The following is a 72089-nucleotide window of genomic DNA, read 5'->3' as shown; positions in this document are numbered from 1 at the left end:
TTCCCCTCCCCCAACATCCTATGAGAAATCATTACAAAAGGAAGATGAACTGTTTCGCACTCAAAACTGCTCATTATACTTTTGTTATTATTAAAGAGGAAAAGAATAAATTTGACATTTAGGTACATGTGAAAATGTTTATACAAGTAATTCACCATGTCAGTTATTGTGTCTCTTTCATACATTCAGTTATTTGCATTATAACAAGTCTGCTTCTCTTCTCTCCCCCCACCCCTGCTCCGGTTCATAGCTCTTCAAGTTGATTCCATGGCAGGAGGAATCCACACAGACCATTCCCCTCTGTACATCTTCTAGTTAGCAGAAAAATGCACTGACACAGTCCTTGGGGAGCTGTCGCTCCTTTGTACCTACCATGTAGGAGGACATTTAATTAATTGGCACTAATAGAAGTGCATGGTCTCTTTGGAGTTTTCCCTTGAAGAATATGTGAAAACATGGAATTCAGGAGATGAAGGAAGGCAAACTCAGGAGTTGTAACAGATACAGGCCCTTGATATACTTCCTCTCAAATAGCAGGTTGCTATCTTCTTATTTTCTTCCCATTTTACTTCTATCCAGCTAAATCCTTTTATCCAAGGCAGTGGTGCTTCAGATCCACATTAACAGTCCAATGGGCTTAGCGCAGTGGGACAATTCATTCTTAGCAGTTGGCTATACTTGAGCCAGAGGTTTTTAAACAGGTAATATGAAGATGTGCAAAAGAGTAAATTGTTACTAGAAGTGAGCATGAAGAATGTGGTTAGCTTTCAAAGCATAGCATTTCTGGGAATGTAGAAATTATTATGATGATTATTTTAAAAAGTAAAACAGAACTTTTTGGCAAAAATGTGACAGTTACTTGTGTGTTAGATCATGTAGGCTCAAAAATAATATATTAACTACATCAGCCATAATGCAGACAGTTCTCAAAAGGAGAAAGTTTATTCTAAGTGGAAATTTTTATAAACACTCCAATGCACTGGGCTCCTACTGGTAGGAAGGGTGGGATATAAATCTAAGAAATAAATACATAATAAAATAAATAAATGTACATGTACCTACTTGACAGGGTTGTTGCGAGGATAAGATTGGGAGGGGGAGAACCATGTTTGTACACCACCTAGAGCTCCTTGGAGGAAAGATGGGATATAAGTGTAATAAATAAATAAATAAAAATAAATGTATGATTTTCTTTTTTAAAAACTACCTCTATTTAAAATAGTTTTCATTTACAGGTATTGCAGAAGATAATGCAATCTAAAGAATGCAGACATAGAAGGCTACAAGGGGGATTAGACAAATTCATTGAGGATAAATTATCAATGGCTCCTAATCATGATGCTTATATGCCATAGGCCTCTGAATACCAGCAGCCAGACAACAAGAAGTCCCTTGCCTTCATGCTTTATTGGTGAGCTGGCCATTGCAGGAAACAGAATGCTAGATAGACCTTTGCTCTGATAATAGCAGGGCTCTTCTCTGTTCAATATGCCAATGAAAGAATAGCAGAATAACTGATGCCCTGCTCTCCATGTATGGAAGGGCATGAGATGGGAGACAGCTATGCTGTTTTAGAGATGGAAGAGATGAAGGGAGCAAGTAACCTTGTTCTCAGTATTCTTGGCATCAATTTATCAATTAAAACAGTGGTGTGTACTCACGGAAGCACTGGGAGATGGCCTATCTATATCCATCCAGCAACTCATAACACTCAAAACAGCACCAATATTGCTTATCGCCATTCACTTTAGATGCAACCAGTGTGCACACAAAGACAAATGAACATTATACCCTGGTAGTTCCACTTTCTGCTGCCATTCAGACTGGGAGAAGGTAGATTTCCTCGCATGGCTTCCTTTCCCCTCACACCCTCTTGCATAACCATTAGGGACACTTCCAGACATACAATTTGTAGTGCTGTAGCTGCTTCCCCCATCCCACTTCACACAACGCCATTCTCATTCCATCGCTATTCTGGAATATTACAGTAATCAAACTGCTTATTCTTCTATCGCAAAAAAAAATCTGGAAAGATCTGGAAACGTTTTGCAGTATTTTCATTTTGTGGAAGATGTTTTGTGTAATTTCCCGCATTTTTGTGTGGTGTTAAGGGTGTGTGGTATAAGCAACTTCCGTTTCATGTCTTTCCTACCTCATCAGCCTTTTTTGACAGGATATCCATAGGTGACCAAAACAATTAACTCAAGAAGTTCCTGTCATCTAATCTCCCTCATGAACAGAATTCCAGAATACGAAGTGCTAAATAATAATAATAAAACACCCACCAAAAAAGGGCTATCAGCGCACATGTCAATAACTCCAACATTTAGTGGCTGGTGGAACAAGGGAATGGAGGGGGTGTGACTACAAGCACAGAACTTTTCTTAGTCTGAACTCATCCTGCCATTGGTGTGGAAGGGGGAAAGTGCAATCGTTCTGCAAAAAACAGTGACACGCTACTAGTCGGGTGAACTGCTCAAAAAATTGGAATAGCTATAGTGTTATAATTGGTATATCTGGAAGGGCCCCAAGAAAATGTAATTAACACATTAATAAGGGTGTGTGGGATGGCTGGAGAGCGGGGAGGGGGAGCAGCTTTTTCTTCATGGTATTGGTTTACTTGACAACCCTCCATTAGATGGGGCCTGACATATAAGCAGATCTCAACATGGCTGAAGGGAAACCTGTACAGAAAATACTAAGCACAGGAGTAACCCTTTGGTTAAGGTGAATAGGAAAAAAAAGAAGATTCTGACATTATAAGCCTCACATTCTATATCTTTTAAAAATGACACCTGTTAAGCTAACAACTTGAAACTTGGTGCTGGTGATCCTCCAGGGGATCTACAGAAGTGCCAAAAGTCAAACCAATCCAATAACCATTTTCCTAGATACAGAAGGTTAGAGTATTACAAATTGACACGTTTTATTCCAAGTTTTGGAAAGTTCAATGGGATCTTTTGCAATGTAAATTGCTAGCAAGATGAGGCTGCTCTGGATTGGGACTACAGCAGTGGGGAAAAGGGTTAAATAAGCATACCTCCCCATAATAGTACCTGATCTGGATTGGGCCCCACCTGTTGGGAATTTGTGAAGGGAAGGCCCCCTACCTCCCACCAGATAACTCCTCCACTCAGGACACAATTTACTAACTCCTCTCTGCTAACCGCCCTGGGATCCTGCTGGAAGGAAGGGTGGGATAAAAATTAAATAATAAATAAATAAATACCAGGCCTATAGGTCTCCTGAGGAAATCCTAACAGTCTGTAAAAAAGGCACAGTTCCCTCTTCATGAGGGGCCATTGGGTGGCACCACTCTACAGAGGGAGAACTATCCCCTCAATCCTGAGGTGACATCAGCCTCAAGCACAGAACCAGGTAACATACACTCATCAGGGATACACCACATGAAGCGACTGATGTTGGTGACTGCGGGGAGAATTTCTGGAGGGATCAAGAACTACAGTAGTCATAACTAAATAAACTAGGGTGGTGAATAGGGTTAAGATTAATGTCACCAGTTGTAAAGGAATTGTGCTTGTTCTCTCTCCCTCTCCCTCACACAGCTACCCTTAAGATTGATTTGGAAGCTGCAATTGGGTGGTTGACTACCACCAACTTGTAAGTGCTTCTGTTTAAGGCGCTACACTGGATATGAGTATGCTACCAAGCTATCTCCATCTTATTATTAGTATATAGAGCCATAAACAATCTGGGGCATCTATTTAGAAGTTCACCTTTTCCCCTATAGCCTTCCTTGATCTTTGTGATCTGCCATTGGAACACATCTGACAGCGCCTGGCAGTCAGACTGGTCCTCAATGAGTAATTGTTGGTTTAGTGTGGTGGTACCAGGGCTATAGGACTCTTCCTAATGAAATCAAGATGGCACTGTCTATGGATGGATGTCTTTTTAAGACAAGGTCTTCAACTCTGAGTTTCTTTCCTGGACATTTTTTTTTCTTAATAATGTTATTTATTTAGTTTAATTTTTGTAAGTTGTATTGCTTTCATTGATGTATTTTATACTTGTGTTCATTTTTCTTTGTAAGCTGCCTTGAGGGCCTTTGTCCAAAAGGCGGAGTATAAATAAATTTAATAATAAAAATAATTAGTTTTAGCTGCCAAATTGGTTATATCAACTTAGTTATATCAGCAAAACCTTCTTATGAAAGTGATTTACCGTACAATCCGAAACAGGTCCACTCAAAACTAAGTCTTGTTGAATTCAGTGGGGCTTACTACCAGGACAGTGGGGTTAGGAATGCAGTCTTATGTTTTTATACCCTTCTTGTCAGGCGACCTATTCTAGACTTTGGTTTGTTTCATGAATTTTGCTCCAAATTTTTTTAAAGGAATTAGTTCCAGTTCACCTCCTCAAAAAAGGAACTAATTCCATTCCAGATCCATTCACAGTTCATTCATGTGGTCCTCTGCATTTTTTTTCAGCCTTCAGAATTTTAGAAGCTGTTCTGCTAAAGTATAAAATATTGTTGCGTGCCTCCCCAATCTCTGAGCGGTGATATTTCTGGGGTTCCTGCTCTCATCCAGGGTTTGGTTTCCTTTGGGAAGAAGGTCAGCGGAGACTGCAATGTCTTTATGAAATATGGTTTATTTATTTACACACATTCCAACCTGAGCTTAGGATGGAGGGGTTCGGACTTCCGGGAAGGGTGACTTAGCCTGTGCCTGCTTTTGAGACGGGCTCCTGCCTCAAAAGAAGCTTATTCAGATATATCAGTCAGTTTTTTCTTTTTTTTTTGACTGATTAAACTTCTCCCGGGTAGGGAGAAACGAAGAGATTAACCTCAAAGCCTATTTTTGTTGGGACGACCAGATCTCATTAATTTATGGGACGAGGTCCAGCCGACGAAGGTGGGACGGATTTTTAACAGCAAGCTCTATCTGATAAAGCGAACGTTCACCTTATCTTCTAAGAGAGAACGCACTAACAGGCAAGCACCCTTCTTTCTATATTTTTCTTTTACTTGACTTAAATTGTTGCTGTTTAAAAGAGATTTGCCAGATTGATCAGTTTTTGACATCTCACTGGGGAGCCATAACTTCTCTCTGCTACGCACTAATTAATAGCTTATCTCTGTTTTTGTTGCAAAAAGCTGTCCTGGATTTGCATTCTAAAGATATACACAGAAGAGGGATTTCTATTCCAGATTTTTATTTTGATGAGTAAAATGAAGCAGGAGATTAAAGATATAAGGGTCCCTGTGAGAGAGGTGACCCTGGAAGGGGTCCCTGTGAGAGAGGAGACCCCGGAAACTGGAACAGGGGTCCCTGTGAGAGAGGTGACCCTGGAGACTGGAATAGGGGTCCCTGTGAGAGAGGAGATCCCGGAGATTGGAACCAACGTGGAACAGGAACAAGATTTGGAGTCTATGGACTTTAGAAATAAAATCTATTGTTTGGAACTCAATGTTATCTCTGAAGAAATGAATGAAGATTCTAGAGATAAAGTTATCAATGGCATGGATAATCTTCTGGACTGGAATGATGTGATGGAGCCCAATATAGAGAAAATCTATGGAATTAACTGCAGCCATGTGACAATGGAAAAACTTTTAAGAGATGACCCAGTGTATTTTGAAAAAAAGAACAGAGATATGATTTTACAGCAGTATTTCAGCAACCTATTCAGAATGGATGGCAAGAAAATATTTGGGATAGAGGTAATCCCCATCAGACTCTTACTATATGACTATGGCTTTGACAGCAAGATTATTATGGAATACTGATAATGGAAGATTGGATATTGAAATTACTGGACTTAACAAGACTACTGAAGATGGAAGATGGAAAATGGAACTAATAGAGATAATAGAACAATGGCTACTGAAATTATTGAACCTAACAGATTCTGATGTGATGGATTAATTGAAATGTTTATTTTGACTATGGTTATGACAATAAGATTATCATAATTAGTAATGAGATGGATTAATCGATATGCTTATCTGGAAAAAAAAATTGATAGATATATTTCTTAAAGAATTGAAACCTCTCTTTGACTTTTTGTGGAAAGAATAAAGTAATGTTTATGAGATTTGATGATTAAGTAAGATAACTACTGGAGGAAAGTGATTTTATAATATGACTTAAGAGACAGGATTGTTATATATTATAGACTTATAACTGATTTGATCTTTGACAAATGGGAAGTCAATATTTTACTCTTTATTTTTTATTTTTGTTTTTTTTTTTTCTTTTTTTCTTTTTGTTTAACTATTTTTGATTTTGTTTTTTGTCTTTGAATGTTTTATGATTTTGTCTTGTATGTTTTATGAAAATCTGAATAAAAATTATTGAAAAAAAAAAAAAAAAAAAAAAGGATGGAGGGGTTCAAGGCATCAGCAGTCCAATATCCAGCTTTTCCATCAGTGTTACAGGAGGCATCCTATAGCCATGATGCAGAGAGCCAGCCTCTCTGCCTGCCTCCAGTTCTTAGGCATTCTTCAGACACTCTCAAAACACTCAAAGCACAAACTTCTGCTCGCCGCCAGGGGGGGAGGCTCTCTTGAAGAGTTTCAATGACAAAAGGGTCTTCCTGGCCCATTCACCAGTTGCTGGGCAACTGATAGACGCATTATCCTACCTGGCCACTCTATTAGCTTAACAAAAGAGAGACTCATCTGACCAGCAGAGTGAGTTCCTCATTCCAAGGCACAGGATTCCAAATCAGAGGCTGGAAGGGGACCCACAGGGGCCATCCATTCCAACCCCAAACTCATAACAATATACCTAAAACTAAGAAAACATCAAAACATGCACTGTGTAAAACAATTGTTTTATTTTTTCTCAACTATTATGATCTAACATGCTTATGATTTAAGCTTAAACAGCAGCATCACTTTTAAGATAGGTAAAAATGGTAAATGTAATGGCCACAATCCAACACAAAGTTAAGGGTGATGAACCCCTATGTCATGAGTCCCGTGGAACAGTCTTGGAGTGATGAGGAAGAGGAGGAGACAGAATGGGACTTGGGGGAGGGCCTCAGTGACTTGCATTCAGAGGGGGTTGAGGCCGAAGGCTTCAGTGCTGCTGACAGTGACAGCTCCACCCTCGTAGCTCCAATTACAACTGATATGGGGCTGCCTCTTTATCTTCCCTTCACCCCCCCTTTCCCCACTCACCCCACTGTCACCACCGCATACCAGGACCTCACTGAAGTGTCTCTGCTGCCCTTGTAGGCTTCTGCGCCAGCAGGCTCAAAGGGTTCCCACTGAGGAGTGCTTGTGTGCGCACGTGCTCCTGTCTGTAACACCTTTCTCATGCAAGTAGAATGAGCCTGCCCAAACATACTTAAGGGTTGTAAGGGTGTGTGTCTAATTGCTGCAACCATGTCTCAGCTCTATGTAGTCATGCCTAGTTATGTGGTGTAGAGATGCTAAATCCTATGTAATCTGTAAGCTGACTCATGAAGTGCTCTGAATTGAAATTTCCCATTAAGCCTATTAAAGAAAAGCACACCTTTGTGTAGGCATTTGACTTCAATGGGCTTGAGCTGAATTTTAAATCAGCCAAAGTTCTACTGCAAAAGGAACTTAACTCACATCCAGTTCACCTGGAAATTATTGAACTAAAACTGAATTTAAAATCACCCAAAGTTCTACCACAAAAGGAACTTAACTCACATGCAGTTCACCCGGAAATTATAAGAACTACTTTCAGGTGTAATTCTATTTTTTAATTAATTCAGTGAATTGGTTAAACTTAGTTTACTATTTGTTATTCTTGACAAATAAGAGGATCTTCTCAGTGGTGGCTCCCAAATTATGGAATGACTGTTCTGACGAGGTGCGCCTGGCACCAACACTGTTATCTTTTCGGCCCCTGGTCAAGACTTTCCTCTTCTCCCAGGCATTTTAGCATGTGTTTTAAATGTTTAGATTGTGTTTTAAATTGTTTTTAAAAGTTTTTTTTAAATTTGTATATTTCTTTTAATGTTTTTAGTTACTGTAAACTGCCCAGAGAGCTTCGGCTATGGGGTGGTATATAAGTACAATAAATAAATAAATAATATAATCAATCTTAGACATTTAATGCCAGGTCTGGAAAGGAAAATAAAGGTTATGAAAGATTAAATAATTAATAAAATATGGAGGGAAGAACTAGCTATGTGAGTTGGAGGGAGGAGACTGAGATTATGAAAACGCTGGCCTTTTCCTACCTCAGAATTCTGATGACTTCAAATGTTTCTTCGGATGAAGGGAGAGTACCAGAATGCTGTGTAATTACTGCTGTCGAAGGCTCTTTAATTAGATGACCCTGTGAACAGCCTTCCATCCTTATTAAGAGGAATTTACAATTAAAAGCCATTGTGTAAACTGTAAACTGTTGTTCTCTGGGGAACCATCCAACCCAACAGATGCCATGGCAAGAGCAGCAGCAACTACTGGCATAACAGTATTGTGATTTTAAGAGCAAAAGTACTGTGGCAGCACTGGAACAAGAGACAGAGTTATTAAGCACATTAATGCCACAATCCTAAGCATATTTAGACGTTAAGTCCCATTGATTTTAAATGGATAAATATAGGAACAGGTCATAAATCAAAAGTATTATCAGAATGTTAATGTGGCAAATGCTACCAACTTCAGACAGATATTCTAATTCTTCCCATGAACAACAAAAATAAAGCAAACATAAAAAGGAGTGAGCATTAAAGAAAGTTAGTGGCCCAACCTATCCAGCCTCTCTCTGTGTTACTGAGCATGTGTGCACATCAGAGCTTGGAAGTAACTCATTACAAATAACGAGTTACTTGTAATTTATTTCTTTTTTGAGTAACGAGTGGGTTACTTCATTATATTTCGCTTGTAACAGAATGAGTGGTAATTTCATTATTTTTCAGCTGCAACGCTAACATTTCCGGCGTTACTTTTGGATGTTACTGGGGGGGGAGCAGGGGAAGTCTTCTGCTCCTGTGATTGGTGGATGAAAGACATGTGCCTCACACTGGGCTTCTGCGCAGTGTTGCTCTTCCCTCATGCTCTGGGTTAGGAGACCATGAGGGAGGAGGTGGAGAGCCAGACATCATGGAGTAGAGAGAAAAAGAAATTTCTGCAAAAATGGATGGTGGTGGTGAAGAAAGGAGTGGAGGGAGAAAGCCTGAGGGCAAAGGATGAAGCAGGAGGAGGCAGCAGCAGAATGGTGATGAAGAGCTGTGGAGGTGAGTGACGGTGTGTGTGTGTGTGTGAATTAGGGTTACCAGACCTTTCCAGCTTTCAGGGGTGATCTCTGGACTCACTCCAGATGGTAGATCTGCACTCTCTTGCTGTCATGCCCCCCTCAGAGGACTCATCCGAGGAGGAAGAGGAATGGGAGACTGCAGACCCAGGAGAGGGGACAAGCAGGGAGACAGCTCAGGATCCTTCACCAGACCAGGGGCAAGCTCCTGAGGGAGCCTGTCTGTCAGAGTCAGGAAGTGACCAGGAGGTTGCCCCTTCCCCAGCAGAGAGAAGACGCCAACAGGTGTTGCAGCAATGAAGGCAATCAGCTCGATTAAGGAGCAGGAGAGCTCGCAAGAACACAGGCTGATTGTAAGCACCTGGTCTTGCACACCGAGCATAAAAGACTGGAAGGAAAGGGAGAATCCTTGCTAGAGTCAATGTCAAGCCTTGCTACAGACATGACTCTGGCTCTCCTGTTAACCCATGCCTTGGACCCTGCCCTGTCTGATTGGATCTCTTGGTTTCTGGACATTTGGACGACCTTAAGGACTTGACTTCTCTGCCTTCTCCTTCAGCGCCTCCCAAACTGTAAACATGCTGGCTGGCCCTCTGGTTCCTCCTGCCTGGCAGATTTATGGTCTGGCCAGCTGCTGGTATCTGTAATTAGTTGCTAGCCACTGTGAACCCACCACATTTGACACTCGCCCGCCCGCCACCCGGCCCCCTACTCACTGGCCCTACCGGCCCCACCCCCTCGCTCGCTCACCCCCTGCTCACTCACTTCCTCACTCATCCTAATGCCCCCCGCTCTCTTGCCCTCGCTCACTCGCCCCCACTTGCTCACTCGTCCTACTGCCCCACCCCTTGCTCACTCACTTGTCACGTGCTATCCCCCATCCCCCGCTCTCACCCCCGCACCCTCACTCGTCCTTCACATGGCATCACAGCTGAAGTTCACCCATATAGGAGCATTATCTTTTATTTATTACAGACAAGCCTGTTGCAGTTTTTGCTGCTGAGAGCAACAGTCAGTTGGTTCAGCCACCTGAGTCACAGCTTGTTGATGCTGAGGAGGCGAAACTAGAAAGTGAAGTTCAGAAAGGTGTGCATGAGGAGGAGGGCGGCATGAAGCAGTGCCAGTTGCCAACAGCCACATCTGCAGAACAGCAAGTGCCATGGTTTGGGTTTGAGAAAGCTTGTGAGCCAGAGTGGAAGAAATGTCATTGTATAATACAATTACTGCCTTCCAAGGATCAAAACTCTAAGATCAGCTGTTTCCTCCTCATCCAATGTGAAGAAAAATTTCAAGGTGAGCCTTTGTCATGCTGGTCCTCAAAGAGTGTCCATTGTCTATGTTTAAAGTGTGAAGTGCCTCTTCCATATTTTCTTGGATTCATGCTTTGTTCATCTTCTTTCTCGGAGGGTACACTCTGAGAAGCTGAGAGCAATTGAAGAAGCAATAAAGGCAAGTAGACGTGGCCATCCTGAACCAATGCATGAAACCCTCCTTCCAAAATGCTGAAGCAACAGCAGACAACCCTTGAGAGGTGGGGATCTGGCAGGAAAGCTGTCACCCAGAGCAATCTCGACAGGAAAACAATTTATTTCATTGTAGAGGAGACACTACCACTTCAAACTGTGGACAAACAATCATTCATTAGTCTGGTTCGCATTGGACTCCAAAAGATCTCACCATCATATGTGCCAAGACTCTGAGAGACAGAATTGAGAAGAGAGCATGTCAATGAGAGAAACTCTTGCAAACCGAATGGATGCTATGGCATATATAGCAACCACTGCAGATTGTTTGACCAATGGCAAGTTGAGTTACTTTGGGGTAACAGCCCACTGGATCAACCCAACTACCCCGAAACATGAAGTCAGGGCCTTGGCTTGCAAGTGTCTGAAGGGGTGCCATACATATGATGTCCTTGCAAAAGCACTGCATGATGGGCATGTGCAGTACAGGATTCACAACAAAGTTATGTGCACTACTACAGACAATGGCTCCAACTTTTTGAAAGCATTCAAAATTTTCATGGCCAAAGAACCAGCAGAAGCTGCAGACACCAGTGCAAATGACGATGATGGTAATAACCAGGAGGAGGAGGCTGAGGTGGTTTGTGCCCATCCGTGAGATCCTGGACACAGGACCTGAGACAGGGGAAGAAGCTGCAGACCCAGGTGGTTTTGTTTTACCACCACACCAGAGGTTTGCTAGCTACACCCTCAACCTCATAGCAACACAAGACATAGTGGCCATGCTTTCTGACTCCTCCAAAAGTAGTCTTCTTGGTTCTTTCAAGAAACACTTTCGTTCCTTGATGGGAAAGTGCAGCAAGTTGTGGTCCAAGTAGAACCAGTCAGCACAGATTGCTGAGTACATCCATGTGCAATGTGGTGTGTATTTGAAGGTACTGAATAAGACCAGGTGGAATTCCACTTTTGATGCATTGAAGCAACTACATTAGCTTCTGTCAACTGTGCCACTAAAAATGCATGCCATATTGGGCCACTGCTCCTTGTCCAGGGTCACAGTTGCTGAGACTGCAGTGGTGCAGGAATACACAGAGATTATGGGGTCACTAGTCCAGTCCCTAGACATCGTGCAACAGGAGAATGGCATGTTCATGGGGTATTTGCTACCAATGCGCTGCAATCTGGACCGCAAGTTAGAAGGGCTGGAAAACAAACCTGTGAAGTACACATACTGTTTTCAGCTGCTGAGAGGTGTGCGCGAAGCCTTAAGAAAAGCAGCGTGAAGGCCTAAGAAAATGGTTTGCAGCTTTCTGGGAGGACAAGAGGCTTCTTCTGGCGGCCTGCCTACACCCTCGCTTCAAACTAGAGTGGCTGGAATTGTGCCAGGCAACCACTGATACCAACAAGTAAGAACATTAGGGAAGCCCTTTGGGTGGATTACTCCAAGGGAAATGTTGTCTCAAGGGAGGCATCAGAAGGCTTAAGGTGGTAGGCAGGGGCTGGCCCTTTTCTTCCTGGGGCTCCCCATCACAACCTTGGGTGCTGCAGGTAATCCTTAAGAGCTTGCTGCCCCATGAGTGTGGTGACTTGGTCACCTTCCTGCCTTCCATGTCATCATCCATAGGCTCAGGGTGATAGTTGGGACCCTAAACCATGGGACATGACAAGCATCAGGAAATCAAGAGTAGATGGGGGGTTCCTAATATATATGTGTTAACATATCCTCTCTCTTTCTTAGGTACACAATGGAATGGAAACCTTGTTGAAAGCTGAAATAAAGATGGGTGCACTTAATGAGGACAGTGATCAGTCCTCAGACCAAGACCAGGAAGGAGATGATTTGGAAAATGACTTCTTTAACATTCAGCCCCAGGGCAAGCAGTCAGCAGTGGACACTGCTGATGAGGAATAGCTGAGGTACCTGAAGTCTCCCAGCAGGGAACTGTCATAACTCCATGGCTTTGCACATGTGCTGCGGTGTTTTTTGCAGCACAACACAGGCATGCCTTCAAGCACCGCAGTAGAACGCCTGTTCAGTACTGGTGGCAACATTATGACTGTGAAAAGACATTCCTTGTCTGACGTGTCTTTGAGCATCTTGTTCTTTTGCAACATAAGAGAAATGTATTGTAAAAGCAGCATTTCAAGTCTAAAATTTGATTTCAAGTGTTGGGGTATCATCATTGCTGGGGGGGATGTGAGATTCTGTTATGCCATTCTGTTAATCTTATGGATAAAAAGAATTATTCTACTACCTTCTGTGTGTGTGTGTGTATTTTTACTGTTGTTTTAGGCTACTGAGATGTGCAGCAGCCAAGTCCAGCACCTTGTAGGCATTTTTTTTAAAAAAGTAACTGAAATGTAATTGTAGTGATTACTTTTGAGAAAAAGTAAAGTAATCAGTTACTTTCAGAGCAATTGTAATTACTACTTTTTTGGGCCATTTAGCTGTAACTGTAACTTATTACTTCTTAAAAGTAATCTTCTAAGTTCTGGTGCACATGTAAGAAAAAGTTAACATTTCCCTAGGCAACTCTACACAGTTTGAAAGATCTGACTTTCAATTAACACCCTCCATATCCATAGAGTTACATGATACAATTTTATTGTATGGTGTTTGTGTCTTTGTGAAAGGGGAACTACAACAGCAGACTTTACTAGGTTGTTAAGCAAGTCAAGTAAAATAAAGTTAGAGGATGACAGTGAAATGTTTTAGACCATCCTGTGAAGTTCATTGTTGAGTTGCCTCTCCACTATTTCCTCAGTGGGACAAAAGCAATTTATGGCCCCCTTTTCCCAATTTTACTAATGGCTCCTTCAGACCCGATTCTGTAAATATTTGTGCATATGCTGTACTATTAAGTCCTTGAAAGAAATAGACAAATGTTCACTCTTATATATTAAAAACAGGATGTCAGGATTGCAGTCTTGAAGAACACTTAGGTTTTTCAAAAGACACCCCAATAATAAATGCAGTTACTGAATAGATGCATATGAATTTATAAAACGTTTAATAATGCTAGTTAAAATGCACAAATTTTAATTCATAAATACAGATGAACTAGTACAAAAATTAAAGGAAAAACTGATTTATTTATAGACACACTGAATTCCAACGGCTGCCTCCTATAAGATTAAATGGGCTGATATCAGTGCAGTCAGAACGCTTTCGAAGATACTAAATGCTAATCCAGTAACGCTGTCTAGGAGAGAACGCACATCCCTCTAGCTCACTGCTATCCTCTTGTGAGGAACTAAATAAATCTTTGGTACTGTAATAAAAAATATAACAAAACCTCCAATAATTAGTATGGGGAAGAAACCACACACAAACAAAATGTTGAAAATGTTCACATTCATGCTTCAAAGCGTAATCAACTTCTCTCTGTGTTGAAAAATGTACTTAAGGCGCCATCACAGCTTTCAACTAGATACAGTTGAACTGGTTATGTTTACAATAAAATTACTATGCATTTGATACCGACCTTAATGGGTGAAGAACACATCTGTTATAATGGCGAGAAGGAAAGATCTTTCATAAAAAGTGTGCTAAAGTGGACTTGGGAAGGTTCCTATTTTAAGTAGAGGGGTTTATGGTTGTTTTGGGGGGGAAGCTTTAAAAAGAAATCAAGCTACATTAGCCACCTCTGGAATAAAGACCTGTGGTTTCCTACTTAATGACTATTCATTTTTAAAATAGCTAAAAACAAATACCAATTAACAATTGACTGCTCCACACTTGATGGCAGCTTGGCAGCTGATGGCCATCCCACAATTAGCAGCTCAAGTGCTATTATGATCACAGAAATCACCATGGATACATCATCACAAACAATGCTTCTACCTGAGCACTGCCAGCTTCAAGCCCGCTCATGCTCTCGTCACGGATTTGGGCCACCATCAAGTGTAAGCCAGCCCAATGTTTTAATGGGCGTGTATCTACTGGATTTGGATTGGCTAGAATCCAAAATTAGTTACAACAGAAGTGTATTCTCAGTTTACAGGATCTGTTCAGTGATAATTATTGACAGTATGCTCATTATCAGTGCTTAAGCAGAAGACACTGGAAGCAATCCAGGTGCTGTGCAAGCTCCATTCATTTCAACGGAGCTTGAGCAGGATTCCCATTATTGATTTCTCCCACTGTATATTTGGACAGTGCAAATTTCAGTTTTGCTGGGGACAAATCTGTGTAGATCTTAACATGATAGGAATGTCTCAAAGCAAGTATTAAAAAAACATGGTTCACAAAGCTATTATTTCTCTAGGTACAGCAAGTCTAGAAAGAGCAGCATATCATGCCTGTGCATATTTGCATTTAAACTAGATATAGTAAACTACTTAACTGTAAAGTCTTCTATCTTAAAAGAAAAGGAATACTAAAAGGAAAAGTGACTATTTGTGTTGAGAAGTCAAGAAAAGAAACATCACAATCAGCAACTGAGGCAGCAATATTTCTTGCTTCTGAATAGCACCGGCTAAATAGGAATATAAAGATCTAAAATAACCAGAGTTTGTGGTGCTTTTGCAAGTGTTTTGTCCATCTTCCCATTGTGATGATCTCAAAAATAAAAAAATACAACTTGAGTTCAGTACTGTTAATGTCTCCCACGACCACCTTCAAAAGCATGATGTTCTTTGTGAGCTGAAAGACAAGATACCACGTACGTATTAAATATGTAATTATTAAAAACATTTTCTTGATGAAGCCATATTGGATAACATACTCTGCGCTGCAAGCAGATTCTACTTACGTTTATAAAAAACTGCTTTAAAAGATGTGTGGGGCAAAAGTTCATAGATCTTTTCTAAAACTGTAGCTTCATTTGCTAATGATGCATTTACATTCCAAACTTGAACAACATCTTCCCGATCACGAACACTGACGCTAACTCCTATCACTTCATCACCTGTCAAGAGGAATTTATTATTATTATTATTATTATTATTTCTTTGTTACTGGAATCAATATGAGACTCTTATATCCCAAATCAAAAACTTGCCAAGAAAAAAGAGCAAATCGCCATCTCAGGCCTAAAGGGCATGCCAAAAAGAAACGTTACCGAAAAGTGACATTGTATGTGCTTTTTCATGTAACTATTACATTCTATCTTAATAATTATTATCTATCAATAGATAACTTTTATATTAAATTTGTAATAGATATTTTAGAAACGCATTGTACAGTTTGTGCTTTTGGCTTTAGGCTTGTCTGTGTTGAGTCTGTCTGAATCACAGAGGTTTGGGAGAAGATACCAAGTAATCCAAAATTGCATGGCTTTCCAAACCAAGAGAATAGCATTATTTTATTTCTGTTGCCACATATTACTTATTTCAACACTGCAGAAATTCTGTTGCATAACAATTGTAGACATGTAAGTATTACATTAAAAAGGCCACAAACGTATGGCTGATACCATATTAGCTATACCGGGGGGGGGGGCAATAAGACAAATTCAGATTTTTAAAGAGGATGCACTTATCCAAAATATCTATCCTATTTCTAAAGCTATTTCTTAGCATTACTCCAAGAAATGCTGCATAAGAAAATATGACACAACAGATTAAGTGCAGACAAGTAAAAGGTCACAAAGCATGTTATGATATTGTAAAAAGGAGTGTCACATAAATGTTTAGGACTGACTTCAAAGACAGTTATATCAAACAGAACATTTTCTCAGATACAAGCCTATTATCCACTTTTTAAACATCCCAATCACTATATACAGTACACATAATACAAAATGACAATACTTATATTATGAACTGTGTTTAGACAATTAGAGATGTCACAAAAGCACCAACAGTAAATCTAAGCACTATTGATAATATTGATATTACATGAAATTCTCAACCTTAGCCTCTGCTTGTATCTGTAGATAAGGATGTGCAGAGAATAAGAACATGAAAATCTAGAGAGATGTAAAGAACACCAGCAGATTAGTTAATCCTGTGTGTAAAGATGAAGGGAATGGCATCTCTAGGGCCCTTGTTGCCAAAGTGTGGTGCAGACTTTCCAATAGTGCATAACTAGGAACTAAGGGAGGCAGCATCTTTTGGCAAACTGCTAGTGTCCTCTTATTCATGATTTGTCTTGACTTGGTCAAGAAGTAGCCCCTTTCAAATTGCTACGCAACACAGCAGCAGGACACTTCTCCATTTTATTGACCAAAAGTGCTGGCAGCCAACGGGAAAACATCCTCTTTCCTGAAGGGTTTTCTTCTTACTTATTTATAAATATATCTGTATACCATTATTTCATTTTTTTAAAAACATCAAAGGGCTTTACAACAAATAAAAAGTGTACAACAAAAGCCATTAAAATACAATAAAAAAAGGTCGGCTACTACAAAAATGCATCTTAATTGCCTGCATAAGTCTTGCAGAAGAGAAAGGTTTTCAACAGGCATTTAAAGGTGAAAACAGAAGGTGCTTGCTGAATCTCTGTTGGCAGAGCATTCTAGAGAATTGGGCAGATGACACTGAAGGCTTGATTTCATGTCGATGTTAAATGAGCCTCATCAACTTGGAGGACAACCAACACCGCTCAGTGGTCAAGCTAGAATATAAGGGTTCAGGCAACCCCTAAGGTACCCTGGACCCATGTTGTTCAGGGTTTTGTAAATTAATACAATGATCTTGACCCTGGCTTGGTAGTGGATGGGCAGCCAATGCAGATGTTCTTCCTTTGAGCCTTTTTGTATAGACCTGTGGCACTCTTGTTCCCACTCTAGAGTCTAAAGATTCTAGAAAAAGTGAGAACTGCTTATATCAAAAGTATCAAAAGTAGCAAGGTTAGTTAAGACATTTAGATTTTTTTCTTGGCAAGGATCAAACAGTTGCTTCTCTTTGATTCTGGATGTCCTTTGAACAAATTTTGAGAAAATGAATCCCTTTTCCTAGTATCTAAATGAGGGAAAGAGAATGTACTTTGATATGAAGATGTCAGTAGGATATTTTGATTTGCAAGTTGTATCAGCAATGGGCAAGCTTTTCTATTATTATGCTGCACCTATTTCATACTTAAAGTTTAACCAAGTGGAGCTCAAAAATAACAAAAGCAAGCAACAAAAACCATTTTCTTACCTCCTGCACAGCGGTCTGTAAACTGTTCCCCAATGGTCGCGAGCAATAACTCTTTCCAAACTGCAGACTAGCAAAACAATTTTTAAAAAACAACAATTTCACATTCTATTTCATTGCAGTAACATGAGCACATTCAATGGGTCAACTAAGTCATACTCGAAGCAGACCCACTGAAATCAATGGACTTGTCCATTAAGGAGGGCAACAAGGATGGTCAGGGGACTGGAAACCAAGCCCTATGAGGAGAAATTGAAAGAGCTGGGCATGTGGACTTCCGGGAAGGGTGACTTAGCCTGTGCCTGCTTTTGAGACGGGCTCCTGCCTCAAAAGAAGCTTATTCAGATATATCAGTCAGATTTTTTTTTTTTTGACTGATTAAACTTCTCCCGGGTAGGGAGAAACGAAGAGATTAACCTCAAAGCCTATTTTTGTTGGGACGACCAGATCTCATTAATTTATGGGACGAGGTCCAGCCGACGAAGGTGGGACGGATTTTCAACAACAAGCTCTATCTGATAAAGCGAACGTTCATCTTATCTTCTAAGAGAGAACGCACTAACAGGCAAGCACCCTTCTTTCTATATTTTTCTTTTACTTGACTTAAATTGTTGCTGTTTAAAAGAGATTTGCCAGATTGATCGGTTTTTGACATCTCACTGGGGAGCCATAACTTCTCTCTGCTACTCACTAATTAATAGCTTATCTCTGTTTTTGTTGCAAAAAGCTGTCCTGGATTTGCATTCTAAAGATATACACAGAAGAGGGATTTCTATTCCAGATTTTTATTTTGAAGAATATTATATTGTCTGAGACTACTCTCTTTTTGGTCTATTTTATTTTGACGAATCTGTTTCCTGACGACCGCCATTAATTGTTTCGATCCTGGGAACTGCATTTTGTTTACTTAAGCATGGAGAGATAAGGCTGTCTGCTCTGTTTATACTGTGATGTCACCAAGTTTGGAGTATTAACCCAATTGTTGCTGAAATAAGAAGTGGTTTTCCTATATTTTTCTTTTAAAATGGCAATTAAGAAAGTGGCTGAGAATCTGGAAATAACTATGTTTCAGAAAATAATGGATGAGATTGAGATAACGAAACAAAACCTGCGATAGGGCTGTAAGGAGCTGAAAATTGAATTGAGTAAAATGAAGCAGGAGATTAAAGATATAGGGGTCCCTGTGAGAGAGGTGACCCTGGAAGGGGTCCCTGTGAGAGAGGAGACCCCGGAGATTGGAACAAACGTGGAACAGGAAAAAGATTTGGAGTCTATGGACTTTAGAAATAAAATCTATTGTTTGGAGACACAGGAGATTAAAGACATAGGGGTCCTTGTGAGAGAGGAGACCCTGGAGACTGGAACAGGGGTCCCTGTGAGAGAGGAGACCCTGGAGACTGGAACAGGGGTCCCTGTGAGAGAGGAGATCCCGGAGATTGGAACAAACGTGGAACAGGAACAAGATTTGGAGTCTATGGACTTTAGAAATAAAATCTATTGTTTGGAACTCAATGTTATCTCTGAAGAAATTAATGAAGATTCTAGAGATAAAGTTATCAATGGCATGGATAATCTTCTGGACTGGAATGATGTGATGGAGCCCAATATAGAGAAAATCTATGGAATTAACTGCAGCCATGTGACAATGGAAAAACTTTCAAGAGATGACCCAGTGTATTTTGAAAAAAAGAACAGAGATATGATTTTACAGCAGTATTTCAGCAACCTATTCAGAATGGATGGCAAGAAAATATTTGGGATAGAGGTAATTCCCATCAGACTCTTACTATATGACTATGGCTTTGACAGCAAGATTATTATGGAATACTGATAATGGAAGATTGGATACTGAAATTACTGGACTTAACAAGACTACTGAAGATGGAAGATGGAAAATGGAACTAATAGGGATAATAGAACAATGGCTACTGAAATTACTGAACCTAACAGATTCTGATGTGATGGATTAATTGAAATGTTTATTTTGACTATGGTTATGACAATAAGATTATCATAATTAGTAATGAGATGGATTAATCGATATGCTTATCTGGAAAAAAAAATTGATAGATATATTTCTTAAAGAATTGAAACCTCTCTTTGACTTTTTGTGGAAAGAATAAAGTAATGTTTATGAGATTTGATGATTAAGTAAGATAACTACTGGAGGAAAGTGATTTTATAATATGACTTAAGAGACAGGATTGTTATATATTATAGACTTATAACTGATTTGATCTTTGACAAATGGGAAGTCAATATTTTACTCTTTATTTTTTATTTTTGTTTTTTTTTTTTCTTTTTTTCTTTTTGTTTAACTATTTTTGATTTTGTTTTTTGTCTTTGAATGTTTTATGATTTCGTCTTGTATGTTTTATGAAAATCTGAATAAAAATTATTGAAAAAAAAAAAAGAAAGAGCTGGGCATGTTTAGCCTTGAGAAGACTGAGGGGAGATATGATAGCACTGTTCAAGTTCTTGAAAGGTTGCCACACAGAGGAGGGCCAGGATCTCTTCTTGATCATCCCAGAGTGCAGGACACAGAATAATGGGCTCAAGTTACAGGAGGCCAGATTTCAACTGAGCATCAGGAAAACTGTTACAGCGGTACGGCAATAGAACCAATTACCTAGGGAGGTGGTGGGCTCTCCGACACTGGAGGCATTCAAGAGGCATCTAGACAGCCATTTGTCGGGTATACTTTAACTAGGTTTTCTGCATTGAGCAAGGGGTTGGACTTGATGGCCTTATAGGCCCCCTCCAACTCTACTATTGTATGACTCTACTGAACATATGACTTAGTCGGATAACATACAATGTTTGTTACAAGCATGCTCTAAGGTAGCAGAAGTATGCCTTCCGCATTTGTCAGTATTTTCTTTGAAAATTCCCCTTTCCTACAATAGATTATGGAGATCCATTCTTACTGTTCATGTAAATGAATAACTACATTTCATTTTCGGAAAGAACAAGATACTGTTCAGGAAACTAATGGATTTGTTATATGTGTCATATATGAGCCAGGCCCAGAATGCCTAAGAGATTGCTTCCACCTTTTGTTCAAACACAACTGTTGGATGAATGTGCATCCTCTGAATTTTATAATCCATGAACTAATCTTCCTGTGTGCCCTTGCAGTCCAGTCTTTGTGCTGCCCACCATCTTTGGAAACCCCTTTTCCCCCAGACACTCCAATTTGAAGCTTGGACTTTTTCCAGAAGGTGTCTTTATGCAAATTAGCATTTGGTAGTCAGGGACAGGGAGGGAACAGGGCAAGGCAGGCATTTAATCTCTGGTATCACTGAACACTAAAGTCAGGGCCATTCAGACCATGGTATTCCTGATCTCTATGTATGGATGTGAAAGTTGGACAGTGAAAAAAGTGGATAAGAGAAAAATCCACTCATTTGAAATGTGGTATTGGAGGAGAGCTTTGCAGATACCACAGACTACGAGAAAGACAAATAACTGGGTGTTAGAACAAATTAAACCAGAACTACCATTAGAAGCTAAAATGATGAAACTGAGGTTATCATACTTTGGACACATAAAGAGAAGACATGATTCACTAGAAACAACAATAATGCTGGGAAAAACAGAAGGGAGTAGAAAAAGAGGAAGGACAAACAAGAGATGGATTGATTCCATAAAGGAAGCCACAGATCTGAACTTACAAGATCAGAACAGTGTGGTTCATGACAGATGCTCTTGGAGATCGCTGATTCATAGGGTCGCCATAAGTCGTAATTGACTTGAAGGCACATAACAACAAATGAGGCTTCAAAATTAACAGACTGTCAGCCACCCAAACCTTTCTGATGAGGTAAGCTATACAGCAAATAAAAAAGTCAAGACTTCAGTGCTATTTGATGATCTTGGATCCAATTTTGTACTGGAGGAAATTTCAGGTAGTATAAACAGCAAAGAGGACAAAAAGCAATAGGGAAGATGCAGGCTGTTTTATAAATTGACACTGGTCATTAAAGGAAAAAAAGTGCCACCAGCCTCTAAGCTCAAGCACCAACACTAATGGAAAAGTGATGTTTTAAAAAAAGACACATGGCTGAATGCTAGTAGAGGCAGACATAAAATGACAAGCTATTTGTGATAAACATTTTTTTAGAAACAATTTTCACTCCTCAAAAAAGCTACCACCAACTCATTATACAACTAGTTTAGTGTGAGCTATCATTTACTGTTAAATAAATAAACTACATGCATGACCATAGCTAACTAGGCCTAAGAATACAGAGCTAAGCACATACCGTACTGTCTTTGGGGACCTTCATTTTCCACACACCTCCCTTGGCATTGCTTTCTTCTTCCCTGATTTGTGAGGAAAAACAACACTCAACTGTTGTTTACGTGAGGTAAAGGCTAGGTACAGGACAAAGACACAGAATGCAACAGCATTTTTAAAGATTAAAAAAATAAAAACAATTAGTTGTTGAAGCCTGTGACAATGCCTACAGAACTTTAAGAACCTAGGAAAGAACCAAGTACAATATCTAGTAATCAACAGGTTGGTTTTTAGTTTTTCACCCTTTCTTCACAACAGAATAAATCGGTCAAAATTTTTAAAAAAGTTGTTGAACGACTTGAGTTACTCTGATGCAGAATTTCTTCAGTGTTGATTATGCACAGCCCTGCATGAAATTCAGTAAAAAATGCAAACCTATTGTGCAATTTACAGCTAGTATAGCACAGTGGGGAGGAGAGCCTGGCTGGGAGTCCAGAGTCTGCAAGTTCAAATCCCTGCTCGTGTCTCCTGGGTGTAAAGGGCCAGCTAAAGATCACCCCCACAGTGAGTGGCTCAGGGGTTACATGCCCTGCCACCTGCGCAGCTGTGGGCAAGGAAGGGGCTGGCTTGTGCAGCTGGGGCAAGTTGAGCAGGCCCTAGCCAGCTGGGGAGGACTAGCCTCAGAGGGAGGCAATGGTAAATCCTCTCTGAATACCGCTTACCATGAAAACCCTGTTCATAGGGTCACCATAAGTTGGGATTGACTTGAAGGCAGTCCATAATAACAATAAATTGTGCAATTTAATACTTCTAAAATTCCAATGGGATATACAATTCTAGACCAAAAGGTCAATGCTAGGGAGTTTCAGCAAGAGCTTAGGGTGGGGTTTGGACAGACTTAATTTCTGAACCTGATATGACACAGAACATAGCAGGGGTCAGATAAGACATGGGTTTGCACTGGGATGTTTTTAAGAAGATGAGTTGGAAGGAGAGGGGCAGGGTGAACTGCATATGAGTCCAAGACTCGCTACCACCCCTTTATTTTGTAAATTTGCTCTCTTTTTATATCAGGTTGAGAAATACACGTGTTCAAATAGGTCTAGAAAGGGGGGTGGGGAGGAGGATCGTATCTTTCAAGTTATTAAGTGATCAGAACATGGCTCCTCCCCAAGCATTCAAATGACCAAAGAATATTAGTGAAATGGTTCCCAATTGCTATGATGTACCACAGGAGACTAAAATGTTGTACATGGGCCCTACAATTCAGAATTCTGTATGAAATCTACCTACGCATTCACTGTACAGGAAACAAAGACTTATACATGAGTAATGGAAATCTGCATGTGCACTTCTTTATTTGGTGAAGTTATTTCCCATTACTTGTGGACTTGTGCTTTCTGCCTCATAACCTTAGAGATCTACTCCCCTTTAGTCACAGTTTTTCCTAGTGTATGTCAAAAGATAATTTAAGAGTGCACTCTAAATGATGAAAATGCAGAACTTTTTCAACTGTAGGATTCGGGAAAGGAAAATTAAAGCAAGTGTCCAGCCCTCTGAAACCAGTCTTGTAAATAAGACCACAAAAGTTGCTAACCTGCAAAAATGCTTACTAGCCTCCTTCCTTTGGCAGCTCACTTGTTTTCTATGTTGGGTGCAGAGCTTGGATGGAGAACTCCATCCCTCCTCTACCACCCAGCTCACTTGTTTCAGGGCCAACGCAAGACATTTTGCTGCCTGAGGCCAAGGACAAAATGGCACCTCCTATCCATTCCATAGCAGTTGAGTATTATTTCAAAGCTGGTGACAGGACAGTATCCTCCATTACAGCTAAGGGTGACAGGCTGTGGCACATACAGCTCTGATCTCTAACAGAGGAGAATGGCCAGGGGGCTCAAGAAGAATGACTGAGGCAGTGCTGCTGTTGTCCACCTGAGGTAATTGCTTCACTCGGTCTAATGGTATGGCCAGCTCAATTCATCTGCTAGTGCTTGGTTATCATGGATTGTATCCAATTGCCATGTTACCGCAAGGCCTTCCACCTGAGCAATGGGACTTCCCTCTCCCCCCACCCCTGCTAATCTGCTCCAGAGGGCTGGGGGGAACCCCAGAACTGATTTGAGGCCGGGGGGGGAAGGAGAGGAAGTCCTTTTGAGCAGGCACAAGTCCTTGTGCTAACAGGACAACTTCACTGGATACAACCTCATCTCTGTCTCTCTCTCCCTCCCTCAAAAACACCACCACCAACTGACATTCATGCCCAATATAATGTCTGGCATAGAAACACAGCTGTACACGACTCTGTAATCAGAACTAGCCATAGTATGAGAATTGTTTTATTCTGAAGATTTCTTCTGGTCAGACTTAAAGGTCTGCAGCTCTAAGCCAAAGAAGTGGGTCTAGTGCATTTCAGTCATGCTCTCCAACTGGAAGAATCAACATTATACAAGAAATGTAACAGTTATGAGACAAGTACACATTCTATTGCCACTTACAGCATTTTCTGGATTGTGGATAGACACTTCTGTTAGTGAACATTTCCAAATAAGGGAGACCTTTGGGGAAGGTTATTTCAAAAAGTGACTGCTAAAAACTCTCTCTCTCTCTCTCTTTCTGTATAAAGCACAATTCTATGGTTTAAAATACATAATGAAATGTTAATATTACTTATAATCTAAATATTAAACCACATTGCACTGGTTAAAAAAGAAAAATAGGACTGTTATCAAAATAATTAACAAGAAATTACTTATCATTATTATATTAGTAATATGACTTTTCCTTAAAAAAAAGTGACTGTGAAACTTTCGATCAAGGGGACTTCAGCAGTAACATGCATTTTTTCAAGTATGATCTCCAAACTATGATGTCTCTTAGGTGCAGCTTTCAAATACAGGCATAAGTATTAAGAGAGTCCTAACAGCTTTAATTTCCCTTTCACATTCTTCCATCACAGAAAAAAGGGACCAAATCCCTTAAACCTACTCCAAACTAATTTCAGAAGTGGCAAAAAACCACTTGCCCAAACATACAACTCACCTTGGTCTTGAGTCCAATGACGTTTTGCATGAGGTGCTGGTAGGGCTTGTTGGCAAAGTGGGTGAGGATCGTCAAAGCAGCAATTTTATTGAGTATTGCTCACTTTTGTAATTAGTCCATGCTTAAACCTATGCAGTAGACTAATGCAGCCTTCAGCCCAAGACCTTCCTGAGACTGCAAGCTAGACAGAATTGTTTGTTGCCTTTCCCCATTAACTATCAAGTTATTTTTTCAGAACTGTAACTTAAGCAGTGAGTGCCTTTATGAGAATATGAATGCACAGAAGGGTCTTGTTTTTTAGAATGTTTTACGATATTTATCTTGTTTTCCCGAGTAGACACTTGTCATAAGGTTATCCTAGTATACCTGGTGTTAAGGGAAATATGTTGTGTATGTATGTGTGTAACAAGCTCGTGGGCATAGGATTTCAGCATTAGTTTTTCACAGAAAAGATTGTCAGCATCAACTTTTAGGTTTACAGAAGATCTATTCAAGTCAGCAAGATGCACAGGGTTGTTTTTACTGTTTTATTACTTCTATAAATACATTGAATAAGATCCAATGTGCTATTTCAGGCACATCCAAGATCTTGAACATGCCCAGCATGATTTTTGACTTTGTGAACAAGAAAGCCTTCCAGCGTCTCCATTTCAAAAATGGTCTGCCGCATGCAGAAATGGTCTGCGATTCAAGAAACACAAATTCAAAGTTTCACATTGAGAGAGAGAGTATAACTAACTGCACAGTTCACTGAAGCCTGGCCTTGTTTGTGAAGCATTTGTTACAGATACTCAGTGCTAACTTTTGATCAAATTTTACTTGATTTTACAAAAGCCTACTTTTAGTCAAATATATACAAAGGTCGTGCTGCATAACATTAACTTTTAATAAACACTGTGGGCAAATGTAGGTCACTTTAGCATAATTTATCATATTTACAGAGCATAGTAAAAAAATCTTTTTCTCTTTTTTATCCTATGCCTCTCCACTTTTGTTTCTATTACTTATTATTTCTTCTAACAAATCATGCACAAAGCACCATAATAACATGAATATACACATACCACAGCGGTCGTCTTTCTCCACGCATTAAATGATAACTACATCGCAGAGGCAGGTTTGTCACCGGAGGAATATTATTATAAACACTCCAGAAGATCTAAAGAGAATTATTACACTTTATTAATTCACACATAACAGCATGACATTTTCTTGCCTTGTTTAGTTGTGTAGCAGAGCACATGCTTTGCATGCAAGTGATCCCAGGTTCAATCCCTGGGACCTCCAGATAAGCAGAAACCCTGGACGAATGATGTGACTTGGTGTAAGACAGCTTTCTATGTCTGGGATATGGTATCAGGGAACAGGGTTGGGGTTTTTTTGGTAAAAGCTCCTTTAATTTGAAGGGTAGCTGCATCAAGAATCTTTTGTTATTTCTTTGATTTCTTAACCACCCTTCACCATAAGATCCCAGGATGGGCTACTATAGTATACAGCTATAAAAACAAGTAAGACCATTACAATTATAAAAACAAGTAAAACAATTTCAAATGGAACAGAACAGTATAACTTCAGCAAAAGAGGTGGATCTCACAAAACAAAATACAAGGCATTGGAACTATGTCCAGACACACTTTCTAACAAAGTTGGTTCGCTTCCACCATTGTAGAAACAGTGCTACAAGAGCATCTAGCCCAGCCTATAACAGATCTTCAAAAAATCAACAATTCTGTATTTGGTGTCCTCTCAGATGAGTATGCAAGTCACCACTTAAAGTTGCAGCCCATAACATATGACAAATCAACTAATATAATTTTAAAGTAAAATGTTGCTATAAATGCTATCTTTATGAAGAAAAGGCAAACCCCAGAGATCCTGAAGAACATGAGAATTGCGCCAACAGTAAGTTTCTTAAATCATCTTATGATTTTAAACATGATTTTTAAAGCATACTTTTTTTTAAAAATGGACAAACTTTCCAGTACAGTATACCTATAGATAACTAGTTCTGAGTTAAACAGACAATCCCAATCAATGGGCTGCACTCAATGGAGTCACTGTGCAATCAGAATGACTTCTGCTTGTGCAATGGAACTTTCCCTCCTGCCACATGCCTCAGCATCCCCCCAGTATGCTTTGGGTTTCCCCTCAACCTTGTGGAGCAGATCTTGGAGTGTGTGTGTGTGACATACAGGGAGAGAAGTACTGTTGTGAGAGTTGAAGTCATTCTGCTCATACAACAATTTTGTTGGATTCCCCTATGTCTCTGTAGGCTGTATACCGTACCTCCCAAATTTAACAAGTTGTACTGAAATCTGGCCTTCAGCATTCAAACTCCCCTGGCTTTTGAATCTGACAATTGTAAGGACAGGATTGGGTAGGGATTCCCCTATTTTTAATCATCACAAAAGTATCTTTTACCAAGGGACTTCTCCCTTTTCTAACACAACAGAGGGAACTAAGTGAGGGCTAGCATTAAAAAAATAAAAATAAAAGAATGCTGAACTGAAGATTTTCTGAATCAAGAGGTAGGGTATGTTATATGAGGCTTCACATCGAGCCTATCCATGTCTTATTTAACGTTAAGCAACAGGTTAAAAAGGCTTCCTCATCTGCTAATGATAAATTTCTGCTCAGAAGACGAATTTCTAAAACTCTAGAACTGAAAACATGTTTCTGATCGAACGCACATAAAAGTATCCTGCACTGAAATCTGTGTATGTCTTAAGTCTTCTGCATTAAAATACATGTCTGTAAAAACTAGAGATGTGAAGGCTCGGAAAAAAAACCTGGAAAAATTCAGGGGGGAAGAAATAGGCTTTGGCCCAAGGACTTCCATTTTCTTTTCTGGAAAAAAAAAGAACTATGATTTGTTTGTTTGTTTTAGAATGATGAACAAAATGTTTTAAGATAATCACATTTATATTTTCCTGCCTGGCCTTTCCTTCCCCCAAGCTCTGTTCCTTTTGAGTGTTTTTCCTCCTCTCTGTTTTTCTTGTCGTCCCCCCCCCTTCCTTTCTCAATAGGTTTGCAGGATGGGAGGGGCAGCCAAGGATTGCCAGAAGTGATTAGTCCATTCTCTCCATCAATGCAGTGCTGCAGACCTACTCTGAATTGCCCCAAATTGAAGGGGTTCCCCTTGCTTTGCAGAAAGGGGGGAATCAAAGAAGTTCCCTGAACTGAACTTTGGGGGGAGATCAGCTGCACAGGGTACCTCCTTATGGAGCCAAATGGGGGGAGGAAGGTCTCGCTTGCTCTTCTCCACTCCTCCCAATCCACTGATGACTTTCTGGGCCTCAAATCTAGTCCTCACCCCTCACTTTCCCTTGCACCCTCCCCTTCAGCCAGTGACACCCCATACACGCTCTCCTCAAGGACTCTATGAGGGGCTCACCAGGCTCCAGAAAAGAAGCAGGGTTGGGGGGAGAAGTGAGGCAGGAAGAGTTGGGGAGGAGTTGCATTTGCTTTGGAGCACATCCCCTCCTTTTTCTTTACAACTTCAGTTCCCTTTACTCTTGGATTTGCTGGAGGTGTAAGCCTTAGGGCCAGGACTGTCTTTCCTTGCAGGCAATCCTATGAACAACAGGTGCTTACTCTCATCTAAGTGTGCATAGGATAGCAGCCTGCAAGGCCATTTACTCAGAAGTAAAGAGTCACTGAGGTCAATGGGGCTTAGTCCTTTGAAAGTGGGTGGCTGGGATTGCAGGCTGCCACCGTGGGCTCACTTACATGGGATTAAGCCTCCACTGAACCCACTAACTCTTTACTTGTGAGTAAACATGCAGAGACTTGGTTTAGAGCTGATCAGGTCTTCTGGTATTTAATCCTCTCACTCCTCCTTTCTGGGCCTCTGGACTGACAAGCCGCTGGACTGACAAGGAACCCATCAGGAAGGGAAAAGGCAGGGCAGGGGGTGAAAAAGAGAGGTGGGAAGGACACCTCTCAAGGAGGTGTTGCTGCTGCTGCTCTGCTTTGCTTTGGACAAGCCCCACTGGGAGGCAGGAGACACCAACCACAAGCTCTGCAGTCCCGGGCAAAGGAGGAAAGAGGCTCAGGAAACGCAGGAACTCTGCCCTCCACCTGCCTGTGTGTAGCTCTCCTCAGGCCACCTTGGCTGCCTCCTGCCCTCCCTCCTCTAAACGCCTGCCTCAGCTCTTTTCTCCTTTCCCAGACCATGTTGTGCATGTGGGCAGGGAGACAGAGCATTCAATCAGTGCCGTCTGTGCACGTGCACAATAGTGCTAGCATGACAGCTTACGTTCTTATGTATATAGGATATGGACAAGGGGTTGGATCCAATGAAGTCATTGCGCGAGGGCAACAACTTCTGCTTGCACAACTGAATTTCCCTTTCCTCTCCTTTTCACCTCCCAAACCTGCTCTAGGGGTTTCACCACTTCTCCAGAGCAGATTTGGGAAGGCATGGCAGGGGGATAACCCACTTTTTAAAAATTCAACCCCATATTAGACATTACAACTCCTGGAGACTCAGGACAAGTAGGACATTATAACTCTCAAATACAAGAGGAGTTGCATTTCTGCCTCCAGAGGGCACTGGTGTTCTGACAAGAGAAGGAAGAATGATTCAATGCCTTTTTTGCTTGTGGACTTTGTTGTTGACATTTGATCTAGAGATTGGCGGATATGTTTCTGTCCTAAGTAGGCTTCAAAGGGCTGGGAGTCGAGGGCACTGGTAGCAGGAATGCAATCTGGTATTCTGCCAAATACATCCTTCCTGCAACATGCTGCCATATTTACACCACACAGCCTTCAGTTCCTTTTGTTTCTCACCGGCTTCAGATTCCTCCACTTTCTGCAGTATGTGAAAGGAACCGGTCTATGTTTGGAAATACTCACACCAAACAAAAAGTAAAGTGACATGTGAATGGGTACACAAGTGTGTTTCAACTGGGGCAAACCTTCAATGTTTAGAAGTCCACAAAGATGATAAAAATGAAGGATCAGAAAATGAGATTGATTAGACAAGTTTCATGTCAAGTACCTAAAGTAGTATGCACTGAGTCATGGTTTCCCCCACTTTTATTTTCTCAACTCTTCTTCTGAAAATGAGTGCTTTTTGTGTTTGCTTGACACTACGGAGGAGACTAATTCAGAAAACACAATAACTTTCTTTACTATAGTATCAAAAGATTCTTCTGTTCTCACCTTTAACTTTTTGCCTACTTCTAATAAAATAGCAAAAACTGAGATGCAAGATTCCTTACAGTTCAGCAGCTTCTAGCTCCATTTGTAACAAAAAATAAAATTTAGAGTAAATTAATAAATTTGTATTTTTAAAAAATGAACTATACTTTTAACAGACATAAGAATTTACAATTAAACTCAACAAACATGATAATTTTTTGAGCAAACCAAGTTATATATAATACATTTTCTGTTCCTATAGTAACAGTGACTTTAAAACTGTACAGGGCACTAAAAAAGCATATTTATCTACCTCCCCCCCCCTGCAATTTTTGACTGGAAAAAAGCTTTTCCCCATGGCCTCAACATTTCCAGAAATTTTACATTGGTAAAAATGGGATTGGAAATTCTGGAAACAAAGATTTGAAATTCAGCACTGAGGGCCCTGATCATAACACAACTGCTTATTGTAGGCCAAACAACAGCACAACACTGACCAATTTTATAATGTTTCACTACATAGAAAGCTAAGCCTAAGCTGAAAATAAAAATAGTTTGGTCCCCTTTCAATAATATCTGGGAGCATTATGATTTTGTATCGCAACATGAAATTTGCATGCACAGCATCTTTTCTGTTACCTGTACAGTTTGTACCGTGTAGATCTTCTTTAAATTTGATGCACATTCAGCTGCTGTTGTACCAGGAAGAGACCTTAAATGAGAGAGAAGCAGATATTTTTATTTTTTATTATTATAATAATAATAATTATTATTATTAATTACATTTGTATACCACCCCATAGCTGAAGCTCTCTGGGTGGTTTACAACAATTAAAAACATTAAAAACAAATATACAAATATAAAAACACATTTTTAAAAAGCAATTTAAAAACACATGCTAAAATGCCTGGGAGAAGAGGAAAGTCTTGACCTAGCGCCAAAAAGATAACTGTTGGCGTCAGGTGTACCTCATCACAAAGATCATTCCATAATTTGGGGGCCACCATTGAGAAGGCCCTCTCCCTTGTTGCCAGACTCCCAGCTTCCCTCCGAGTAGGCACCCGGAGGATGGCCTTGGATGTTGAGTGTAGTGTATGGGTGGGTTTGTGTCGGGAGAGGCGTTCCATCAGGTATTGTGGTCCCAAGCCGTGTAAGGCTTTATAGGTTAAAACCAGCACTTTGAATCGAGCTTGGAAACATACAGGCAGCCAATGCAAGCGGGCCAGAGTCAGTTTTATATGTTTGAACCGTCTGGTCCCTGTTACCAATTTGGATGCTGCATTTTGCACAAGCTGCAGTTTCCGAACCGTCTTCAAAGGCAGCCCCACGTGGAGTGCATTGCAGGTTAAAGGTTAAGTATAGTAAGTATACCCATCAGACATTTGAAAAGAAAAACAATGATAACAAAGCATTCCCTATGGTTTTGTTTTTTAAAAAAAGGAGTTCCGGGGAGGTGGGTACCATGGTGTCACTTATATTATGAAAGTTAATACAGTAAAATGGTACATTTGATCAATATATTTGAGTGATCATCCAACTCTGGTGTACAAAGAAGTTGTGTAAAAAGAAGCCATATATTTGAGAATTTTCAGTCCTTATTTGGTTTGAATTTGGATGGAAGGAAAATAGAATTCATTACAAAAAAGCAACAATTCTGTTCTGAAGTCAGGTTTGGCAAGGATGGTTAAATCTATTGTCAAAAGGTTATGATACAGATTATTGTCTCTCTCTCCCTCCCCCACTTCTTTTTCAGGTTAATTCCTTTTGAATGCAAGTCTGCAGACATTTTGTCTCATTACACAGAGGTTTTAACAGGTTTTATTTGTTTTGCATCTGTACCACTAGATGGCAACATTCTATAAATCTAGTAAGACCCTATACAGGGATTGAAATCCAAGAAAAGCCCACAAAAGTTAAACGTCATGTTATTTCTGTTTCACTAGAAACTCTTTTCATACAAGTGCTGACAATTGAAATGGGTCATGAAGAGAACTTAAATATACATGCATACATTTCCTATAAATTCAGTACAATATACTTGTGGTTAAACATTCATTTAGATATTCTTGAATACAAGAGACTAATTCCAGAAAAGCCATGTTGCTTCTCTGTTACATGACTAACCTGACGAGCATCCTTTGGACTTTTGGGCCACTGGAAACCATCAAATATCATGAAAGTTTATGTACCCAATATGTTTCAGTAACCAATTACAGTGGAATTGCAACTGGCAGGCAACATAGCAAGATGGACATAAGAACATAAGAAGAGCCTGCTGGATCAGGCCAGTGGCCCATCTAGTCCAGCATCCTGTTCTCAAAGTGGCCAACCGGATGCCTGCAGGAAGCCTGCAAGCAGGACCTAAGCACAGGAGCACTCTCACCACCTGTGGTTTCCAGCAACTGGTATTCAGAAGCATACTGCCTCTGGCTGTGGAGGCAGAGCATAGCCATCATGGCTAGCAGCCTTTGATATCATTATCCTCCAAGAATTTGTCTAATCCTCTTTTATAGCCATCCAAGTTGGTGGCCATCACTGCCTCTTGTGAGCAAGCCTTGTCAAGCAAGATTTCATTAGGAACATACTAGCCTGTGTTGCAAAGGGGATAGAGTTTGGGACTTGAATTCAGTTTCTGGTCAGTTACAGAATTACTGAATGCCTACACACATATCTTTATTGCTCAATCTATAAAATGGAACACTTTGCTTGTTTTAAGAACTGAGGTTTGTTTTACAGCACACTGTATCCTTGAAGTTCTAAATGGTGATAATTTCTTGTGCAAACTACGCCCTGCGCCTTCAAAATATATTATCAGACTCAGGATGGTAAAGAGATTATATTATCTTTTTTAGCAGATGAGCCAAATGAATGTGTGTTTGGAGCTATTTATCTACTGATAACAGTTTCATAAGCATTACAACAGATGAAAAGTGAGATAATGTTTCAATATACTGAAAAAGTACAAGGATTCTGAGTCCCTTCATGCAATGTTTGCTTTACTCAGAGTTAATCAGTACTGCAATAAATAAATAAATAAAAACAGTAGCCCAAATCCACGGCAGTGGTGGTGGTGAAAAGTGGATTTGGACTCTCTCTGGCAAATGGGTAACAAATGGATTGTATCAAAGCCACTGTCCACCCGTTGGAATGGCTAGACATGCAGAGCTCACTACTATGTACACTTCTCTCTGGATCACAGCCTGTGTTTTTAGTTCTGAATACTATTGCTGTTGACTGGAAAAGCATTCAATAGATTTGCAGATGGCAGAAAAGCTGCTATTTTTATTGTTAAAGGATGGACGGAACAGTGATTTTCCAGTAATTTGCCTCAGATAGCAAAGTTGTTTGTAGATGAACATGTCATTGTACAGCAGCTTGAGAAAATTGATTTCTCTTTTAGTACACTGAAAAATTGCTGAATCATCTTACGGCAAAATAAACTAGAAAATACACATGCACACAAGTCAGCCTTTCCCAACCTGGTGCCCTCCATTTAGTTGTCTTGGACTACATCTCCCACCCAGCACAACAATCAAAAATGTCCTCAAGTACCTACTAATAATCTACTAGTTATTACTGTCAGAGAGCTTTTAGAACTTTTATTTTAAGAAATAAGATATTCAAATGAGCATTAATTGTAAGAGTCATGTGAATCCTTGCAGATTGCTTCAGACAATTCTGCCTAGAAACATCACTGTCGAATTAGTGAGAACTAAAGGACACTGCCACCCTCTCAACCTCATAGAGGCTTTAATTCAGTACTAAGAGTGGAGAGACAGAGAAATGAAATTAAGTTTTGATTAGCATTTTAAGAAGAGTGAACCACAGAAAAAGCTGAAGCCTATTTCAGAAATTGCAGAAAACACAGTAAGATAATGATGGGATCTCTCTATATTACTAGAAGCTTGAGATATTCTAGAACATAGAGAAAAGAAACAGAATATGGGTTTTTTATTACAAGATGTTTCATAAAACCACACTAGCACATCTGAACTGGAAAAAATGGCATACACATGAATCCTTGAATTGCCTTAACAGGTTAAATCAATGGTCTATTCAGCTCAATCGTTGAATTCTAAAAGATTCCCATTTGAAGCATTTTAGAGCAGAGATGAGAACCCTGAACCTCCAGTTGCTGTTCACCTCACATCAGCCCAGCTTCTGTAGCCGATAATCAGGGATGATGGGCGTTGGAGTCCAGCACCATGTGGAGTTACGGTCCGCATGGGCAAACAACAGTGCCTGAAAAGGCTCCAAGGAAAATAAAAGGGGGACTGCAGCAGGACCATGTAAGTCCATGTCATGCTTTTGGGATCCCAAGGGCAAGACATGAGAAGCAAAACATTAAAGACAGTACTGATCAGTTCAGCAAGCCCATGTAGCTGCCAGTTTCCATGAGATGGGTCAGGCCTTGAGCTCCTACCAACAAAGTCACACATAGAAACGAGTACAGAAGACAGCGGCGTCACTAGCAGGAGTGAGGGGGGGTGCGCACCAGTCACCCCGTCCATGCCCCTGGGAGGGCGCGAGCCGGAGGGGCACCCAGCTGGAGAAGGCCTGGGAACGCTGGCGCGCCTCCCTTGCCCGGCTGATGCTGCTCCCGGTCCCGCCCGCCTGCCTCCCAGGAGGAGTTGGAACAGCCTTGCCAGGCAACGGCGTGGGGCAGCTCTGGGTGTCACCCCCCTCATGGTGACACCCGGGTGCGGGCCACACCCTCCGCACCCCGGTAGTGACACCCCTGATGGAAGATGAGGGGGTGGGAAGCCAGGGAGAGGGTTGTAACACCCTTAACAGCTGTTCAGAAGGGCCTGCCCCACTGTTTGAATGGGGCAGCTTTGGATAAAAGCTTTAAAAGTAATGAGCACCAATAAATACCCCAGCTCATTAATTACTTTTAACATTTTCGGACAACGATACAGAATGATACACATATGTATATATATGTGTGTGTGTGTATTGTATTTTATGTATTTTAATTGTATTTTATGTATTTTAATTTATTTTAATGTTTTTGTGATGTTACTGTTTACAATTTTATTATGTACATGTTTGATTTTATTTTTGTAAGCTGCCCTGAGTGCCCTATTATAGGGTAGAAGGGCAGGATAGAAATATTTTAAATAAATAAATAAAATAAAAATGGCATATCCTCCATCCTGTATTCTGTTTCCATTTTGGAAGGGACAGTACTCATGCCAGCCATGTGCAAGAAGCAAACTCAGGGAATTTCTGAGGTATTGAGAAATAGGAAAGAAAAAAGCTGAAAGTTTTTTTAAAAAAAGCAGAAAAGGGGTAGAAACAGACTGTGCATGCATGCCTCATCCTGCTCTGTCTTTTCTTTCTCTGTGTGTGTGTGTGCATGCGGGGGGGGGCATACGTTCCATTTTCCTTGAAGCAGGAGTCCCCTGCCTCTTTCCTCAAAGAGGACTGCTTCTCTCCCATTACAGGACTCTCACAAGGAGGCAAGAGGATTTAGCTACACCAGATACCCCTCCTTATAGCAACTACCTTTCTTCCTCATTCTGTCCCTCAAAAAGCACAGGAAAACAAGACACCCTTCCCTTGCAGGAGAAGGGATGTCAGAGAAAGACCCTTTGCTGGTGTCCTAGGTCCAAGCACCTTGCTAGGCTGGCAGAAAGATCTCACTTGCAAAGCCTTGGGAGCCTGGGCATCCAGTCTGACAGCTTGTCTCCTACCCTCACAACTGGAAGGCAGCAAAGCCATCCTGATCATGGTGCTGCCTACCAGAGGGGAAAAGCCAGCAAGCTGCCAGCTGTGGTTACTAGTTGGCCACCTGCTGACCTCCCCACATACTCACACAATTCTCTCACCCGCTGAACCCCAATCAAGAAAGGAACTTGGAACGGGACCTCAGATTTGATCAGACCATGTGGGAGGGCATTTAGGTTTAAGTCTTTAAAGAGAAGAACCAGCATTTCAAACTGAGTTCAGAAATAAGAAGCCAATAAAGTTTGAGCGGGATTCCAGGCAATAGTCTGGTGGCAACTGGATGTTTTTCAAGGGAAGTGCCACCAAAAGCGCATTTCAGTATTCCAACCTAGAGGTTACTACAAAATGAAGTACTGTGGTCAGGTCAGTCATCTTCAGGAAACAACACAGGTGGTGTACCAGTCAAACATGTAAAAAGCACTCTTAAATGTTCAGGCAGCAGCAGTGATTGGAAGCAGTGACAGACTGTGAAGCAGCCCCTGACCATAGCTCTGAATTCTAAGAGGGAAGGCCCATGCCTCAGTGGTAAAGCATACAAAAAGTTGTCCATTCAATCCCTGGCATGTCCAAGCAGGATTGGAAGAGACCCCTGTCTAAAATCCTGGAGAGCTGTGTGATGTTCCTGTATTAATGTATATATGGTAAGTGCTGTTTGTATAGAAGATACATGGTACGTGGAATGAAAGAGGAGGGGGGAGTAAATGAGCAGTAGAATGCTGGATGACTGGCTGAGTGTTTTGAATGGCTGAGAGTATAAATGGAAGGATGACAGAGGAAAGGGGGTGGACGTTGGTGGGTTGTTTGAGAGGTGTTTGGTGGGGTTTTTGAGAGGAGATTGTGTGGAGAGTTGGTGGATGTGAGGAGAGTGTGGAGTTCAGATTAATACTAAGACAAGTATCACAGGAATAGATGAAACCATATGCTTATGTGCCTTTATAAAGTAATCTTGTTATTTCTAATATTTAATAAACACTATTTTGGTTTACCGGAGGCCTGATCCTTGGCTGGGGAATATACAGACCAGAAGGGAGGGCAAGGTGCTTACCAAGGCTGAAGGGAAAATGTAACAATTGGTGGCAGCGGTGAAGGGAAGAATATAACACCACAAGTATCCAGAGCAACCCAGAGTTGTATGCTTTTTATATAAAGATCAAAGGGATTGGGGACAGCTTAAGCACACAGTCACAGAGGTAACCTGATAGAGACACTCAGGCAGAGTCTCTGGGAATACTGGTTATAGGACGTGACTGGTGGTGCTGCCTAGCAGGGGGATCTGGTGAGGTCTGTGCTAGAGCGGAGAGAGAAACCATAAAAAAGGACAGTCCGGACTGGTGGAGTCCCTGGTGGTGCCTAGTGACAGGCAGTAGCCACGAGCAGGTAGGAACCTGACAGGGAGAGCCAGGGAAGGGCGTCACAAGCTGCCTGTAAGTGTAGACAATACAGAGCTAGATACATCAATGGTATGACTTGGCAGAAGGCAACTTCCTATGAGGGAGTGGAATCCTGTCCAACATGGGGCACATACCCAGTACTGGATTAGCCAACCCTCACTAAACAGAAACAAGCAAATAGATGCAAAAATGTAGTAAAGTGTCTGCCTGGGAGCCTTAGCCAATTGCAGACTCCCAAGTATGTGTTTACTTCTGTGAAGGCAACTCTTCTTCCATTTAGGGAGCGCCTTCCTTAATACAAACATCACTCTTGGTGTGAAGCAAACCTAAGTGCTGAATCCATGAAGCAAAATGATCTTCATTTTGTGTCTGCGCATGGTACCGATAAAATGTAGCTCTCCTGCTGTATCATATGGCCAAATATGTTTTCAGCAGACTGTCACTTTCTATATCTGGGTATGCCAATGAGAGATTTATCATTAACTTTAGAGGACTGGAATACAGGCCAGCACTGGACCTGGATAAACACTCCCACCTGAACATTAAACTATTTGTTTGGCTAACTAAAATATACTTTGGAAGGGGGAAGAGAGAACCTTGTAACAGCAAAATGAGTTTAGTAATGTTGTATTGTCAATTTAAGATTGCCAAGGGAACTATTTAACACCAAAGTAAAAATAATCTGTAAGTACTCCAACAGCGTCACTTAGCTGCTCAAGAAAAAAATAAATAAATAATATTTAAAGACATTTCGTTGCAAATTCAGTGTCCATGATCACATAGCAATTGCATGCTTGGACCAAGTTTTGTTCTGTGGTTTCTACACAACCTCTGTATGAGAGCCAATATAGTTATGTTGCCAACTAAACAAAGAAGTTATTGCTGACCAATAATTTCCCCCACAAGGCTTTCATTACTTTCACTCTTCTGAAATTAACAGGACAAATGTCAGGTGGCTCCTGACAGCCTCCGAATTCCAAGGTAGTGGTGAATCTGGAACTAACGACAGCACAGGATACCATACCACTGTTGCCTAAATAACATGCCCTTAACAGCTGCCATTTCCCAGCATTTTAGAGTTGAGCAAACATGGAAAACCCTTAACACAACATATTAAACTGAATTTTTTTTTGCTAACTGAATAGGTATTACTTTGTAGTACTTTTAACTTGTTCATACTATTTTTAACTATTCATAAATTCAAGCCATATACAGACGTTTAAGTCCACACCACCACCCCAACAACAAAAGGTAACAAAATCACCGAGAGGTATGCTGGGCTATACAAACATTTTCTATGACTTCTCTTTGTGTCATGAACATTTTTCAGGCTCTTTAAAAATGCATGTGTACATTATATCCAGAATTACAATAATAAAATATGTAATAATTATACAGTGGTATTAAACACTAACACACACACACACAGAGTAAAAGCTAACGTTTCATTATTAGCAGAATGTGGTGCAATAGTGTAGAGAGATAAAAATCAGGTTGGGAAACCCAGGTTCAAGTTACTACCACCATTTCTACCAACAACAAAGGTGCCAGGACTCAAGCTGTCCTGCAAACCACAACCTCTAAGCTGGTGATCCTGTATGTGCTAATCCCAGAAGTGTAAAATGTTTTGCAAGGCACATGACCACCCCACCCTCCCTTATTGCAGAGTGGAGTAACAGAATGAAACAACTGAGCTGAGAATGTAGTTGGTGATATGTGCAAACATGGCTCCCCCAAGTTACCTCCTTTCTTTCTTTCTCTTTCTCCTTTGTGGAACAGAGGCCATTTGTCCACAGTTGTACTATACATAACCATGCAGCTTCTCATTGGGTTCATTTTTATGATTATTCAGTATTGTTTTATGGTAGTTAAAGCTTTTTGTGCTTTTAGCTTTTGCTGTACACCGCCCTAATAATTTATATGTAGGGGAGGTCTATAAATAGTTTTAATAAATAAATAAGGTTATAAAATAAGTATGTAACACATAGCTAGCAGTATTTAACAAATATTTTAAAATAAATGTATTTGCCTTAAGTAGTATAGATCAGGTTCTGTTATAAACAATCTTTATTCAAAGAAACACATTCTCAATGTAGGTGCTGTAACTAAAGATGTTTGAGAAGGGCTGAACTTTACATAATTAAGATGTCACAATGCTAAGACAAAACAACAGTGAATGCTTTTCCTCAAGCATCTGACTGTAAGGCCATGCATCAGCATGGCTTCAGGCCCAGCTATAGGACAGAACCAGCCTTGAGCACCCTAGTACTACCCTGTTAATTCTCCTGGACCTCTAGAGGCTTTCAATATCTCTCAGCAGCTTTTAGTACCATCAACAATGGTATCCTTTTGGATCACCTATTAGAGTTAGACTTAGGGGGCATAGTTTTATAGTGGCTCTGGTCATCCCCCGATGGGCATTCCCAGATGGTCGCACTGAGTTCTTTGGCTTACAGGGTGCTGCAGAACTCTAAACTGTCCCCCATGGGCTCCTACTGGGAGAAAGGGGAGGATATAAATTTAATAAATCGTCATCATCATCTACATGAAACTGCTGTGGAAAGTCGTACAAAGGTGTGCGCTGCAGTGTTACCAGTATGCTGATGACATGCAGCTCAAACCTTTCTTTTCCATCTTCTGATTTAGGGAGACTGACTGATGAAACCTTAAACCACTGCCTGGAAGTAGTTATGGGATGGAGGAGGGCAAGCAAGCTGAGGTTAAAACCAGGCAAGGCAGCAGTGCTGTGAGTTGGAAAATCCCCGACTCTGGAATGATTCGACAGGCTAGCACTCTTCCTATAAGGCCACGTTTGGAGTGCTCCTGGATTTGTCCCTGAAATTAGTGGCCAGGAATGTGGTTTATCAGCTTCAGCTGGTATGCCAACTGCAGCTTGTTCTCGGGAGGGCAGACCTAGCCAGTGATCCATAATAATAATAATAATAATAATAATAATAATAATAATAATAATAATAATAATAATAATAATAATAATAAATTTTTATTTGTTAGCCGCCTATCTGTCCGAATTAACGGACACTCTAGGCGACTTACAGCAGCATGATAAAATACAATAACAATCCAGAACACAATTATCTATTAAAACTAACAGCAGAACATCAAGTAGTACATCAAAAACTAAGCTACCCCAAAATTCCCATAGGCCTGCCTGAATAGCCAAGTCTTGAGCTCGGCGAAAACCCATCAGGGAGGAGGCATGTCGAAGATCATAAGGGAGAGAATGCTTTGGTCACGTCCAGATTAGACTACTATAATGCACCATGCATAAATCAATACATTTAATGTTAGCCCAAAGACCACTGCAGAAATATGCACCCTACATGGGGCTGCCTTTGAAGAGAGTCTGAAAAAAGCAGGTTCAGAATGTAGCCCCTAGAGTTCTGATGACTGCACAGCTGCCAGGTTCAATAACACCTTATTATACTAGCAACACTGGCTGCCAGTGTGTTTCAATGTCCAATTTAAAGTGCTGGTGTTAGCTCGGGCCCAATCTTTTTAGGCCTTTAAAGGCTCCATCTCCATCAGAGGTCTCGTGGTATGTCCATCTCCTGCATCTATATGGTGACTGACCGCAACAGAGGGGGCATTTTCTGTGGTGGCTCCACACTTTTGGAACTTCCTCCCACTTGGACACTTGCAGCTAGAAATATTCACCTCTTAGCAATCTGGCAGGGAAACTTTTGTTAGCTGGTAGAGTTGGCTGTTCTCTTCCAGACTGTCTAAATGCCACAAATGGCTAACATGGGTAGTTATGTGACCGGGTAAATGAGCTAGTCACTTTTGCAGACGAAGTTGCCATTTTGGGTATCAAACTATTGCCCTTAAAAAGGTTAGACAAGGCTGCTGGATGAGGCCAATGATCCAGCATACTCACAGGGGCCACCCAGATGCCTATGTGAAGTCCCCTAGAAGGACCTGAGTACTCCCCATCTGCAATTCCCAGCAACTGGCATTCAGAGGCATACTGCCTCCAACAGTAGAGGTAGAACATAGCATTGTGGCTAGTAGTTATGGACAGCCTTCGCCTCCATGAATTTGTCTAATCCTCTTTTAAAGCCATCCAAGTTGGAGGCCATCACTGCCTCTTGCGGGAGTGAATTCCAGAGTTTAACTATGCGCTGTGTGAAGAATACCTTCTTTTGTCTGTCCTGGATCTTCCAACATTCAGCTTCACTGGATCTTCCCAAGTTTTAGTAGCATGAGAGAGGGAGAAAAACTCCCCATCTACTTTCTCCACAGTGTGCATAATTTTATAAACCTCTATAATATCTTCTCATACTTGCCTTTTACATACATGAAAAAGCCCCAAGTGTTGTAAACTTTCCTCATGGGGAAGTTGCGTCATCCCCTTGATAATTTTGGTTACCCTTTTCTGAACCTTTTCAAAATCTACAATATCCTTTTTAAGGTGAGGCAACCAGAAATGTACATAGTATTCCAAATGTGGCTGCACCATTGATTCATATAACATTATTATATCAGTAGCTTTATTTTCAGTTCATTTCCTAACGATCCCTATCATAGAAATTCACCCTTTTCACAGCTGAAGCACACTGGGTTAACATCTTTATCAAGTTATCCACTACAGCCGCAAGATCTTTTTCCTGGTTAGTCTCTACTGGTTCGGACCCCATGAGAGTATATGTGAAATTAAGATTTTTTTGTCCCGATGTACATCACTTTATACTTGTTCACACTGAATTGCATTTGCCATTTTTCTTCCCATTCACTTTACATTCATTTTGCTGTCCACTTCCCCCTTCAATCTACACAGCTTGCCAACAGCTGCTGTGTCAGTTGTAGATGATGCAGCTGTAATCTACTGGGCAGGAAGAAGTCAAAGGTGGTTTGTTCCAGTGGGGTTTTCATCCTGTCTCCCAGACCATAAGTCACAGCAATCTAGCCAAGCTACCTGCAGTGTGAAGGATAAGCTAAGTTGGATGTTGACTTTAAACAAACATTTCTAAGGTTTTAAGTCTCAATTGAGTAACAGAATCAAAGAGAAGTGGAAGACTATTTTTAGCACATTCAGACCAGTTACTGCTGAGCTGACACACAAGTGAGCCCTGTAAATAGAAACAGTGCAGACAAACACTTATGCAATTACTTGCATCACACCTAAAGGCGCAATCCTATGCATTTCTACTTAGAAGCAAGATTCACTGAAGATATACAAGATTGCAGCAAGGGCAGAAACAGTAACAGGACATTTAGTTTACACATCTTCCATGGGGCAAGTCTGAAAAATAACATTTTATGTGATTTAATGAATGTAAGCTGAAGAAGAGATATAAAGCAAGAGTTGTAAAGCTACACTGTTGCTTGTGGCCCCAACTTATACTGCCACCCCACATTGTTGCATGGCATTAATATATCACACAACAGGGGCTTGGCAGAGGAGGTGTAGAGAGGAAGAGACAGACAGAGAGGGCTCTGAGGCTGTGTGCTCTGAAGGGCTCCATAGTAGATTGACTGGAAGGGATGTGGCCTGATAGCTGCTGGCTAAACAGGCATGGCCTGATAGCTGCCGAGTGCAACTAGAAGCAACTGTGTGTGCTGGGAGTTTTCATTCTGTTTCCTGACTTCTAACTGAGCAGAGCAGACAGAGCTGTATCAGCTGGTCCAGAGAAGATACAAGCGAGCCAGCTCTGAGAGCAAATGAAGAGGAAGAGCTAACAGGAGTTACGGCACACTGCATACCAGTGCAATTCTCTTATTTACCCTGAAGGAGGACAGGGCAAAGCACAGGCCATTTCCATACAAGTAGAAAGAAACAAAAGACAGTAGAGACTATGGACAAGAAGGACACTCCACTGGTGGTGTGTGCAAAGTTTGTTTTCTTGTCTGGGAACAACATGGCGTAAACGTGCAACAAGTGCAAGCTGTTGGTGCTGTTGGAAGAAAAAGCAGGGCTGTGGAGTCGGAGTCATGGAGTTGGAAGCAATTTTGGGTGGAGTCGGAGTTGGTAGAAATGCACTGACTCCGACTTCAAAATAAATTTTGATTAACAAATGTTTTAAAATATAAATTCACAATGTCAGAGAAGCTTCCCATGAAGTCAGCTGTAGTTGAGCATTTCACCATAACTCAAGATGGAAAACATTTTGTGTGTCAGTGTATGACACAGGACCCAGATGAAGACAAATGCTGTGATGCCGAGATCAGCGCATATTCAGGCAGCAATAAAAATGCTCCTATGAGAACTTCCAATTTAAAAAGACATTTACAGCCCTTTCCAGGAAGCAATTTTGGGTGGAGTCGGAGTCGGACAGTAGAAAAATAGAGGAGTCGGAGTTGAAGGTTTGGTGTACCAACTCCACAGCCCTGAGAAAAAGTGAGGGGCCTTCACCGGTGGAACTACGGAACTGCTTCCAGGCACTTAAGGATCAGCCTAGAGGACAGTCTGCAGGGGAAAAATTACAGGAGACCCCATGCGACAGTGAGGGAGAGGCTGAAGCTCAGTCAAGCAGCGGCAATGAAACCACGCACCATGACAAGAAGAAGGGAAGTAAGTGGGGGACTCTCTACTGCGTGGGATTGAAACCCAAGTATGCCGAGAGGACAGATTAGAGATGTGATGGAAGGGTTGCTATTGCTAATAAAGCCCACTGACAAATACCCCTTTCTTCTAATCTGTGTGGGAACAAATGATACTGCCAAGCAGAGCTATAAAGAAATCACATCAGACCTTGAAGCTCTGAGCAGAAAACTCAAAGACTTTGGGGCCCAGATAGTTTTCTCATCCATTCTTCTGGTATTTAGGAGTGGAAAGGGAAAGAATTTGAGAGATTTAGATTCTGGGACCATGGACTATACTTCCTGGAAGATGGAATGCTGGCAAGTAATGGGTTGCACCTCACAAGGATTGGAAAGAATGTGTCTGGCCACAGCATGGAGAAATTCATCAGGAAAGCTTTAAACTGAATCCTAAGGAGGGGGATGTAAACCTGGCGGTAATGACTAACAAAGTCTTGTGCATAGTAAGAGGAACTGAGGGACCAGTAATAGTCTTCATAAAAATGCAGGAAGGAAGCCAGGATGTAAATCGCATTGTCTTTGATGTCTTTATACTAATGGCCAGAGTATGGGAAACAAACAGGATGAACTTGAACGCTTAATACAAGAGAGTAAATATGACTTGATAGGTATAACTGAAAGCTGTTGGGATGTAACTTGTTCAAAAAGAACAGAAGGAATAGAAATGGAGGTGGAGCCACACTACATGTTAAAAATATATATCCCTCCACAGAAATACAGAAGGATGAGCTCCACCGAGAATATCTGGATTAAAATTAATGGGGCAAGGAATAAAAGAAACATTAATTGGAGTCTACTATTTACCACCCAACCAAGGAGAAGCCGAGGATGAAACTTTTGAAAAGCAAACTGCCAATGTTTCGAGGAGGCATGATGTAGCAGTAATGGGGGACTTCAATTACCCCGATATTTGTAGCGAGACAAATTCTGCCAAACACAGCCTCTCCAAGAAGTTCCTGACTTGTGTTGGAGATAACTTTCTCCTACAGAAAGTGGAAGAAGCAACTAAAGGATCAATTCTCCTTGAATTGATTCTAACCAATAGAGATGACTTGATGGATGAAGTGGCAGTTATGGGAACTCTGGGGGAAAGTGACTATGCTATACTGGAGTTCTTGATTTTAAAGGAAGCAAAAGCTAAGAGTAGCCATATGTGTACCCTGGACTTCAGAAAAGCCAATTTTAATAAACTCAGAACAATGGTAAGTAAGGTTCTGTGGCAAGTGACCCCAATGAGAAAAGGAGTCCAAAATGGATGGGAGCTTTTAAAAAAGGAAATTCTAAAGGCACATTGGCAAACAATTCCATCAAGGGAAAAAAGGGGAAGATACAATGCCTTGCAAAAGTAATCAGACCTCTGACCAATGCTCTCATATTACTGAATTACAAATAGTACATTGTAATTTCATTCGGTATGATATTTTATTTTGAAACACTGAAACTCAAAATCAATTATTGTAAGGTGACTTTGGTTTGATGTTGAGAAATGTAAGAAACATAAAAACCTGAAACATGTTGCTTGCATAAGTAGTCAACCTCCACATGCTCTTTGGTCTTCATTTTCCTTCAGATCTGCAGCCCGACCAATGATGCTTCAACAGTGAGGTTTTTATGCTGACAATGTGACAGCAACTTTAATGGTTCACAGGTGGAGGCCAATGGTAAGGTAACTATGTCCTCAACAGGGCAATTTCTTTCACTGCGTAACTGGGGGCTTCCACAGCACAGGGGTTGAATACTTATGCAAGCAACATGTTTCAGTTTTTTATGTTTCTTACAAACATTTCTCAACATAAAACCAAGCTCATCTTACAATAATTGATTTTGAGTTTCAGTTTCTCAAAATAAAATATCATACAGAACAAAATTACAATGTACCATTTGTAATTCAGTAATATGAAAGTATTTGTCAGGGGTTTGATTACTTTTGCAAGGCACTATAGTAAAAGATATATAGAGGACATATAAGCAAGCCAGCTTTCAGAGAGAGAGTGAACAGAGCGAGAGAACAGGCAGATCAAACAGGAGTTTGACAAAGGAGCTGTAGCAAGGAAGGAAAAAGGCAAGACGGCTCTGAAGCCATGTGGTCTGAAGGGCTCCATAGCAGCTTGATTGGAATAGCCTGATAGTTATTGGCTTAAGGGTGTGGCATGAGAACTGCTGAGAGCAAAAAGCAGCAGCTGTGTGTGCTGGGACTCTCATTCTGCTTCCTGACTCCTAACAGAGCAGAGCAGAGGGAGCTGTCTCAGTTGATCTACAGGTGAGGACATATAAGCAAGCCAGCTTTCAGAGAGCAAGCAAACAGAGCAAGCAAACAGGCAGAGCAAACACGAGTTTGACAAAGGAGTTCAACAGGGGAGGTCCATAAAAAAACCCACCCAAACAAATTACTAATTCTCCTTGTACAGCGCACTGCATATTAATGGGACTCTCACGTTTACCCTGAAGTAGGACAGGCCAAAGCACAGGCCACTCCAAAACAAGTAGTTAGAAAGAAACAAAAGGTAGAAGAGAGTATGAACGGAAAGGATTCTCCAGTGGTTGTGACCTGCAAGGTGTGTGCCATGTTTGTTTTCTTGCCTGAGAACAACATGGTGTACACCTGCAACAAGTGCAAGCTCATGGCACTGTTGGAAGAAAAGGTGAGAGGACTGGAACGGCGGGTGGCCACACTGAGGACTATAAGAGAAGATGAAGAGTTCTTAGACAGAACGCTGGAACAACAGCAGCAAAGAGATGTGGAGGTGGAGGAGCAACAGCATGTGGTAGCACAAGAGGAGACTGCTTTGGAGAGGAATAACGAAGTGGAGGAAACTCCATGGGAAAGGGTGACAGTCAGGAGCAGAAGACCTAGAAGACACCCTTCACCAGTGGAACCGCTTTCAACCACTTGAGGAGGAGACTGGAGGACAGCCTGTGGAGGAAGAATTACAGGAGACCCCGTGCGACAACGAGGAAGAGGCTGAAGCTCAATCAAGCAGGGACAATGAAACCATGCCCCACAACAAGAAAAGAAGAGTACTAGTAGTGGGAGACTCCCTACTGCATGGGATCCAAACCCAAGTATGCAGAGAAGATCCGTGGACTCGCCAGGTATGCTGTCTACCAGGAGGACAGATTAGAGAGGTGACGGAAAGGTTGCCATCACTCAACAAGCCCACCAACAGGTATCCCTTTCTCCTCATCCATGTGGGAACAAATAACACTGCCAAAAGGAACTATGAAGAAATCACATCAGACTTTGAAGCTCTGGGAAGGAAACTCAAGGACTTTGGGGCCCAGATAGTTTTTTCATCCATCCTTCCAGTACTTAGAAGAGAAGTAGAAAGGGAAAGAAAAATACTCCATGTGAATGATGGCTATGAAGATGGTGCAGACGTGAGACATTTGGATTCTGCGACCATGGGCTATGGTTCCTGGAAGATGGACTGCTGGCAAGTGATGGGTTGCATCTCACAAGGATTGGGAAGAATGTGTTTGGCCACGGCATGGAGAAGTTCATCAGGAGGGCTTTAAACTGAATCCTAAAGGGGAGATGTAAACTTAGTGGTAATGACTGATGAAGGCTTATGCACAGTAATAGGGCCCAGTAACAGCCCTCAGAAAAATGTAGTAAGGAAGACAAGTCATAAATCACATGGTCTTTGATGTCTGTATACTAATGCACAGAGCATGGGAAACAAACAGGACGAACCTGAACTCTTAATACAGGAGGGCAATTATGACTTGATAGGTATAACTGAAACTTGGTGGGATGACTCCCATGACTGGAATATAGCAATTGAAGGATACAACTTGTTCAAGAAGAACAGAAGGAATAAAAAGGGAGGTGGAGTTGCGCTATATGTTAAAAATATATATCCCTGCACAGAGATACAGGAAGATGAGCTTGGTAGCTCCACCAAGAGTATCTGGATTAAAATTAATGGGGCAAGCAACAAAAGGAATGTGGTGCTTGGAGTCTACTACCGACCACCCAATCAAGGAAAAGATGAGAATGTAACTTTTGAAAAGCAAATTCCCAATGTTTCGAGGAGGCATGATGTAGTAGTAATGGGGGATTTCAATTATCCCGATACCTGTTGGGAGACAAATGCTGCCAAACACGGCCCCTCCAAGAAATTTCTGACTTGTGTTGCAGATAACTTCCTCCTACAGAAAGTGGAGGAAGCAACCAGAGGATCAGCTATCCTGGATTTGATTCTAACCAATAGAGATGATTTGGTGGATGAGTGGCAGTTACGGGAACTCTGAGGTAAAGTGACCACACCATACTTTAATTCTTGATTTTAACAGAAGCAAAAGCTGAGAGTAGCCATACGCGCACCCTGGACTTCAGGAAAGCTGATTTTAATAAACTCAGAACAATTGTAAGTACGGTTCCATGGCAAGCCACCCTAATGAGAAAAGGAGTCCAAGATGGGTGGGGGTTTCTAAAAAACAAAATTCTAAAAGTGCAATGGCAAGCAATTCCAAAAAGGAAAAAAGGGGGGAAACAGCAGAAGAAGCCAATGTGGCTTCACAAAAAGCTTAGAGATGACCTGAAAACAAAAAAGGACACATACAGGAAGTGGAAAGAAGGCCAGGCCACAAAGGAAGAGTATAGGCAGGTATCACAGAATTGCCGGGATGGTGTCAGGAAGGCTAAAGCTGAGAATGAGCTGAGGCTAGCGAGGGATGCTAAAAGCAACAAAAAAGCTTTCTTCAGGTATGTCCATAGTAAAAGGCAGAGAAAGGAAATGGTGGCACAGCTACTCAGTGAGGATGGCAAAATGATAACAGATGACAAAGAAAAGGCAGAAGTGCTCAATTCCTACTTTGGCTCAGTCTTCTCCCAAAAAAGGGTCTATGACCCGGATGAGACTGTGCTGGGACCATCAAAGGGCAAGCTTTTCCACCTGCTTTGCCCCCCAGCCCTGCTCTTAGTGACATTTTTCTGGGGACTGCCCTTTACCAGGAAGATGAATGCTTTCGTTCTGCTGCTCCTCTTTTTTTAGAGATGTTAAGATTTTGTTAGTTTGATTTTTTTTTGGTAAATTGTATTGTTTTTATTTGTATTTTGTATTTGTACTTTTATTTGTGTGTAAGTCGCCTTGGGGGCCTATTTGACTGAAAGGCAGCCTAGAAATAAAACATAACATAACAAGTAGAAGTGGCAGGATTGGAGCTTGAGATTGATAGACAAATGGTCAAGGAATACCTAATCACTTTGAACAAGTTCAAATTGGCAGGGCCCGATAAACTGCATCCTAGAGTATTGAAGGAACTGGCTGAAGAACTCTCAGAACCGCTGTCTATTATCTTTGCGAAATCATGGAGGACTGGTGAAGTGCCGGATGACTGGAGGAGAGCTAATGTTGTCCCTATCTTCAGAAAGCGCAAAAAGGAGGAACCGGGAAGCTACAGACCAGTCAGCCTAACATCAATCCCTGAAAAAACTCTAGAGCAGATTATAAAGCAGTCAATCTGTAAGCACCGTGAAAGCAATGCAGTGATTACTAGGAGCCAACACGGATTTATGAAGAACAAATCCTGCCAAAGTAATCTCATCTCATTTTTTGATCGCGTAACCTCCCTTGTAGACTGTGGGAATACTGTGGACATAATATATCTCGACTTCAGCAAAGCTTTTGACAAAGTGCCCCATGATATTCTGATTAGCAAGATAGCTAAATGTGGGCTGGATGGAACAACTATTAGATGGATCTACAGTTGGCTCCAGAATCATACTCAAAGAGTGCTTCTCAATGGCTCCTTCTCAAACTGGGCAGAAGTAACGAGTGGGGTACCACAGGGCTTGGTCCTGGGCCCAGTGCTCTTTAACATTTTTATTAACGACTTGGGTGAGGTGGTACAAAGCATGCTTATCAAATTTGCAGATGATACAAAATTGGAGGACATAGCTAATACCATGGAAGACAGAAACAAAATTCAAAGGGATCTTGCTGGAGCATTGGGCTGAAAACAACAGAATGAAATTCAACAGGGATAAATGCAAAGTTCTACACTTAAAAAAAAGAAACCAAATGCAGAGTTATAGGATGGGGGATACTTGGCTCAGCAGTACGACATGTGAGAAGGATCTTGGAATTGTCGTTGATCACAAGCTGAATATGAGCCAACAGTGTGATGTGGCTGCAAAAAAGGCAAATGCTATGTTAGGCTGCATTAACAGAAGTATACTTTCCAAATCGCGTGAAGTACTAGTTCCCCTCTATTCAGCACTGGTTAGGCCTCATCTTGAATACTGCATCCAGTTCTGGTCTCTGCACTTAAAGAAGGATGCAGACAAATAAATGGGTTCAGAGGAGGGCAACAAAGATTATCAGGGGACCGGAAACAAAGCCCTATGAGGACAGACTGAAAGAACTGGGCATGTTTAGCCTGGAGAAGAGAAGACTGAGGGGAGATATGATAACACTCTTCAAGTACATGAAAGTTTGTCACATAGAGGAGGGCCGGGATCTCTTCTTGATCGTCCCAGAGTGCAGGACACGGAATAATGGGCTCAAGTTGCAGGAAGCCGGGTTTCAACTGGACATCAGGAAAAACTTCCTAACCATTAGAGTGGTACGACGATGGAACCAATTACCCAGGAAGGTGGTGGGCTCTCCAACACTGGAGGCATTCAAGAGGTACTTAAACAGCCACCTGTTGGGTATGCTTTAATTTGGATTCTTGCATTGAGCAGGGGGTTGGACTCGATGGCCTTATAGACCCCTTCCAACTCTACGATTCTATGAACACGGACTGGGCATTTCAACTGAAAGAAAGTTGACTTAGCAATATTTATTTATTTATTTATTATTTGATTTATATCCCACCCTTCCTCCCAGCAGGAGCCCAGGGCGGTAAACAGAAACGCTAAAAACACTTTAAAATGTCATAAAAAGACCTTAAAATACATTAAAACAAAACGTTAAAAACATTTTTTTAAAAAGCTTTAAAAACATCTTTTTTAACGAAAATAGTGTTAAAAACATATAATTAAAGAAAACATATTAAAAGCAATTCTAATACAGACGCAGACTGGGACAGGTCTCAACTTAAAAGGCTTGTTGAAAGAGGAAAGTCTTCAAAAGGCACCAAAAAGCAGAGATGGCACCTGACTAATATTTAAGGGAAGGGTATTCCACAGGGTAGGTGCCGCCACACTAAAGGTCCGTTTCCTATATTGTGCAGAACGAATGATATTGCTGTGTTCCCTCCCATCTCACATTACCTCATTCTTCTGGAAGAACATTTTGTGGTTACAATAGGAGCAAACGTTTGAGGCCTGCTCTTTTACATTACTAAAGAATGTTTTGTGCTTACTATTGACATGTGCTTATTTGCATTTGTTTAGTTTCTATTATTATGAGAACCAATGTTACTTGAATCTGGTTGGTTGCTGTTTAAGCAGAACAGATAGATTTTTGGGCTGATCTAGCAAAAGCTCTTATATTTTTACATGCCTCAAACTGATTACTACCACTGCAAACAGTAGCCACCTCACTTTTGTCCAGTCAGTAAAAGGAGGATGGGCAACCTCTGGCCCTCTAGATATCATTGGGCTGCAATTCTTGTCTTCATCCATGACCACAGGCAATATTGACTGGGGCTGATGGCCCTCACCTGCAGAGCGCAGTGATCGACTGGGCATATAAGGGGTAAGATGGTCTTTCAGATATCCTGGTCCCGAGCTGTATAGGGTTTTGTATGCTAAAACTAGAACCTTGAACTTGGCCCGTTCAAGCAAATGGGCAGCCAGTGCAATTCTTTCAGCAGCAGGGTGACATGTTGTCAATACCCTGCTCCAGTGAGCAGTCTCGCTGCCACATTTTGCACCAGCTGCAGCTTCTGGACCAACCTCAAGGGCAGCCCCACATACAGCGCATTACAGTGCGTGGACAACAGTGGTCAGGCCATCCCGGTCCAGAAACAGCCGAAGCTGTCTCACCAGCCGAAGCTGGTAAAAGGCACTCCTAGCCACTGAGGTCACCTGAGACTCTAGCAACAAAGATGGATCCAGGAGCACCCCCAGGCTACGGACCTGATTTTTCAGAGGAAGTACAACCACCTTCCAAAGCAGGCAATTGACCAATTATCCGAACTCGGGAACCACCAACCCACAGCGCCTCCATCTTGCTAGGATTCAGACTCAGTTTATTGGCCTTTATCCAGCCCACCACGGAGTCCAGGCAGTGGTCCAGGGCTTGCATGGCCTCTCCCGATTCAGATGTTACAGAGAAATAGAGCTAGGTATCATCAGCATACTGCTGACACCTCGCCCCAAAGCTCCTGATGACTGCTCCCAAGGGCTTCATATAGATGTTAAACAGCATGGGGGACAAGATGGTACCCTGCGGCACCCCACAGCAGAGCTGCCAGGGGGCCAAAAGACAGTCACCCAATGCTATTCTCTGAGAACGACCTTGGAGATAGGATCGGAACCACTGTAAAACAGTGCCTCCAATACCCAGCTCACCAAATCGGCCCAGAAGGATACCATGGTCAATGCTATCAAAAGCCGCTGAGAGATCAAGTAAGAACAACAGGGTTGCACTCCCCCTGTCCTTCTCCTGATAAAGGTCATCCATCAAGGCGACCAAGGCCAATTCCGTCCCATAACCAGGCCTGAACCCAGAATGGGATGGGTCAAGATAATCTGTTTCATCCAAGAGTAGTTGCAGTTGCTGCACCACAACCCTCTCAATCACCTTCCCTAAGAAGGGGATATTTGCAACCGGTCGGTAGTTGTCACAAACCAATGGGTCCAGGGTGAGCTTTTTCAGCAGTGGTCGAATCACCGCCTCTTTCAAGGTGGCTGGACCCACTCCCTCTCGCAATGATGCGTTGACCACACCCTGGATCCACTTGGTCAGACCCCCTCGGCAAGCTTTAATAAGCCAAGAAGGGCAAGGGTCGAGAGGACATGTTGCTGGCCGCATCATTGAAAGCACTTTGTCCATGCCATCAGGCCGCATCAACTGAAACCATTCCCAAGAAGTTGCAGCAGACGTTGCACTGGATACCTCATTGGGGACTACAGTAGATGTGGATGGGGCATCAAGACGGCTACGGAGGTGAGCAACTTTACCCTCAAAGTGCCTTGCAAACAATTCACAGTGGGCCTCTGAAGAGTCTAAGACTCCATTTCTTGGAGTTGATGTTAACAGACCCCTGATAATATGGAAAAGCTCCACCTGACGGCTACTTGAGGATGTGATGGAGGCAGAGGTGGGCCGTCTTCGCCACCCTCACCGCCACACAGTAGGCACGGTTATGATGTTTTACTTGTGCCCAATCAGCCTCACAGCATGTCTTTCACCACTTGCGCTCTAGCCGTTATCCAGCCTGTTTCACTGCCCATAGCTCACTGGTGTACCAAGGTGCAAACCAGGCTCCACAATGCCAGAGAGGGCACTGTTCCACAGAGTGACAAGGGCTTCAACAGGGTCACCTGCTCTATCTACTGGGAACCCCCCCAGGGCATTCTGGAATCCAGTGGATTCCATTAGGCTCCGGGGGCAGACCATTGTAATCTGTCCACCACCCCTGCAAGGAAGGATTGGAGCCATAAGTCTAAACTTCACCAGGAAGTGATCTGACAATGACAATGTGGTGACTTCCACCCCTGCTATCTGCAGACCACCCCTTCCTCCATCTGGAGCAAAAACCAAGTTGAGGGTGTGCCCTGCCCTATGTGTTGGGCCAGTAACAAGTTGAGACAGCCCCATGGTCATCATGGAGGCCATGAAGTCCCAAACCGGAATACCAGAGGCAGCCTCAGCATGGACATTGAAATCATGCAGCACTATCGTTCTGGGCTCCTCCAACGCCACAGCCAAGATGACCTCCACCAGCTCAGTCAGAGAAGCTGCTGGGCAGTAGGGTGGATGGTACACCAGCAGCAACCCTAGTTTACTGTCTCCTCGGCCCAACACCAGCATGACCAGCATGTACAGAGTTTTTAACGTGTCCAAATTACTTGAGTCCCACTCACTTTGGTGGCATTTCTGCAAGCTGAGCTTAAGTTTGTTATGTTTCAATACTGTGTTATTGTTTGTTTTTAATCTTTACTTTTCAGCCATCTTGGAAGAATTCATTTTCTTAAAGGCAGGATATAAAATAACAAACTTCATGAGACTTGGACAACTGAAATGCATGGTTCTAAGAATCTAGAGGGCTCCATGACTGTAATCACACTATGAAAGAGGTGCACAATGTGGTAACAATCATAGAATCGAAAACTATGAGAGGGTTAATTTAAAAAAACACACCCAAAACAAAAGTTTTTTGCTAAAGGCTTAGCACAAGGGTAGCCAACAGGGTACCCTCCAGATGAACTATAATTCCCATCAGTCCCAGCCAGCATGGCCAACAGCCAGGAGCCAGGGATGATGAGAGTTGTAGTACAACAAACATGTGGAAGCCACTATGTTAGCTACCCTTGGCTTAGGGAGAAAATGGGAATCTGGACAGGGATGTTGTTACTGTCTCGCTGCCCCCACGTCCCCTCCTACTTTACTTCTACTCGGTTAATCTTTTTCTCCTTTACCATTCATTTCTTTCATCTATAAGGTAACTAGAACAAAACGCCAAGTTTTATACCCCACCACATTATGCAACCAAATGTTTATCATCTATATTATGTATACCTATTATGTCTGGTTACAGATTCTATGATTTCAGACACTTCACAGAACTGATGAAAACTAAACGCTTTCAATTTGTATTAGGAGTGCCATTGAAGAAACCTCTCAGAGGGGTTCAGCAAAGCTGCTTACTTCATGCTGAGGGCCCAAGTGTCACATTTAGCATCAGGGCTGTGGAGTCAGATTTGTGGAGTCGGGCAGTAGAAAAATAGAGATGGAGTCAGAGTCGAAGGTTTGGCGTACCGACTCCACAGCCCTGTTTGGCATCAGGGGAAAACTTTCTTCCAGGTCATTTTGACTAGTAGTGACCCAGGAGGGTTTTTTTGCTTTCTTTTTTTGCTCAATTTACTCAATCAAGGCCTTTTGAATGGTTTTGCTGAACTATTTCTGGCCTGCAGATACCTTCAGTTTGGGGCACCTTACTTGCTTCTACAGTCAATCTGTGGATTATACTGTTGGGGGCAGGTTTTTGGTTTTTGTTGCGGGACAGAGTAGCTGAGATTATAACCTTCAAGTCTCAAGTGCCAGTTGTATAGTCACTGATGTTATTCTCTATTCAACAGCAAGTTGCTCTGCATCTGTGAAAATATCCAATGCAAGAGAGCTACAATTCAAAGGCAGCAGAGACTATCTTGGCCTACAAACCAGGGGCAAATTAGACATGATAGTTCCTGGTAAGTTTATGTGCAGAATTAGAAGGGGGGATCTGATTTTAACAGCAAAAAAGGGGACCAGGTGAGAAGTGTAGAATACTAATCCTTTACCTCCCTACATCTTCTCTCCCAAGTCCTTTTTCGTTTACTGAGTTCCAATACCTCAAGTGACTTTGGCTGGGCAAAAAGTGCTCATGGAGAGAGACTATAAAGAGATAAAGGGCATCAGCATATCTCACCCATGCATTCCTGTTGCTGTTAAAATCAGATGCACCCCCACTTTCTTCATGATGGGAGAGTTCTAACCACACAAAACTACTATTGTCACATCTAGCTTGGCCCATAGTATTTCATGTTATCAAATCTTTTAGTAGTTAGTTGGTGCTAATAAAATGCATTTAGTCATAAGAACATTTCAGGTGACAGCTATTTTGCCAGAAGAAGCTGTTTATACTTCAGGGACATGCTTGTTTCTCAAGTTACAAAATCAGATGGGTAAAGGAAAACAAGCCAACCACCTATGACGAGCTCTGACTGGACAGGGTGTGTGTGTGTGTGTTGGGATATCATGGAGTTATAAAAAGCAAGGGTAAATAAACAGCCAATTGTAGTGTGAGGCAGTATAAGAAAGAAAGCATGTAAGTTCAGTTTTGGAATGACTGGAGGAGAGGATCTGGTGTATGAGACACTGGGAACAGGTCTACATGGCTTTGAATCTGCTGGAAAATAAGCACCATGTAGAGATTTTAAGAAATGGCCATGCTTTTGTAACAAAAAAGAGAGAACCACATTTTTTAAAAAACCATGTTTTTTGAGTGGAGGGAAGGATGGATTCTCAAGCAGCACTATTTTAAAGTAGTGAATGAAAAACAAGGTAGAAAAAGGCTGGGTTGCAAATTATGGGGCAGTTAAGAGAAGGGTATATCAGGAATATGGGGTAATAAAAACAAAAATGAAATAGTAACACAATTTTAATGATAAAGGGAAGAGATAGTATTTAATTCTTTTATAAAAATGTGCCAGGGCTTACCCTGAAGTTTCACCTGTTGAATTTTTGCCCATCATAGAGCTTTTAAAGGAAAGATGGAAGAAGCCAACATTTCTGTAAAGCATGAACTGTAAGGTTTGTGCTGAAATAACGTTTGCCACTCATGGGGCAACTAAACTTCAGTATGTGACTTTGTGTGTCTGAAACTTATGAGTGAATCTGACAAATCACACAACCCACTAGTTCCCTAACATTCATTACAATTACATTCACTTAATCTACACTGTAGATTCCTACAGACACCCACTGAAAGATGCTAAATAGGATGGTTAAAGGGTTATTAAAGAGTCACTGGTTTGCACTGTGGACTGGAGTACATACTCTTCAAGTCCGAAATGGAAAAGTGCCTTTTCTAAATTATGAGTACTGCTTATGGATTTATCACACTGTTCACCCCCTAAAATAATTTCCAATGCAACTCAGGGATCTGACACAGAAGAACCTTGCAGCACAATCCTACATGTCTGCTCAGAAGTAAGCCCCACTGACTTCAATGAGCCTTACTCCCAGGTTAAGTGTGTATAGGATTGCAGCCTTAATGTTCTTTAAATGGCCATGGATGCCAGCTTCCCACTGAAGTTACCTGTAGGGTTTGAGAGGAAGACTTGGTAAATTGCCATTCCCCCCCCCCCACACACAGAGTTTTGAAGAAACAGGAAAAGCAAGGAGCTGTTGAGCTGGAAAAAGTGACCTTGGGGGTGTAGGGCCACTCTCTGATGTTGGAGAAAGAATCTGCTGCCTTTTATGGCTCTTTGCCTCCACTTATGCCTTGCTTTTGTAAATAAAGCATAAGGTCTCCAGCATCTTCCCATGCAAAAGTAGTAGCAACGGCCCCTTTTAACTTTTCACCACCATTGAGGGAAATGGGACACACATAACAACACTTTCTCATCAAAGCCCTTTAATGGCATGTGTAAAAAAATATTGTATTTATTGTTAAATTTATATTCCACCCTTCCTCCCAAAGGAGCCCAGGGCAACATTAATGCTTTATTTTTAGCTTTGGGAATTCATGTCCTAGGCATGTGTCTCCAGACAGCAACTGGTCTTAAAGCAATCCAAAGAAAGATGGTTAAATCAATAAACCAAACCCCTTAAATGTGGATTCATGAAAAAGAGGCTCAGAAACAGGCACCAAAGGGGATGGGGACGCTGTCCAATGGCAAAAGAGGTGGGATAAAAACGGAAAAGAGATAAGACGGCCAAGTTCTTCTACAACGCCTAAGAGGCCAGCCTTTCCCTGGTACCCCTGAGTGATGTTGCCATCTTTTCTCCTGCCAAGGCTCCTATGTATCTCTAAGGGGGGAGAGAGAGAGCTACACTAGTTGAACTTCCGCCTAAGAACAAAAGCACAGCGACGGGGTGTGTATGTGAATAACCAGCGAGTCATGAGAAAAGCGTCCCTCTGAGTACCTATCACTTCACCTTACAATAAGAGTTAACACCTTGCCTCAGATTAAGCCCTAGGAATGGCAAGAGAGAGGTCTGGCTTCACATTCCACCTCAGCCGAAAGGAAGAGAATGTGAGCGTGAGGGCGAAGTGAGGTCGGGCAAATAAGGCCTGAAGCCCCGGTGGGTTAATGAAATGAGGCGACCTGTAAGGCGAGGATCGTTCCCTCTCGTTGTCCTTGCCGGAAGAGACTATTCGCAGGGCTGAGGAGGGAAGACGACAAACAAAGGCCAATCCTCGTCCTACACCACCACTCGCCAAGCTGCCCGCAAGCCCGCTTTGCTCCCCCTGGCAGGGTGGCGGGAAGACAAGATTCCGACTTGAGATCCAGGCCGGGCTCCTCACGCCGTGTATGCGACACAACGCCGGGCCGAGCCGGTGCCGCCTGCGCTCTCCCTGCTTCCTCCTCCTGCTGCTGCTGCTCGTCTTCCCCATCCGGTCTCCCCGCCTGCCCGCCCTACACTCACTTGTCCAGCCAGAACGTCCAAGGCGAATGTAGTGGGATCCCCTCGCCCGCCTCGGGCTCCAGGCCGGCTAGTTGCTGGGGGTCGAGGTCAGCCTCGGCGTCTGCATCGCCTTCCTGGTGCGGGGGTGTCGGGTGTGGGGGCTCGGGCGGGCCCGGCTGCCTCTCGGGGGGGCTGAGCGCCATTGCCTTGCGCTTCCTTCGGCCCAGGCTGAGTCCGCGCCGCCTCGCTCAACTAAAGCCCGCCTTGTTGCATACACAGCCGGCGGGCAGCAGGGGGCCCTGCCTGTCCGCTGCAAATCTGGCGCGTAGATTAGGCCTTCCTCCAAGACTGTAGAATCTCGCCTATTTATAGCGCCTTCACTGTGCAGGGCACTGACTTTATGGAGCCCCTGCGCCGATCGGCTTACGATCTTTTCTCCTTCAAATGTCTCCTTGCAATCTGGTCCCAGTTGAAGGAGAGGAGCCAAACCCGATGGCATTCGTCTCTCTAGCTGTCCTTTTTCTATTCGCTATAAGTAGGTTAACTAAGTGGTAAAATAATTTAATTCCGATCCTGCGGATAGATGTTGGATTTGTTTGAGAGGTTTGGCTTCTCATTCCACCTCATCCTAAACTCTCCTGTCTTTATTGTGTTGCCTTGTTGGGTGGGCAGAGATGCTGAAAAACATTTTGCAGACTTTGATCACTGAGCTTAGGCTGAGATGGAATTTGAAGCCTCTCAAACAAATCTAACGCTTTCTGCTGGCTGTAAATTTTGTCAATAATTTGTCTATTCAAATGTGTAAGCTCTTTTACAGATTATGATGAATGCAGGTAGGGGATGTAGTCAGGCATTTTAAGACCTGATTTGAGATGAATGTGGACGTTCTGGACAAAAGTGCCAAATTGCCATAGCTTTCCATCTTTTGATAGGAACCGCCTTCTCCAGATACATCATGGTGGACATCTTGAAAATTTGTGTAAAAACATATATCTCCCAGTTACTTGGCTTCTGAGCGACTTAGGATCACAGTCTTGGTGTCTAAATATATATTTTCTGGGTCAAGGAATACAACTATACCATTTAGAAAAGCAGCAAGATGGTTTTTTTATTAACATGAAAATAAAATACATAAAGGTTGCAAGAACAAAATAAGATGGAATAGGTATGCCTTCTCCCACAACAGACGTCCCTAGGAGCCAATAATCATGAAAGGGAAGAGTGTTAGCTACTGAGAAGAGTTACTGAAAAGACTCCCTCCTTTCACTCTGATTGGCTCCAATCAGCAGAAAAGAACAAGGAAGCATGTTAAAAGATACTTCTCAGTGGCTAATACACTCCCTTTTAATCCTGATTAGCTGATAAGATGCTGGAGACATAGGGAACCTGCTGGGACCCTGCTCCCCAAAAAGTAAGGGGTCTAAGACCCCCTAAGACCCCGGATGACTACATGCCTGGATGGAATACTGTTAATGTAACATAATCACTGAAAATACTGTCATAACTATATCATCTGAAAATGTGATGGCGCATTGTCATCACACACAACAGCACATGCAGTTTATTACTTCATACAGTGACCATGGCAGAGTTCTGTGTGCTTCCAACTAGCCTGTCTGCATGTGCATCAAGTGCCACATCCACTTCGACTCTTGCAGCTATATTTGACTATTTCACTGCAGGCCTTGGAGGCAACAGGAGACATGTTCCACACAGGAACCCATGGCTAGCTGTCCCCATCAAGAATCCAGCCCCAACCTTCTGGATTAGGTTTGTGTTGTTCACTCTGCTCACTGGTGCATCATATTCCAGCCTGATAATGCAATCCACTTAGAGTGCTGCAATAGTGCATCCTGGGTTTGGGAAAGTGTCTCCATTGTCTTCTACTTCTGGCAAAACAGCTCCCTTCTGGCTTCATTCACATGTTCCAGGACACTGGACTTATCACACAGGATAACGGTGAAGCTGGAAATGTTGAGCATCAACCTCTACTTTTATATAAGGATGGAGTGCCACGTCTGGAATGTCCACATCTATTTGCTAAGCTGCCTGACTAATGATGGAATTAATGGATGTGATTCCGCTTCCCTGTCTATGCATATTCAACATAACGTGAGAAGAGTTCTGGTTTATTTCAATCAGTGCAATACTCTGCTTTTTGTTCATGTGTAAATTGCATGTTCAGATTGTGAACTGGTTATATGAGTTGGTAGCAACAAGCACAAATAGTGGGCATATACACTATGAGTGTAGGGAAATTTTCAAGAGTTTCAGACACACACATCCTGTTAATTTCTATTCACAATAGCTACTTTTCTCAAACATCACCACTATTCATGTATTTAGTTGGAACTAGGTCCCGTCATGCAATAAATGGCCACACAGATTGAAAAAAACCCCTCCCCACCACACCAAAGTTATATGAATCAGTCCTAAAGATAAAGTGGTTAGGCTACACATGGTGCTTCCTGTGTTCCTTTGTATGTGATGCAATCGTGGACTTCTGGACACATAAGAACCTTGATTTTATGCTAATGTGGTCTTCTGGTTGCTTCCACAAACATCCCTGGCCATCGCTTCAGTACAAACTAACAATCAGCTTGGGAGTCAGTGTAGATCAATGGCCAGAGCTCACTTTGTAGTCTTGGGCATGTTACTTTCACTCAGCCTATCCTCTGTTGGGATACAATCAGATATGTGATGATTGCTTTTAGCATGAATCCATTGTAGTTCCATACAATAGTATTTGTGTGAGCCACCTCACAGTTTGTGTGTGTGTTACTCAGATTTTGTAGCAATTACTCTGGAGGAGATATCTCAAGATACAATTTAGTAATCTGTAGTACAAATTTATGAACAGTTGCTAATATTTATAGTTAATATGTGTCTAGAGCATTTTGTTTCACCAACAGTATTAGCCTATACATGTCTATTCAGAAGTATGCCCCACTGAGTTTGATGAGACTTATCCCCAGGAAAGTTGAATATGACTGCATCCTCTAAGTGGTTTATATTAAATATTCATAATGCAAACAAAATGTTTTGGCTATAAAGGAACACTCTGAAAGTCTTCACAGTGTTCTCTTGACATCTTGAGTCTATCTTCTGTTTTGTGTTTTTTCTGTTCTGCTTTGTTGCCAGCTAAATTTGCCACTGTTTTAGTGCTTTCAGAGAAGGTCTTGAGGACAGTTACTCACAGGGCATCTGTTCATTAAGATGGATGTTGGTCTGGTTGGAGGAAAAAGGAGACAGGTTGAAGACATCTAAGAAGGAGAAGCCTGGCTGATCTCATTCCTTCTTTCAGCAACTGAGCCCTAGCAGTTATTATGGAATTTCTGCTCCATGGTTGGGATAGTAGGCCAATTAAAGGCTCTAACATTTTTGAAGCTCTAACATATAGGAAGAAGCGCGATCTCTTTCCTTTAGCTCTAAAATTTCAGTTTTACAATTCCTGATTGAATAATTCCTTCAGCTTTATCCACAGAACTACCACACTGCACAGAGTTTGTGGATTATGGCTTTACATGTGTGCTGCCAACAGCATTCTACATGTTGTAGATTCTGTGCATCTGAGAATGCACATTTCAAATGGGCCATAATGCACCAGATAATCTCTTGTATAATGGAACAAAGAATATGTACTTTCCCAGTCTGCATCTGCATTGGAATTGTTTGTAAGATGTTTTTATTGTTTTATCACTTGCTGGTTGGTTCTCTGTACTTCTTTTTGGAGGAAGGGTGGGATATAAATTTAATAAATAATAAATCTCTGCAAGTATATTGAGTGATCTGAACAATGTTCTACATACTGCTTCTCCAAACATCATCAACAAAACTGTGTTTCCTTGTGCAATACATGGAAAGCAATAAAAAAACACAAACTACTTTTAAAAGACATTGCATGTAAGGAAAGAGGAAGCAAACAAAATAATAATTGCATCATCCAAATGGAAAATTTTAATTGCTTCCCAATTAAAATCTTGAGCACTAGTGGCATTATGTGTGTCTGCTTTTTAAAAATTAATCTACTTCAGATAGAAGGCAAAAGACTGGTCATGTGGAACAATATTTCTTCATTGTGCTGTATTGCCTGTGGGATCCTTGTTCTTTGATAATGATAGCTGTATGGCATGCAAAGGTATAATTTTTAGATGGTGCTGTCAAATTAACTGATTGGTTTCATATTCCCAGGAAGGGCAAAAGGAAAAAATGAGGACTTAAATGGCAAAAAGAAAAGGCCTTCCTCAAAGCAGCTTGTGTTCGGCACGTCATTCTCAGGGACAGGAGAGGTAGTTGGGAAATGTGGGTGAGCTTATTAGGCTTTTGCTGCCTCTATGGGGGGTTGGGTTATGGTGCCCTGGACCTGGGGCAGGCTGGTTCCCAAAGCCGCAGTCATGCCTGGTGCCAGCCCTGCTGGCTATAGAACTTCTATAAAAAGAACAATGGCACAAGCCAGCAAAAATACAATATTAGGGGGGGAAAGAGCCGTGCATTTGTTGCAACAAGTGTCAGCCCCCGCCCAGGCAAACATAATGAAGCATATAATGAGGCTTTCAGTCATATAGGCTGTCAGTTTGCCCCTCTCTTTCCAGCACCTACAAGGTGTAGTGATAGTTCTGCTGGACAGGAACATACCTAGGGCCCTGCTTTATGGAGATTTGCTAATACAGCGGACGCAATTAGACTAAAGCCCCACTCATACAGCGCTTGTTCTGCTTTTACGGTGGTTTTCGGGCATCGCGCCCCATTCTATTCAATGAGTTCCGCTTTACAGGGGTTTTTGCTTTACAGTGGGGGTCCAGAACATAACCCGTCATATGAGTGGGGCCCTACTGTACTCCCAAGTGCAATGCTAAATGCGACCTTAGTGTTGCACTTTCCACAACACTGAGGTGCTGCCTCAGATCTTTTCCCTTTTTCTACCTACAAGCAAGGTTTTAGGCAAACAGCTGAAGCAGCACACAGAACCCTTTGAAACACACTGTCTACACTGCCAGTCAGTGTAGACAGTACTAAGCTAATGGACCAATGGTCTGACTCAGTATAATGCATGTTCCAACAGCAGAGCTGGCAAAGGACATTTCCCTAAGAGAAAGTGCAGAATACAGTAACTATGGCTTCTCACTCCTCTAACAGCCCCACCCCATTTATTTTGAGCAGAGGATGTTCCCTGGCATGCTTTAATTTTACTACCAGACGTAATCATGCATGACAAAAAGTGGAATAGGAAAACCTGTTCATACAAAGGGGTGGGGAGAGAGAAAAGGCTTTAAAGAAATAAACAAAAGAGAACAACACAGGAGTATGATTGTTGTCCATTTGAAATGTATTTTTATTAATAGTTTGTTGTGGGAGGGAGCAAAATGTTGGCAACACAAGTACACAGGAGGGAGCCAGCCCACCTTCTCCATATTATATATTCACTTCCCCTCTGCCTCCCCCTCCTCCTTCCCTCCATTCGTCCCCCCTCCCCCTGCCTCCTTCAGCCACCATGTCCTTTTGTGACATCACAGGCAGTCTGTTGCCGACAGTAACAGCACAACCTCCCTTGGCCTGACAATGGTGAGGACACTTCAGCATCAATTTATTCATTTATTATTAAAATATTTATAGCTTCATGTATACTGATACCAGGGAGGGGCACTGGGATTTGATCTCCCATTATCTGTTTTTGAATAAAACAAAGGACTCCACAGGAGATGAATACAAAAAAACATTTTATTCAGAAATAAAAGCTGGCTTCTTGAAGCCTTGCAGTCCTCTTTGTTGCTTTCACAGGTGGTCTCTTCCAAAATCTCGCCAGCTTCAGAGACATCCCTGGAAGGAAAAAAACACAATGAGGGGGATGGCTACTATTCAACAGCCTCACCCACCTCCACCCAGTGTCAGCCCGGCAACTTCATCCCTAACTTCCATTCAAACATTCACGGGTTTCATCTATTCATGAATATCCACTGGTTTGTCACATTCACACACTTACACCCCCCCACCCCTCGACCGCATCCGAACCCCCCCCCCACAAACACACAGCCAGCTGACATCCATGAAGAATGCCAGCGGCAACATCCACCCCTCTCTCGCCCCCCCATTCATTCACATTTGTTCCCCGGCTTCATCCCACAAATATCTACCATCCACTAGCTCCATCGCTAGACATCACCCAGTTTCAGATGTATCGACCACCTTCAAGCCGCGATCCCTCTCAGCAAATAAACTTGCCTCATTATCGCTCCATGATGGCATCCTGCAGCCAGATGATCACCTCCTTGCATTCGCCAATTCGCCTCCTCCAAGTGAAAGAAGACCAGGCAATGCTTTTTGCTTTCCACTTGGCCCACCTTTGTATCCTCTCAGCTGCCATGTGGTTTGTGATGGCACAGGCAGTCCACAGCCCATAGCTGGGGAGGCCTCATGATCATCATCTCTTCACACACCTCACAATTGTGGGTGTAACTCACCTGGGATTTATTTGATTGCTCTTTTAATATTAAAAAGTTTTATAGCCCACCCTTCATATGTACTTATACTGGGCTGGGGAAGATTGTTCAGCTCAAGGATGGCCTTCCCTTGCGGGCAATGTTCTGGGGACTACATGCCAGAGGGGGGGGCAGGGGCAGGAAGTAGGCATGGCCAGATGCAAGTGTGGGTGGAGCAATGGCCGTGACTTGTCTTTGTACATTTGGCTCCATTCCAGCTATGCAAAAATCAAAGGTTTCTGCACTTTCCCATCTCTCCAGTCCACTTAAGCAACAGGTGTCATCACAGTTCAAGGACACAAAAGCACTTGAGGAGGGTTCAGAGCTGGGCCTGTGATGGGCATGGCCTGGGAATATTCCTGAGGGCCGGGCAGAATGTGTTGAAGGGCTGCTGAGATTCCCCACATCTCTGGGATAACAAGGCTAACTGAACACTGTGTATGCTCATATATATATAACCAGCCCATTTTATATGCATGCCTAAGCATGGCGATTGGCTTATGTTATGGAATTTATTTAATTATTTTACCTTAAGTTGTGAGTTTTTTATTGGCTGTCCTATATCATGGGGTCCACCACAAAATTCCCCTAGAACAAATGGTTGGGACCATTTGTTCTTCCAAACTTTGTAGAGCAGCATTTTGTAGGCTGCTTTGGAAATTCCACACATTTTTACAAAATAACATGGATAACTGCTTTACAAGATTAATCAGGTATGTTACAGCCTCAATGAGTATCTATATATTTTATATAGGTTGTGACTGCTTGTTTTTAAATGATACATAGGTCTGATTGATTATATATACCTACATTGCTGACTTTTAAAACAAAGGCTGTAAAGGAGGGATAGAGGTTGGGTGGCATGGGCAGGGGGGGGGGTTCACCCATGTAGACTGTCTACTGCCTGCTACCATGTAATGTTTTCTGTATAATTCCCATGCTTTTCAACAAAGCTTGAGCATGTAAGGCATCTCATTAAGACTGTATAAACCTACACTGCTGGCTTTAAACAAAATGATGTAATGGGGAGTTGTTATCATTGCAGGTTTTAAAAAGCCTGCATTGGGGAAGTGTTTTAGCTTCCCATCTCACTTATAGTATCACCCTCAATATAATATGTTAATAATAATAATAATAATAATAAACTTTATTTCTACCCCGCCCTTTTTCCAATAGGACTCAGAGCGGCTTACAACTAAAAACAACACCAATTAAAACATACAGAAGTATACTATTAAAAAAGAATTAAACTATGAGAAAAATGAAAACCATAAAATATAGGTTAAAAAGCAGACAATTTAAAATAATAAAATCATATAATGCAGTCGCCAAACCTATGAAACTTAATCCTGGTCGTTCTCTATCCCAAATGCCCGTTGAAATAAAACAGTCTTTACTTGTCGCCGGAAAGACGGCAAGGAGGGAGCTGATCACACCTCACTTAGAAGGGAGTTCCACAGCCTAGGGGCGGCCACCGAAAAGGCCCTATCTCGTGTCTGCGTCATATATGCTTGTGAAGGTGTGGGGAACATATGTTACAGTTCATTGGGAACTTATGTATTTTATTGTTTTCTATTTAAAAGTAATGAACAAAGGGAATTGGTTTCCATAGCAAAATTAAATAAATGAATAGATCCCTGGAACAAATGGTGGGGACCATTTGTCTCTCCCAAACTTTTGTAGAGCTGGCTTGGGAAATCTAACTTTCCACATGCGTGGTTTTAAACATACAGCAACGGAGAACTGTTTTAGCACCCCAACGCAGGTTTTAAAAGACTGCATGGGAAACTGTTTTAGTAACCTGTCTGGCTTATAGTATCACCCTCAATATAATATCTGATAGACCAGAGAATATTTCATCCGTAGTTTCTTGTGTTAGAACAAGACAATCCATACTGTAAGCTGATAAGAAAACAACATGGAGCACGCAATCTCAATTTTAGAGGACGAAATCTGCCCTCTAAAATTGAGAACTGAAAAAACTTCTATAGCCTCTGTTTCTGATGACACTTTCAAAATGTTTAGAAATGTTTGGTCAGTGTGCTTCAGGATCTGATCAACAATTTTAACAGAGTCCTGGGAACAGGCTACCTTTGTAACCAGATTTAATATCTCATTAACAGTTTCTTGTGTTAGAACAAGACAATTCAGGCTGTAGGCTGTTAACATAACAACATGGAGGACATTTTTAAAGCAGATTTTTCCACAGATAAACCTTAGCTTCCTAGAAATCTCAATTTCCCTCCAGAAAAGACACTCATGGGAACTCTGTCCCGGGGCATCAGTGACACATTAGGGGCATGCCTCCCTCATGTGTTGCCTTAAACAGTGCTTTAAAATGGCATACACAGTTGTTCTGACAATGGCTTTCATTGCTCCCCTATGTTTTCTTGGTAAAATATTGTCCGTTTCATCAGCTTGAATGCCGAGTATGCTTCTAAGGATGAGATGGCTGGGCTGATTTGATGTCCGATCTGCAGAATCCTAAAATAATAATAATAATTTAGAAAAATCATACACAGACCTTTTTTTGGTTTTATACTACATCATGGAAATAATGACTCCACAAACCTGCATTTGAATGCTTCCTATCGAAGCCATTTTCCAAAGAGCTGATGGTGTTGGCTGTGGACAAATTTCAACAGAGTTTTCAGTTGTTGAAGGTCCCTAGAACATTAAGGACATGCTTTAACATTTTTGCAATCTTTATTTTACAGCTCCCCAATAATTTACTTTCCAAATAAAAGCTTACCGGCATTACAGTGTTATCTGAGGCAATCGTCTCCAACATACTGATCCATCTTAGGTTGACCTCAATCGCTTCCTCTTTTAGCAATTTAGTTGGTGGAAAACAATCATCTTCATCAGAACTTGTGCTAATATAGCGCTTTCAAGGTTCAGGGTCCTCTACTGCTGGCTGCTTGGTTAATTCCCCTGGACTCTTAGGAGTGCTGGCTGCTTCCATGTTCAAAATTCAGAATGTGTTCAAGGCTCAGAACATGCCCGGGCATGCAATACTGACCGGGGCTGTGTTCAAGGCTCAGAACATGCCTGGGCATGCAAAATTGCCTGCTCTGACTGCCCCCTTTCCTGATTGGCTCAAATCCTCAGGCTGATGGTTGCCATAGCAACAGTGGGGCCATCTGGAGGGGGTGGGTTGGAAATGGACCCCAAAGGGGTCCATTTCCAAAGGGTTGTGGGTGGGGGAGTGTGGGAGGGTAGGGGGAGGTCAGGGGTCATAAATCAACACTCTTAGGTCCACAGACAGGTGGGGTCGGTGATGTCATTTGGAAGGGGGTAAGGGCTGGGGTTGGGGGAAGGGGTCAGAGGTCAGGGGGCATCATCAATCATTTTGACAGGAGGTGGTCTTTCTATACTACTATCATCATAATTATCCTTTGAAGCAGGACAAAATGAATGCCATTATGGGTAGGGTTGCCATATTCCAGTTCCAGAAATCCAGGCAAGCTAATTTGCATATTATGCTAATTATTTGCATATTAATATTTGGATTGTCCAGTTGTTTTGTTTTTGTGCCTAGGAATTACCACCAAAAACTGGGGAAAGATGTGAGAAATCTTTTTTTTAAAAAACTTAATATTTTCAGCCTTAAATGCCTAGACTCTAGTTTCTAACACTATGGAATGTTGATTGATTGATTAAGAGGATTTATATCCTGCCCTTCTGCTGTTAAAAACAGAGCTCAGCACAGCTTACAAATATAATAAAAACAATAAAAATGCACAATCAATATAAAAACATAATAAAAACACAAAATAGCAACAAACATAAAGTAAGTCAGGGCAGCAGTACAGTTAACCATTACATATACAATATATTTCAGAGATGTGGTGGGTGGAGAAAAACAAGAAGCCAAAATGTTAGGAAAAGGAGTCTTTCACACTACATGCTCAGTTGTAAATACTGTAGCAGCAAGTTTTTCAAGTTCCTCCAGTGTTCCACTGGTGCAGGCACTCAGACATTCAAACTATCTGTATGTTTCTTAGGTTTTATAAAAGCAGAGCTTTGCTTAACTCAAAATGTGTTCTCCCTTTGATCAACCACATCTACATAGGTTCCACCTCCATACTCAAAATGAAACTAGGCCTGGAAATTTGCAACAACCCCACACATACCTTGCTAATTAGATTACTAATGCCAGGATGTCTGTCTTATCAACTACTCTCCTTCCCCCCCCCCCCCGGGCATCATGAAAGACCCAGTCCTGGGCTCAGAAAGAAAATAAATATCTGGTCCTCTTCAAAGTACTGATAAGCCTCTTGTTTTAATTAAAATAATAATTATAAGTTCTTGCTCTTATCACTAATGGGAGTTAATTATCTTGCATATGCTGCTGTTGCTTCTATGGCTGTAACGGAGTGAGGTTAAAGATAAGTGAAATGCAAATAGGAAAAAAAACACAGAAGGCAGTAACACTTTCCTAAATGTAATACCATACCAACCACAACAAGATTCCTATGAGTAAGGCAGAAAACTAAGCATCTCACAACCAGTCAGGATTCCTAACCAAAAACCAAAAATATGATAAATGAAGAAATATTTATATAAGCATGACTATCAAATATATTTATTATTTACACAAACTGTAAAGATGTTTATAGTGCAATCCTAGGTTTATTTATTCAGAAGCACGTCCCAGTGTATTCAGTGGAACTTACTCAAACAGGGACAGAACTGTAACCTCAAGTGATAAGCAACTTCATTCACACAACCCAAAATTCTGAGTCATGCTACTTTACGCTGTTTTGCAACTGTTTATACTTGTTTTGATGGTTGTTGGATTTTAAATGGCTTTATTTCTTGTTGTGAGCTGCCTTGGTTTCCAACTGTATCTCACAGGGTTGTTGGAAAGACTGCGCGCGCGCACACACCCACCCACACACCCACACACCCACCCACACCACCCTGCGCTGGATCTGGGCCCATAACCCTGTTGGTGTTTGCTGATGTTTGCGTGATCAGCGCAGCTTACACTTGAGATTGAAACGGTCAAGAAACTCCAGAGGCAAGAGATAGTTTAAGAGTCCTTTACTTGGACATTAAGGCATGAACGCTTACAGGCTACAAAACAAACGGTTTCACTTTTCCCTCACGACACCTCCTTCTCCACACAGAATCAAAACCCCCAACGAGAGCTGGCAAAAGCTTCTCCAGCCTTTATATGACATAGTTGCCTTGGTAGCAGCAGGTGGTTGGCCTTGAGGCTGTGCCAGGCCTCTTGCCAAGGCTCTCCAAGGACCTTCAAGAAACTTAACTCCTGCTAATGCCCATCCTTGTTCCAGGCTTTCAGGCTTGATGAAAATAACCAGAGGTAGTATTGCCTATGGGTCAACATTACTCTGGACATATGGGATTAGCAATGCTTTTACCTCCACAAAAGCAAGTATTGGGAAGGTTTTCAAAACACTGCCCAGGATCTGACTCCTACACACAAGAGGGGAATAAACTGAAATGTATATACTTACCCAATTTATGAGATTTTCAGATAAATGGGGGGGGGAACCACCATTTTCTGGCCTTGCAATGAGGTTTACTAGACACTGCCACAGGTCAACCAAACACTTCACTGATTGGCTGCAATCCTGAATGGGCGGGGTTAAAGCTATGAAGTGCTATACAGTAGTTTAAAAAAAAAGATTCAACGGGGGGGCTGACGTTTTTATGTATATCTCGAGAACTGGACCACCTAGAAACTTAATTTTTTAAAAATTAAAGCTGAGAATCCGGGCCAGCTAAGGGGCTAAACGGGCACTGGGTGGAATGCAAAGAATCTTGGTAAAACCTGGCTAACCGGGCAATATGGCAACCCTAATTATGGGTAATGCAATACTGACTGTCTGGCCAGCATTAAGTGGCTGAAGTGGACTGCATGGCATTCATCAACAGACTGCACATGGGGGTTCATGGCTACCTTATGGCTTCTGTGTGGGAGATTCTAGCCATTGATGGAGGAAGACATTTGTTTGTTTGTTGATAAGTGGGTGCAGTTAGGCAATTTTAAGTTCTGGAGTTAATGGCCTTACAACTACTATCCCTTTAGATGATAATATGTATTACTTCACCTACTTCAAAATGTGGTAACGAAGCCCCACTGTGTTTAGGTGCTCTTCTGTTCATTCTACTGAGAAGCACCCTGGACTTCTGTCACAAAGCCTTGCCCTGACTCCACCACTGGATACAGTTCACCCAGTATAGATTTTCCGTGTTTGGGGGAGGACAAGAATGTGAAGCACTAATTACTGATAGAGAAAATGCATGGCTCATTGATTGCACCAATAAGGTGGTGGAAAGACATCAGTTCAAAATGAACTTGTGGACACTGGTGATCCGTCAAAAGCAAAGCCAAAACAAAAGGAGTGCATGAGAATGAGAGTTCTACCTGATACTATATTACCCTAATTATGATGAAGACTAAAACAGATGTGAGTGATTGTATGTACTGTGTGCACATGCATGTATGAGCATGCGTGTGCGTGCACTCCAGAGTTTTGTTGTGGCAAGAGCCTACCTATCTAGGAAAGATTTCATAAGTGAGTTTTTCAGTACAGGCTGCTATGGAAACAGAATGAGTGTTACTGATAATGGGCATATATAGGGTGCTCTCCGCACTATGTAATAGGTTCTTTGTGTATTCTAATTACATGAGTTTATTAATAATAACATCTCTTACATAACTTTAGTACAGTTAATATCCCCCACCTATTATTACAGAAGGTGAACCAAGTTATGTAACATGCTGGGTGCACTGGACTCTCAAGAGTGAGTCAATCTGAAGTGCTTGCCAGCTCTAATGCCTACGCAATAGAGTTGTGTGTACCACAAAATCATTATTTAGCATACTCTGCAATGAGGCTTCTAAAGCTATATAGTGGCTTCATCAACAGCAACCAAAAGCCTATTGCAGTGAGTTGTCTTCAATCCTCACCAGTGATGCTTAATCTTCCGGAACCCTGGTTGAGACATTATACTTACCCACTGGCACTCTAGGGACCTTGATTTAGAGATTAATTAGTAACTTCCACCCCCAATTGTAATATTCATTTACAGTTACAAGTTAATCCCAGGTTTTCTACTGGACATCAGGTATTCAGAGGGAAATCGCTTCAGAAGTTATCTGTGATGTGAGCTGAAAATACAGTCTGTCAGATTTGACCTATTAAGCTTATAGCCTCTGTGTTTCTTTTAATTTTCATATTCACTCTAGTTAAAATTCTAAAATTTGTGTCCATTTTATTATAGAGATAGCAGAAAGAAGTTTGACATGATTTGGGAATTGAACTGGCATAAAACTGAGGCACATCTATAATAACATTATGAAGAAAGGTAAAGTTTAGGAGCACAGAGAAATCATTTTTTTAACCAAGTCAGGCCATTTCTCCGTATTCTGCTCCAGGTATTCAGGGGTAAGGCTGAATTTAATTCCAAATTCCTTATTCAGCAGATCCTAGTTCTTATTTAACACAATTTCTTAATTCCTTATTTCTGATTCCTAGCTCCTAATCTAA

General features: G+C 41.8%; 1 protein-coding gene across 2 annotated transcripts; it reads right to left on the bottom strand.

The window, feature by feature from the left end:
- Positions 1 to 13660: 13660 nt before the first annotated feature.
- On the bottom strand, positions 13661 to 58426 carry EIF4E3 (eukaryotic translation initiation factor 4E family member 3). 2 transcript variants are annotated; one of them, XM_061618614.1, is made up of 7 exons: positions 58109 to 58426; positions 30813 to 30885; positions 26093 to 26187; positions 22015 to 22075; positions 17753 to 17819; positions 15421 to 15576; positions 13661 to 15311 (listed from the first exon to the last, which is right to left on the bottom strand). In XM_061618614.1, exons 1-7 carry the CDS (start codon positions 58288 to 58290, stop codon positions 15265 to 15267), a joined length of 681 nt encoding a protein of 226 aa, XP_061474598.1. In that variant the 5' UTR covers positions 58291 to 58426; the 3' UTR covers positions 13661 to 15264. The 2 variants fall into 2 exon arrangements, with proteins under 2 accessions (XP_061474598.1, XP_061474597.1); XM_061618613.1 differs by lacking the exon at positions 58109 to 58426 and adding an exon at positions 57787 to 58083.
- Between the last annotated feature and the right edge of the window lie 13663 nt (positions 58427 to 72089).

This window comes from Rhineura floridana, chromosome 3 (genome assembly GCF_030035675.1).
Source record: "Rhineura floridana isolate rRhiFlo1 chromosome 3, rRhiFlo1.hap2, whole genome shotgun sequence".
Taxonomy (NCBI): Eukaryota; Metazoa; Chordata; class Lepidosauria; order Squamata; family Rhineuridae; genus Rhineura; species Rhineura floridana.
The sequence above is the reverse complement of the archived record's forward strand: the minus strand, read 5'-3'. Positions and strand labels throughout refer to the sequence as shown.

Excerpts from the sequence above, each read along its gene's own strand:
- EIF4E3 (XM_061618613.1), bottom strand. The coding sequence starts at position 58,076 with ATGGGGAAGACGAGCAGCAGCAGCAGGAGGAGGAAGCAGGGAGAGCGC. Across the intron at positions 30,886-57,786 it reads GAACGATCCTCGCCTTACAG|GTCTCTTCCTGGTACAACAG; the intron begins GTCGCCTCATTT and ends CTCTCATTTAAG. Across the intron at positions 15,577-17,752 it reads TACAGACCGCTGTGCAGGAG|GTGATGAAGTGATAGGAGTT; the intron begins GTAAGAAAATGG and ends TCCTCTTGACAG.